Source organism: Molossus molossus, unplaced genomic scaffold (assembly GCF_014108415.1).
Source record: "Molossus molossus isolate mMolMol1 unplaced genomic scaffold, mMolMol1.p scaffold_m16_p_13, whole genome shotgun sequence".
Taxonomy (NCBI): domain Eukaryota; kingdom Metazoa; phylum Chordata; class Mammalia; order Chiroptera; family Molossidae; genus Molossus; species Molossus molossus.
The window spans coordinates 87,700,881-87,769,536 of record NW_023425348.1 but is presented as its reverse complement, the minus strand read 5'-3'; the positions used below and the strand labels follow the sequence as shown (position 1 = coordinate 87,769,536).

Below are 68,656 nucleotides of genomic sequence, written 5' to 3'. Positions count from 1 at the left end.
GCCTGTCAAAAATGTTGTTCTGCTTTTCAGAGGTTTGAGGCTTAGCTTTTTATAGCCTGTGTCCCCACACAGCTTCAGAATTTGGTAAACATCTTGATGAGAAATCACGTTATGTGTTTAAGGCTCCTCTGGTTCCCAACTTTGTTCCTCCAGCAATGTGAGACCATAAAGCTCAGCTGACTTCTCTGTTTCCTGGCTGCAACCCTCTGTCTGGGTGATGAAGGAAAATAAACATACACACACGCATATCTCAGAGACTCACAGGGCCACAAAGTGCCATACATGTGAGGAAACAAGCATTAGGTTGTATGCGCTAGCTTCACAACAGCAGAGACCGATCTAGCCCTATTTGGAGGCACAGAGAAATTGCTTTTTGGGATATTAGTGAGCAAAGGGGATTATAATACTTCTGCGAGATCCTTTATGAAAAGATCAGCTATTACCTGTCTTTAGATGAAGGGATAGTAGGTATAGATGGTGGTTTTGTTAGGCCTTTTTAGATCACTTGTTCTGATTATAGGATATGGATCTTAGATATTTTATTTGAACATTGTATCTTTTCTTTTAAAATGTTTTTATTGATTTTAGAGAGAGCGTGAGAGAAACACTGATTGGCTCTCTCCTGAACACTGTCTCCTGCACACCCCCTACTAGAATTAAGCCAGAAATTTAGGCATGTACCCTTACCTGGAATTGAACTGGTAACCTCTTGGAGCATGGGATGATGCTCAACCAACTGAACCACACGGGCCAGAGTGTACCTTTTCTTTTTAAATACCTGTTAAAATCTTGACAGCACAGCAAATTAATATCTATGATCTCTCTTTCCCCAGAACTTTATTCTAAGCTTCCAAACCAGGGGTCAGCACACTGTGGCCTAGGGCAAATCTAGCCTGTTTTAGTACCTGAGCTGGAATTAGCCTGCTTTGTATCCTCAAGCTAAGAATAGAATGACCTTTTACATTGTTGAAAAATTATTTTACAACACATGAAAATATGAAATTCAAATTTCAGTGTCCTAAGCTGTGTTCATTTGTTTACGTATCATCTATGGCTGCTTTCATGCTATAATGTCGAGTAGTTGCAACAGACCATATGGCCCTCAAGATCTGAAATATTCACTCTCTGGCCTCCACAGAAAACGTTTGTCAACCCTTGTGCTAAAGTGCCTATGAATAACAATGTTCATAGAGCAACTTTCTGGTGAGGCAGACTGACAATCATGGCCCTTCCTGTATCCATGCCTTTTACCAAGAAACTATTTATTTTTAATTTTTTTTTCTTTATTAATTTTTTTTAGAGAGAGAGGAAGGGAGAGGGAGAGTTAGAAACATTGATGAGAGAGAACATTGATTGGCTGCCTCCTGCATGCCCTCCACCGGGGATTTGACCCACAACCTGGTCATATGCCCAGACTGGGAATCAAACTGGCAACCTCATGTTGCATAGGTCAACACTCAACCATTGAGCCACATCGGCTGGGCTTTATTTTTTAATTTATTTTTGTTACAGATGTTCCTTTTTCCCCCATTGACACCCTCCTCCGTGGTCCCACCCCCCTTCACAGTATTGTTGTCTGTGTCCATTGGTTATGCTTACATGCATATAAGTTCTTTGGTTTAAGTGAGATCATGTGATATTTGCCTTTCTCTGATTGGCTTATTTCACTTAGCATAATACTCTCCAGGTTCCTCCATGTTGTCTCAAAGGGTAAGAGATCTTTCTTTCCTACAGCTGTGTAGTACTCCATTGTGTTAATGTACCACAGCCTTTTTATCCACTCATCTACTGATGGGCACTTGGGCTGTTTCCAGATCTTAGCTATTGTAAATAGTGCTACTATGAACATAGGAGTGCATATATTCTGATTGGTGTTTCAGGCTTCTTAGGATACATTCCTAGAAGTGGGATCACTGGGTCAAATGGCAGTTCAATTTTTAATTTAAAAAAAATTTTTTTAATCCTCTTCTGAGGATATTTTTCCATTTATTTTCAGACAGAGTGGGAGGGATAGAGAAACATCGATGTGAGAGACCCACAGATTGGTTGCCTCCCACATAACCCCAAGCAGAGCCAGGGACCAAACCACAACCAAGGTACGTGCCCTTGACAGGAATCGAACCCATGACTCTTTGGTCTGCAGGCCAAACCGCTGAGCCAATCCAGCGAAGGCCAATTTATAATTTTTTGAGGAAACACCATATTGTTTTCCATAGTGGCAGTGTACTAGAGTCCCCTTTTCTCCACACCCTCACCAGCACTTGTTGTTTGATGATTTGTCAATGGCAGCCATTCTGATAGGTGTGAGGTGATACCTCATAGTCGTTTTAATTTGCATCTCCGATGATTAGTGATGTTGAGCATTTCTTCATGTGTCTTGGCCATTTGTATGTCCTGTTTGGAGAGGTGTCTATTTAGGTCCTCTGCCCATCTTTTAATTGGATTGTCTGTCTTCCTGTTGAGTTGTATGAATACTCCATATACTTTGGAAATTAACCCCTTATCGGATGTATCATTGGTGATTATGCTCTCCCATACAGTGGGTACTCTTTCCATTTTGATGCTTGTTTCTTTTGCTGTGCAGAAGACCAGGAAACTTTTTTTTTTTAATCCTCACCCGAGGACATTTTTCCATTTTTTGTTCAGATAGAGTGGGAGAGAGAGAGAGGAAGAGAGAGAGAGAGAAACATCAACGTGAAAGGGACATATCGAGTGGCTGCCACCCGCATGACCAACCAGGGCTGGGGACAAACCGCAACCGAGGTATGCGCCCTTAGCGGGAACCGAACGCAGGTCTCCCTGGACTGCAGGCCGACGTTCTAACCGCTGAGCCAAACCGTCCAGGGCAAGACCAGGAAACTTTTTAGTGCTTTGCTTTCTCACTCTGACTCTGGGCACAGTCACATGACCTGCTTTGATCAATGGGAGTCTAAGAGACACAATACACGCAGAGGCTTGAAATGGAATTGCACACTGGGGCTTGTTCTCCTGCTCCTCCGCCACTATCACATGAACAAACCCAGCCTAGTCATGGATGGGTCATGTGAATCTGAGCTGAACAGCCAGTCATTATAGCTGAGGCCAGCCTAGGTTAGCCAAGAGCCAAGGGTCCCAAGATCATGACAGCTGCCTGGCTGACCCACAGCTGACCACAGACACATGAGCAAGCCTAGCACAAATCGCCCAAACCCAGCCAGATCACCTGAACCCAAGACTCAAGAGCCGCGTAACTGCTTATTGTTATATGCCACTGAAGTCTGGTGGTTTGTCACAGGTTATTCTGGCAATAGAGAACTGATATTATGGGCACATGAATTTAAAAAATTTCTTTTGCTGAAGGCTAAGGAACATTTTTATTCTTCTGAGGGCAGTTTAGGGCTCTGATGAGGGGACAGAGTCTGAATAAGGCACAGAAATCTGGAACTCCAAGGGTGGGAATGGGGCATCAGATTACATCTTGAATTTCTGCAAAAATATCTTGTACTCATAATGAGACTCAATACATTTTATTATCTTTTTATCTCAATACATTTTATGCTCTGGGGCTCAATCTTCTCAATGGGACTTGGCATTCCTTTTAACCACGAAGCAATCGAGATAGATGGACTCCACCATTTATGGAAAAATTCAATTTATTTCCTATTTATAAAATGTAAAAAAAAGAGTGTCTTAGGTATAAAATCTAAATGTCCAAGGTGTGCTGTCAGGAGCACAGAAACATCCCTCTTTGTATCACTTGGTCCTCAGTTTGTGGTGCAAGAATCATAGATGCTGGGAGCGCCTGTACCAGGCTAAGTGGGAAGCTCCCCAAGGATAAAAGCCAAGAAGCCCTGTGAGGAAGGTGGGGCAGAAAGGAAAGGGGGCAAAACTGAGACAGGAGGCCAGGACGGGATTATGTATGTTCTGGAGTCTGTATTGGGAACACTTTAATTTGCAAGAGGGGTGTCTTGCTTCTTGGCTGCTGAACACAACTGGCCAGAGCCTGTCCTGGGAAAGTCAAGCTGCTTTCTGGTGCATAGGGCCAACTTCCCCCTTGCAGAGCCGCAAACGTGGCTGCTGTCAGGAAGGAAAGGCACCATCAGTGTGTAAGTCACCTTCGGGTTTGCATGAACTCCTTGCGCAGCCACACAGAGTCCTGGTAGAAGCGAGGATCGCCCAGTCTTACAGCTGTCCGTTTGTAGAAATAACAGTATAACACTGCCGCTGTGAATAATAAGCAGAAAAGAAACCGCAGGGATGCTCCTGAGTATTTGTTTCAGCTCAGAATATAACCTAAGGAGGCTGAGGGTCCCTGTCTCAAGATTTCTCAGTGACTCTCCCAGCAAGGCAGAGGGCAGTAATCCTTCCTGTTCTAGGTGTGGCTATTCCACCCATCCCCTACCAGCTGTGGTGGGCTGGCAAGCCAGGATCAAGGACCTCACCGCCAGAGCCATAGGTGTGACCACAGTGAGGCCTGAGGTTGCTTGGTCCTTACCTAGCCTCTGGAATACAAACAGCGTTTGAAGTCCATCTGTCCAGACAAAGCGGTTAGAGTCCTTCCAGCGTAAGTTCTGAAGGAGACACAGTAGACAATAAGAAAGGTTAATGGCCAGGTGAGGCCCTAACATTTCCAACTGGGTTAGCTGTAGAGATGCCACTTGGTTTAAAATCAGGCTCTTACCCCTCTTTCTTCCCATAGCCCTAAGTTTTGTTTCTCGATGGTGCCTCAAGCTCCCTTTTTTGCTGTAAAGTAAATACCCTTTTAACCTTGAGTGAGGAAGTTTGAACTAAGCTATTTATTACCTTTTACTCCATAGCCTCAGCCAAAGAGAAATGATACACATTATCTCAGTTCCTCTTGGTCACTATCTTGCCTTGAAAATCTCAGACTCAGCTCCTGTCAGATAAAGGCTCAATGGACTGAGGGTTTAATCAGATTACCAGCTTTATAGTGCAAAGCCAGGACCTATTTTGGCTCCAGGAACCAGAGCAGAGACAATCTTTAGGAAGCACCTAGAGCAGTGGCTCTCAGCCTCCCTAATGCCGTGACCCTTTCATACAGTTCCTCATGTTGTGGTGACCCCCAACCATACAATTATTTTTGTTGCTACTTCATAACTGTAATTTTGCTACTGTTCTGAATCACCATTGGAAATATGTGTTTTCCGATGGTCTTAGGTGACCCCTGTGAAAGGGTCATTGGACCCCCAAAGGGGTTGCGGCCCTAGGTTGCGACTGCTGACCTGGAGGCTTTGGCACGGCTCCCCTTTCTTCACAGCTCTATTCTCCATGGAGTCACAGAGCAACCTAGCGGAAGGTTCAGTCTGAGAAGGTGGCTGTAGTACAGAAATGACTAGATAACCCTGAGGTTTTAGTGCATTCCATCAAAATGAGTACTTGAAAAACATGGAATACCCAAAGATGGAAGAATCTGTGAAGCAGAAAGAATCTGAAACCATGAAAACTAGATGTGGTCTGAGGCCTATCAGCACCAAAGAGGCATCTTGGCCCTGGCTGGTTTGGCTCAGTGGTTAGAGCGTTGGCCTGCGGTCTGGAGAGACCCGGGTTCAGTTCTTGCTAAGGGCACGTACCTTGGTTGCAGTTTGTCCCTGGCCCTGGTTGGGTCGTGTGGGTGGCAACCACTCGATGTGTCCCTTTCACGTCGATATTTCTCTCTCTCTCCTTCCCACTCTGAACAAAATATCAAAAAATGTCCTCAGGTGAGGATAAAAAAGAGGCATCTTGGAGGTTGGTTCTCCTAGTGTGATGGGTTGCAGCAGAGGGCATGAAGCACAAAAGGGCAAGCAGCACTCTTGCTTGGCTATTTCCCTTGGAACACTGAGGTCTATAAATACTCTGTATCAACACAAACCCAAACAGCTAGTAATGAAACATTTAAATTCCCGTTTTAGCCCCAGTAGAGTTATTTGGGGGTGAAGGTGATCTGAATTTTTCAGCAATCTCCCTTGACTCTTGGTTAAGGCTGTTCTTCAACACATAAGGTTGGGCAGAAGTGCCGTAGGAAACTCACATACCTAGCTCCAGCCCAGGCCACATTCATTTCACCTTTTCTTATCAATGATTCTGTGCAATGTACAAGGATGATGCTGTGTTCTCAGAGAAAAGATATTCCTAGCCCTTTAAAGATTCAGAAATTCACAGCTCCACTCTTACCATGACCCAGACATGAAGGAAGATGCTGAGAGCGAAGTACATAGCTGTCAGGATGATGGTCCCTTTGAACTTATGGAACAGGAGGTTGACCAGGCCAGCCTGGAAGATGAAGGTGTTGAAGAACATGAGGAAAATAATGATGATGTTGAAGAGGACTGCAATATCCTGGATGCTGCAGACATAAAACAAAGTACAGCCCAGTGAACGCCTGTGTGAGGACCCAAGAGCTGGCCCTAAGTCCTAAGGAGCACCATGAGGTCTGTCCTTCCCGTGACAGAGTCCTCTGAAACCCCCCCGAGGGAGCATGCACTCTGGGCCCCAAATGACATAAAGCTGGCCCCATCCGTTGAGTTGCAGTCCACAGACAAGGCTTTCCTGCTCTGACACTCTCTTAACAAACCTCCTAGGCACTTGTGAGAAGAAGCTGGTTTCCTCCTCACATTCAGAAAATGGCAGCCCCATCAGTCACATCACCTGGTCCTATCAGATGTTTTCACCTAGCAAGGTAGCAATGCACTCTCTCTGATCTTTGCATGGCTGGTGCCTTAGTGCCATTCAAGTCTCAGTTCCAATGTCCCCTCTTCAGAAAGACTTTTTTTATCCCCACTACGTAAAGTAGCGCTTCCCTCCCCACCCCAACTACTTTATATCCATTACATGACATTACTATTTGAAATTATTTTTTAAAAAACTATATATAGCGCCCAGCTGGTGTGGTCCAGTGGTTGAGCATCGACCCATGAACCAGGAGGTCACCAGTTCAGTTCCTGGTCAGGTTGTAAGCCAAATCCTCAGACGGGGGCATGCAGGAGGCGGCCAATCGGTGTTCACTCTTGTTGATGTTTCTCTCTCTCTCTCTTCCCCTTCCTCTCTCTCTAAAATCAATAAAGAAAAAATTTTAAAATAAAATAAATATATATATTCCTTTTCTCTCGCCATATAATGGAAACCTCATGAGAGCAGGTACTTGTCAGATTTACCACTATAACTAGAACAGTCTGGCAGGCCAATGAATACTTGTTGAATGAAGGAAGACCATGCCTAAGACTGTAGTTTTCTGTCTAGAATTTGCCTCATGGAGTCTCTATATATTACTGTGAAGGAAAATGCCAACAGCTTAATTCTTATGAGATTCACGTATATTATTAATACCATTACCCTTTTAACCTGCATTCTGCAATCCTCTTTCATGGCAATGTAAGACAATATTTCTACTTATAGATGTAGAGAACGATAGGGTCAGCAGTCTGACCCTTCTTTTGATGTGAACTGCTCCCTGTATCCCAGACCCTTGTCAGAAGTATAGAAAAAGAGGACCGGTGACATGTCTATGTACCCCAGGACAATGTGAAATTTTTTTCTCCTTAATATTTTTCTATTAATAACTTTAAAATGTTAAATCATGATTGTCAAGGTCTTCAAACTGCTTGGGTTTAGCTGTCCAGTCTCACCCAACGAACTCACATGAAGAGCACCAGCTGGACAACAGGAGCCATTCGGAGTAACTCCGAGAAGGAGTTGACAAAGAGGTCATAGGACAGCAGCAGGAACTGCAGGGAGAGCACCAGGCTATAGTTACTGGTCTGGAGCATCTTCCTTCTGTTCTCTCGGGCTCCCAAAGGCACATCCCCCAGCTTCCCAGAAAACAGCTCCTGATTCTCTCCCCAGCACTGAGGGAGAAGCGTTCTTCAGAATCAGAACTGTTTCTTTTGCTTTAAGACAAGATCCTGTTGAGGGGGGAATAAAAGTGGTTAAAAATTCACTAATACAATAAATATTTACTGAAGACCTATTATGTGCCAGGCACCATTTTAGGTGCTTGCAATACATCAGTGAATAAAACCAACGACAACAACAATAACAAAAACCCCAACTAGTCACTCCTTCTAGGCACCCTCACCCTGAAACCTTTCTCCATGCTAGAAACCTAAACTTAGAGCTCTTTCTAACCACTGTTGAGTCCAAAGGAATCTAGGAGCACTACAAGGAGTGACTGGTCATGTAATTATACCACTTCTAATACTAATACTTACTGCAACAGCAAACTTTTACATATCACAATGTGCCAAGGACTAAACACTAATATTATTTAAATCTTACAATAACCTGATGAGGTAGAAGATACACTCTTATTCTCCCCATTTTACAGATGGGACAGCTGAGGTCCAGAGAGATGAAATAATTTGTCCAAGGTCACATTGCTAGTAAGTGACAGAGCTGGGGTTCAGATACAGGCGGTCTGGGTCCAGAGTCTGTGAGCTCTTAACTATTACACAAAGCTGTCTTACATTACTGATAGGCTGATATGTAACCAAGTGGGAGAATGTTGGCACAGAAGAAGTGGGAAGTGGTGTAGGCAGAAAAGGCTGAGGGGAAATAGTGCTCTCCTGCAAAACTGCGTGTGTAAGGGTATGGTAGCAACACAGCTGGTACCAGGTATGGGGAGCTGGACCTTTACTTCCATATATTACAAGACTCAGGAATTGCTCTGGGGGTGTCCTGTGACCCCTCCATCTGGATTAAATTTATAAATTTCAGCTATGGCCAATTTGGCTCAGCGGTTATAGCATCGGCTCATGGACTGACGGGTCTTGGGTTTGATTTCTGGTCAACAGCACATACCTGGGTTGCAGGTTCTATCCCTGGCCCTGGTTGGGGTGGTGCAAGGGCAACCAATTGCTGTGTTTCTCTCTCTCTCTTCCTTTCCCTCCCTTCCATTCTAAAAAATTTATGGAGTCCGGACAGTGTTGCTCAGTGGTTGAGCGTCAACCCATGCACCAAGAGGTCTCCAGTTCAATTCCTGGTCAGGACACATGCCCAGGTTGTGGGCCTGATCCCCAGTGGGGGGCATGCAGGAGGCTGACAATGGATGTTCTTTTTCTTTTTTTTTTTTTATCCTCACCCGAGGACATTTTTCCATTTTTTGTACAGATAGAGTGGGAGGGAGAGAGAGGAAGAGAGAGGGAAACATCGATGTGAAAGGGACACATAGAATGGCTGCCACCCGCACGACCAACCAGGGCCGGGGACAAACTGCAACCAAGGTACATGCCCTTATTGGGAACTGAACCCGGGTCCCTCCGGACCGCAGGCGGACGCTCCAACCGCTGAGCCAAACCGGCCAGGGCTGGATGTTCTTTTTCAACAATGTTTCTCTCTCTCCTTCTCACTTCCTCTCTCTCTAAAATCAATAAAGAAAAAAAAAATTTCTGGAAAAATATCCTCAGATGATGAGTAACAAAACACACAATAAATTATATTATAAACAAATTTCAAAATGCTTTTAGGTGTTGAGACTGAGATTAAATTAGCATCTGTAAAACGTTTTACAATTTACAAACTCTTTGCATATTTATTACTTTATTTACTCCTTCACCCAGTTTGAGCAGTAGCTGTTATTATGATTATAATCCCCATTTACACAGAGGCTCTGAGAGGTTAAGGAACCTGCCCACGTCACCTGGTGAAGTCCCACCTGGGTGGATGCATGAACCCGGTTTCTCACTCCTCACACAGTGACAGTTATCGCCTAGTTACCAGCACCACAATTAACTGGTCAACCAAGATAACCTCCTCTAACCCTCGCGGCTACTCTGCAAGGTGGGCAGGAATTACCCCCATCCTACGGGCAAGGGCAGAGTCAGAGTTCAAGTCGGAGAGCAGCGCCGGGATTCACGACCAGGTGTGACACCCACGCGGGGCTCAGAGCCGCTCCTGCACAGGCCAGCGGAGGGCCGCTGTGCGGCCGGCCCGGAGACCCGCCCCCGCCCCCGCCATCGCTGCGGAAGGATGGGGCGTCTCGGGCTCAGTCCACCGCTCGCTGCCGCTTCCCCTCGTCCCCAGGGCACTTCCTGCACCTTCCCAAATCCACTTTAAGAATGGGGCTGCCTTGGCCAGACGCCCAAAACCAAAACAATGTAACAAAAATTCCGACTTCTAGACACTCATCTACTAGGCAGCAAGCACGCTCACCTCAAAGCCCCCACGTCGGTTGTCATGGGGACTCCGCCCGGGCTTCCGGAAACCGATTTTAAATTCCGGAAGTAGATGGAGGCGGGGGGCTCCGTCTGCGCCGGGCTACCTGCCTATCACCGGCCTTCTCTGCCCGCTGTGTGGACAGCCGCGTCGCCATGTTTGGGTCCCCGCTCTCCTGAGCCCACCCCTCTCGGGCCCTCCCTGCCGCCGACCTAGGCCTCCCGCCCCGCCCGCGTCGGGCCAGCTGAGAGCCAGACCCTGGCCAGAGGCTCCGTGTCGGCCCGAACATTTCCGCTTCCACAGGATGGGGGTGAGGGACAGGGCAGACCCGCGACGGCGCTGCTGGTCCCTGCGGCCCTGGGCTTGGGGAACAGACGCCCGCGGAGGAAGCGGAGTCGGAACCAGCCGCTTGGCGCGCTAGGAGCGGGCGACTCGGGACTTCATTTCCCAGGCGGCCACGCGCGCGACCGGAAGTGCTGCGGGCCTATAAAAGGGCGGAGCGGCCCGGCCGCTCTGTTCTAGGGCGGCCGGGTCAGGGGTGTGCGGGTTTCTCACGGAGGCTCCGGCTCCATTCACCTAGGAACCTCGAGGACGGCGGCGCGCGCCGGATGGCAGAGGCGGGTCTCGGAGACCCCGAACTTCACTGCGTCCCACTGAAGTTTCGGGGGTGAGAAAGAGCCCGGGCTGGGAGTTCTGGGACCTGTGTTCGAGTGCTGCCGCCGCTGCTACCTCGCTTCGCACTGTCGCGACCCTTCGCTCGGCCTCAGTTTCCTCTTTTAGGAAACGGACTCCGTTCTCCGTGCTCATCCTTCCACCAGTGGTGGTTGTAAAGACACGGAATGTCTTCAGAAGCTGCAGTCAGCAGGTGGTGCCCCTCACCTTAATGTTGACCTCCTTGGTCCCAGCAGAGGAGTCAGGGGTTGGCCCCGGCGGTGTTCCCGGAATGGTTTTCCCGACACCCCGAGTCAGCGCACAGCATAGTCCGAAGGGTGGCTCTGGAATCCCTCTGGCGCTAAGGAGGGCTTTGCTTATCTACCTCCTGACTGGAACGTGGGGCCCCTCACTCCTAAGTCCAGACTTTACAGGACCTGCACCAGGAAGTGAGGAGTCCCTGGAGCTGAGTGGCAGTGAACAGGGATTCCTGTACCAGCTCAGCTACTCACCTTGGCCAAGTCCCATTTCTTCTTTGAGTCCAGTATTTTTCTTTCTTTTTTTTTTTTTTTTGAGAATACGTTTATTAAAGTTGGGACAGTGAAACAAAGGAAGGCTTAGGCTAGAAGAAGCAATGGAGGAGAGCCCAGGCAGTGCTGTTCTGGCTTTCTAGACACGTTATAGGAAAGAAGTGAGCCACACAGGGCTGTGTGGACTCACGGAGAAGTAGAAGTCATAGTGACATGTGGCCAAGGCTGGGCTGCTTTGGCCCACTGAAAAGTCAGAGAAAAGGGGGCCTTGGAGAGAGGTTCAGGGAGTAGGGCCAGGACAAGCTGCCACTTCCCACTGCTCTCCTGGTTGCAAGTCTTACAGGGACCCTTAGAGTTTAAAGAGCAAAAGTACACACCTGAGAAAAGGAGAGCATGGGCATCCTCCAAGGAGAGCACTCTGAGCCCAATATTTCTGAGTTTAGGACTTGAGATTCTGGATTCTTAAAGCCCCCACTATTCATCTGGGAAGGGAGAGCAACACAAAGACTGTTCTTTCATCTATTTATAGTCCTAAATTATAAAAGGAACATTGTAAGAGTTTGAAATAGAGCCTTTTCCTAAATCTAAGGGCTAAATGGGATACACAGGCATATCTCCCTTTGTTGCGCTTGCTTTGTTGCACTTCACAGCTGTTGCGTTTTTTACAAACGAAGGCAAGACCCTCCAGTAAAAAGACATGACTGGCTTTATTTTGATACTTGCTTCACTGCTATTGTCTGGAACCGAACCCACAATATCTCCGAGGTATGCCTATACCCATTTTCTATCCCAGGGCGTGATCTGTTTTCGTGCAGCCTGGGAGAATGGTTTCTGCCAAGGTAATTGCAGAGAGTGTTAGGTTGGAGAGTAGACTCTAAATCAGTGTCAACAAACTTCACCCACCGGCCAAATGTGGTTCTCCTGAATGGTTTTCACATTTTTAAATGGTTGAAAAGACATGAAATGGTAATATTTTGTGACATATGAAACTAAAATTTCAGTGTACATAAATAAAGTTTCTTTGGAACACAGCTATATGCATTTGTGAAGGTATTGTCTATGCCTGCTCTTGCACTACATCAGCAGAGTTGATGACATAGTTGTGACAGAGACTGGATGGCCTTCGAAGACTAAAATATTCACCATCCTGGCCCTTCCCAGAAGAGTTTGCTGACTTCTGTTTTAGAAGGGGGGCCCCACAGAGTGAGGGTGGAATTTGAGACCATCTGTGGGGAGCACATCCTGAAATTAGTACAACCTGCTCTCAGGGTAAATGAGAGGATATTCTTAGCATTTGGATTGCAATTTTCACTGCATTGTTCCTTTTTCTCTGCTTTGGCTCTCTATTTCAGGCAGAGGAAGGGCTCATTTGTGTGCTGTGTACTGACAGCCTCTGTCAGGAAAATCCCCAAATCTGTTCCAAGACTGTCCCAGAGCAGTAATCCAAAGGATACAGCCCCTTTTGGATTGTATTATTTTTTCCTTTAAGAGAGGAAAAAATGCTGAAAGTAGATGTTTGATGAATGGAGCCTACTGACCAAGAGGTCCTTTATGCTGACAACACTTCACTGGCGGTGGGGGTGGCTGAATATCTGAAATTTCCTCTGCTCTTGCAGGAACTAAGGGGACAACTCTGAGCTCAGTAGTTGAATCATGAAGCTTCTAGGAAGCTAATGGCCTGATTTTCTCCTTCCAGTCTCACGGAAACTTGTTTTATCCTCCCAGACCTCAGGTCACCCTTTATCAGAGATTATTGCCAACTTGGGTCGTCACATGAGAGCTCAGTGTCTGTTTTTGGTTAAGTGGACACCTGGCATGGAGAGAGCTGGCCCAGCATAGAGTCAGGGCCACTGAGAGGCCTGGGCAGGCACGAGGCCCACGAGTTCAGGTTTTTGTTAATAGGATGAAGTGCTGTGACCTTACTAAGAAAAGTATAATACTTTACTTTCGCAGTGTCCTTACATACATTTCCTCACTTGACCTTCTGATAACCTGTGGTCAAGGAAAACATGGGCCCTGAAGCCAAACAAATATGGGTTTGAAACTCCCTGCTCACTTATTGGGTCTAAATGCCAGCTACTTAATCTTTCTGAGTCTTAGTTTTCTCATCTATAAAATGGGGATGATAACTCCTCACAAGGTTAATTGGAGTAAAAGGCATCATGTGTGTAAGGTTCCATTGTGATGTCTGCTCATAGCTGCCTGTCTTTGAATTCTGTTCTTATTGCCGTGCCTTTCTTCCAGTTGAGAAGACTGAGTCCTACACGTGGTAAGTGATCTGCTCAAGGGGCCTCACTTCCTAAGATTTAGAGCCCAGACCACCACCCTGTCAGCCAGACTCTAGATCTCAAGGTAAGGAGGCAAGAGTTTATCTCCTTGGGAATTCTTGGCTATTTTAGGGTCCTCCTCTTTGTTAGCTGGTTCAGATCGAGGGACCCCAAATGCAGGAAGCCACAGTGTCACCTTCTTTGTGTGAGTCCATGGGATAGTGTGATTGCCTTGAGAACTGGAGCCATGCTGCCTACACATTAGCTGAAGGCCAGGGTGGTCCTTGACTGTGCACTTGACCGCTAACCTCATGCCCACTTGCCTGGCTCCTAGGGTGGCTGCTCCGGGCCTCACATTCTCCATGCCTGAGACCAGAGTTGCTTTCTGAGTTTATCAAGTACATGTGGAAATCTCAAAATTTCCACAGAAAGCGGGTCCTTGAATGTTTCGTTTAACATTGCTGAGATGCCGTAGGAACTTAACATTTGTCTATATCAATAGACCTTTGGTAGAAGTGGTTTCATTTTATGTCATTTCACCACAGTTACTTTACATGAGGCTGTGCTGTAAACTCTTGCTTTCTAGACCATGAGTTCTTGCTTCCCCTTTTCTCCTTTGGACTTTCCCCAGAAGAAGAGAAAGGAGAAGTCTCAGGCCTGGGGACTAGCCCAGGGCCATCACCCAATTCAAGGTGTAGAGTGTGGGTAAAGGCCTGATCTTACCTCCCCCATTGGGAGGACTGGTCCACAGAGTTCACCATCTGGGGAAGAACTTTTCTGTAGAAGTGGGAGCCCAAGGGACTTTCTCATGGCTGGCCTAATAGAAGTGTGTTTGCTCCTTGTTGATTGTGACTTTGCCTCCGGATGTTAGAAGTGAGGGCCTGGGCATTCGTGTGATCTAGCCTGGAGTTTGATTCCCATCCCTTCTTTTCTGTGAGGAGGTAATTCTTTACCATCGGGTCCTGTGCGGGGAGACTAATCCAAGGGCTCTGGGCCCAGAGCCTTGACATCTGGCCACATCAGAGGAGACACCTCTCAGGGCCAGCCCCAGGCCTGTCTGGGTGTACTGTGTGCTGCCAGGTTCTGGTTCAGTCCCCGTCCTTAACCAGAGATCAGGCCCACCTAACCGTGATGGCCTCATGGGGCAGTGCCCAGGTTGATGGCAGGGGAACTGAAACAAAAAGTGTCTACCCTTCAGACCAAGAGCAAGGTCTTCAGCTGGTGTGTGGGGGCACCTGAGCCAGCAGGGACATGCGCTTGCTGCTTCTTCTAGGATTGCCTGGTCCAGAATGGCTGCGGGATGGTTTCACCTGTCTGTCCTGGCGCTGTCGTCCCTGGGCTTGATATCCATACTCTTTACCATCTATTGGATGCATAGCTGGCACGGTGGATTTGCCTGGGATGGCAGCATACTCATGTTCAACTGTCACCCGGTGCTCATGGTTGCTGGCATGGTGGTGGTCTACAGTGCTGGTGAGTATGAGGTCAGCATGGCAGACATGCTGTGGCCCAGGCCTGGGCAGAGCAGAGCAATCCCTCTGCAGGGCTGGCCTTTGTCATTGTTGGGTTCAGGAGGTTGGGTGGGTTGGGCTATCTTTGGGCCCAGGTGTCATTTGGAGGAAGAGATAGTGAGAAGGGCAGCTTTACAGATCGCTACGGCAGGAGTTGTCAAACTTTTTCTATAAAAGGCCAGGTAATATATACTTGAGGCTTTGCAGGCCATGTGATCTGTGTTGCGTCACTCAGCTCTGCTACTGTATTGTGAGAGTAGCCACAGACAACATGAAAACACATGCGTGGCTGTGTTCCAATAAAACTTTATTTTCAGAAATAGGCAGTGGGCTGGATTTGGCCTGTGAGCTGTCGTTTGCCATCCCTGCTCTAGGGAACAGGAAGCCTCTGATGGCATAGTGGATCCTCACATAAGGGATCTGCTTACTCCTGCCAGACCCATCTTTGCCTCATGCATTCAGAGTTGGGCCTTGGGAATGATGGTGACAATGATCATAGCAGCTTACCTCATGTACTTCAGATACATCATCCCAGTTTGTTTTTACAAGGAGCTTGTGAGGTGAGCTCTATTGTTATACCCATTCTACAATGAGGAAACAGATTTAAAAAGAAGATGCCAAATAGCTAAGAGGCAGACCTAGGTTATCTAACCTTACAGCCTGTGTTCTTGATAACTGAGCTTGTGAGAGTTCAGCTGGATGAGATAATGAGTGACATTGGTTTTTAACCTACAAAAGTGCACATAAAAAATAAAAATAAATAAAAAAGTGCTCCAGTAAAACTTCAGCCACCCTTAGTATCCTAATGACGGAAGGGCAGGTCCAAGAAACTTGCTCCTCCCTTTTCATCACTGTCCCTTCTCTCCCGCCTTCATGGCTGGCTGGTGTCCCAGAAGTGATGCACGGATAGAAGGCACTGACCAGCCCTGGCCAGTTTGGCTCAGCAGTTAGAGTGTCCGCCTGCGGTCCGGAGAGACACGGGTTCGGTTCCCGCTAGGGGCATGTACCTCGGTTGCAGTTTGTCCCCAGCCCTGGTTGGTCGTGCGGGTGGCAGCCACTCGATGTGTCCCTTTCACATCGATGTTTCCCTCTCTCTCTCCCTCCCACTCTATCTGTACAAACAAATGGAAGAATGTCCTCGGATGAGGATTAAAAACAAAACAAACAAACAAACAAACAAACAAAAAAAAGAAGGCACTGACCAGTAGATATCAATGTCTTAGCAATTCCTTCTTCTCGATGGGAGGCTGTGTGGGACCATGTCAGGGTAATTCCCCCAATGTGTGGTGAGCACAAGGGGAGGAGGCTGAGCCCCTGGGACTGCTCTCTCCTGCAGCATCACTGGTGTACCGCCTGCCCCAGTCATGGGTGGGGTCCAAGCTGCCCTGGAAAATCACCCACGCATCCCTGCATCTGATGGCCTTCATCCTGACCGTGCTGGGGCTGGTGGCTGTCTTTAGATATCACAACAATAAAAATATCACCAACCTCTACTCCCTGCACAGCTGGTTGGGCATCACCACCGTCTTCCTCTTCGCCTGCCAGGTGGGTGCTCTCCACCTTCCTTTGAGTTCCCACTGCTGGATAGCAGCCATGGCTTCGCTTACATCTGCACCAAATAGTCCCTCTGCTCATTGCCTGGAGATGGCCTTTGCAGGGCACACCCTGTAGAATGGGCAGTTTAAAGGGCCATGGGAGATCGGTGGTTCCCGCACTCACCCTGTTCCTGCTCTGACCCATCACACTGCCTGTCTGTCATCCCAGAGTGCTCTGAGCAGGGGAGTTTTATGAGCCAGGACTGGAAGGAAGCAGAGGCAAACCAGGATGACTGTGTTTGCAGGAGAGTGGGGTTGTAGCTAAGTATTTCGTAAAAGGTTCTTACTTGTGTAAGAGAAACAAACCACATCGAAGAAGCTCGATGGTGCTGGGACAATTCCTGGTGGGAGGGTTGAGCTGGGAAAGAAGGGAAAAGTTCTAGGACCGGTAGGAGGCACTGGTGGGGTGCCTTTGGTCACGCACAGGTGGGTCAGGTACTTCTCCCTGTGTCCACAGTGGTTCCTGGGCTTCACCGTCTTCCTGCTGCCCTGGGCGTCCGTGTGGCTGCGCAGCCTCCTTAAACCTCTCCACGTCTTCTTTGGAGCTTCCATCCTCTCTCTGGCCATTGCGTCTGTCATTTCTGGCATTAACGAGAAGCTTTTCTTCAGCCTGTGAGTGGTATGGGGCCGCAGCACTAAGGTGGAGGGAAAGAATAGGGTCTTCAGAAGATGTGCCCTATGATCACAGGACCCACTGAAAGGAGGCGGGGCCTGTAGAGTTGGTGCATTCCTGATCTGGAAGGTGATGGTCTTTCTTTAGGTTGAGATTGGTAAATTGGTCAGTAGGTATTTCTCTCACATCAGATTGACTTAGCACCTACTATGTGTCAAACTGTTCTAAGCACCTTAAATTTAATCCTCTAATTGCCTTACAACATCGATACTGTTGTCATTGCCACTGAGGGACCCGAGGCACAGAGTTCCCTCACAGGTAAAAGTCATTCTGCAGGTGTTTGTTGTGGCTGGGACTTAGAAAATAGGTCAACATTCTGGGTCCCAGGTCCTGAAGCTTTCCCACCCTGTTTGTGGCACTGATTCTCCCCTGGGTAAAACAGGTGGAAGAGTCTCTCAAGGGCCCCCATTATATCATCATCTTCAGGAAAAATGCCACCAAGCCGTACTCCAGCCTGCCCGGTGAGGCTGTCTTTGCCAACAGCACTGGGATGCTGGTGGTGATCTTCGGGCTGCTGGTGCTCTATGTCCTTCAGGCTTCGTCTTGGAAACGCCCGCAAGTGGGGATCACCACTGAAGGACAGGTATGGGGTCCTGGTCTCCCATGCCAGGTTGGGGTGGGGCTGGGTCTAGAGAAGGGTCATCAGGAAAGGCTTGGGTCTTACCAGGAAGACTAATCCAGTAATGTGGTGGGAAACCAAGTAGCCAGAAGGTGGGGTTAGGTTAGCTGATGGGGCGCACTGGTCGTCAGCCCAGCATATCCCCGCCATCGTAGTAGCTCAGGCTCTGGGGTTCAGGCTCCGGGCTCCTGAAGGACTGTCCCCTGGGAGAGGACAGGGGTTACTCCCCCAAGTTCTTGTGGTTTCATGAGGGAAGCGTGGCCTTATCTTTCCTAAGGCAGGCCTTGAGCATGATGAGGGGGGTTGTAACTTCTACTTTTTCAGCTTTGGGGCTAGTCTAGTGGGATGGGAGCGTCTCTGGCAGGTTTGCCTGTTCTTGGCCACTCAGGCATCTGAGGGATGGGTGAGATGGGGTGTGTATCAGGCTGAGGGACTTTGGGGCTTCCTTGAAAGATGTGGTGACTTGGGTGGGGACTACCCTGCAGGCTGGGGGTCTGTGTGAACAGCTCAGACCTGGTGTGATGCCTGCAGGTCAAGGGCCATTTTGATGTTATGCCATTAACCCCCGTGCATCTGCCTGTCTTTCCAGCCCCTGTTGCGTGAAAGGGAGTGAAGCGAAAAGGGGCTCCCAGGAGCAGTTGGGGGTGCAGTCTGGACTCCCCTCAGAAGCTCTGCTCTTCCTGGGGCTTCCGTCTGGTTTTGTCAGCAGACTTGCTGTGGGCTCTGAGCCTACACCTGTCCCTGACTCCGTGTCGGGCCTGCTCTCTCCATCAACTCTGCTCGCTGCTTTTCTTCGTGGCTTTGGCTTCTGCACCCATTTCAGCATCGACTCCTGAGGTCCTCCATTTCCACAGGCCCTTCTCGCCATGGTTGCTCACACCTCTCCTGATCGCTGGCTGAAGTCAAGTTGATTTCCCCTTTAGACACCTCGGATGTGGTAGGAAATCCCAACAGCTCAAATGGGCCAGACTCAAGTGCAATCTGTGATGTGAAAAGTGAGGGAGGCGATATGCCCGTGAGCTTTCCCCTTGAATGTGTGCAGTTAGGCACCCACCACGGGGCGGGCTTCCTCTGCCCTTACTTCCATCTGGCCCACCTGGACATGAGGCTGGCGGGAGCATTGGGAGGGAAGGGAAGGGAGGGGATGGGAGGGGGGGATGAGAGGGGAGAATGGCAGAGCAGCCTGTGCAGAGAAGCTGAGGCGCTGACTGCGCTTTGCAGTTCTGGTTCATGTCTCTGCCTTCTGTGTCTGAGTCCATGGTGACTGTGGCTCCACCTCTTCTAGCTGCTGCTACAGCTGGGACCTGGATCCTGGCCTGTCCCTGTGACTTCCATGCCTGTCACTGTCAGGCAGCCCAACAAGCCCTGGTAACCTGCTGTCCCAACAGTGATGAGGAGCAGGGGTGCCTCAGACTACCTTTACTTTCCTTCGCCATTGAGGGCTTCCCTGCCTGATCCCAGGCAGGTTCAACCTTGCTCTCTTGGCAGGGCCTTAGGCTAGCTAATTTTCACACTCTAGCTCACCGTGACACATGCCAAAGGTGTGGTGCTTTGTACCTAGCATGGCTTAGGAGCCATGGTCACCTTCAAAGGTGTTTTTTGCTGAGCATCGGAGTGTCTCACTTGCCGCCCACAGTGGCTGCTGGCATGGCCAAACCCTGTCCTGTGCATCATGCCAGAGTGTGAAAGGGAGGGAGGGAGGAGTCTGGCTCCTCCCCTACATGTTGGCACTATGGCTTTTCCTGTCTCCTTCAGATGAGTCCTGCTGGGTCTCAGGTGCCACATTGCTGTGTATGGAAGACAAGCAGCATGGTGCCTGGGGTCCGGCGTGTGCTTACTCTCTGGCCAGTGGCAATGAGGCCGACTGGCCACCCCAACCCCACGTGGCCAGATGCTGGCAGGACGACTATGACTGAACCTCTCTAGTGGTTGAAGACTCCAAAGCCACTGCGATGACTGCCAGGCACCTCGGTCACATGACCACCCCTCTTTACCATAAGGGTAGACATTCTGCCTGTTTACCAAGTCTGATTTCATTAAACATGTTCTTAAGAATCAAAGCCTTTTCTGCTGAATGAGACTGTGGTTAAATGAGCAATGTGTAAAAGCCTCAGGACAGTTCTGACCCTGAGACCTTAAGAGGGACAAGACAGAAGGCACCAAAGAGCCCTCTGATTGTCTTCCTGGAGTCACATGCTACTCCTGAATGCGTGCATGTCCCTAACAGTGAATGGCCCTTGAGCACTTCATTATCTCACGAGGAAGGAAATGTTTCCTGTTGTATACTCTGGAACACAAGGATAAGTGACTTGCCCGAGATTACTCAACCAGGAAGTGGCAGAGTTGGGATCCACAGGCCAGGTGTCTGAAGTCAGTCTCCTTCCCTGCTGCTGGGTGTGTGCGTCTGTGCACACTGGTAACTGCGCCTTGTGGTCAGGGGACCCATGGGGTGGCTGATGGGACAGGAGACCCTGGTCAGAGAAGCCAGGGATTGAGGGAGCCTGCAGCCAAGCTGAGGCAAAGTGAGTGATGGGGGGGCCCCCCCTCTCAGTGTGACCAGCTGTAGATGCCCCCTGGTGGTGGAGCAGATGACCTGGAAGGACTTGGATGCAGACACCAGTGATAACAGGAACTCAGTGAGTGAGACCCTGAATTGTGCGGGGGGCTTCACCATCAATTCATTTGAATCCTTTTTCACATCCCCATGAGATGGGTACCATTCTGACTTTCCAGATTCCAAGAGGCTAAATAACAGGACTGAGTTTATGTAGCTGCTTTGAAGCAGAACCAGGATCCCAAGCCGTGTCCATGTGAGTCCACACCAGTCCCTGTATCTGTTCCCCTGCACTGAGTATGGGTCGGGAGTGTGCTGTCCTGTCTGCCATGCACCAGCTCAGCAATACCAGCAGTGATTGCTCCAGAGCAGCGTTCAGAGCAGCGGTTCTCAACCGGTGGATTGCGACTACTTTGGAGGTCGAACGACCCTTTCATAGGGGTTGCCTAAGACATAACAGTAGCAAAATTACAGTTATGAAGCAGCAACAAAAATAATTTTATGCTTGGGGGTCGCCACAACACGAGGAACTGTATTAAATGGTTGCGGCACTAGGAAGGTTGAGAACCGCTGCTCTAGAGACCCAGGAGCTGGCCTGGGCACAGTTTCTGTTCTACCATGAGCCTTACCATATGATTTCTTTTCATTTTGGTGTTCTGTCTGCCCGTCTGATTCTTGAAGAATCAGTGGATTCTATTCAGTGCTGAGAAAAGCAAGCCACCGGGTGTGGTGTGTATCAGGAGGAGGACAGGATTGGGGATCCCAGTGGAACCAGTCCAGCTGTGCAGACCTGGCCTGTGGGTCTCTGGTGGTAGGAGATGGGTCATGATCATCTCAACCAGGGAGTGAAGTCTCAGCAGTGGGGCCACTTGCTGACACACTTAGAATAAGGTCCCTCAGAGGAAGCAGAAGCTCTGTTGCTTCAATGTGGTTTATTAGCTTGCTTTTCCACACTGGCTCAGGTTCAGGTGCAGGAAGCCTTTCCCAGAGTCTTAAAACCGAGTCAGCAACACCAGCTAAAGACTGTGCCGTGCCACCAAAGAAAGTGCCTCACTGCTGAAGCCCCGGGTTGGCTGGGGACAGAGCAGACTGACCCCAGGACCTCACTCCCTGAGGAGGTAAAGGGCAGTGCTGAGCAGGTGACCTGCTCTGGGCCTGCAGGTTCTGCACTGGAGTAGTCCTGGAGGCTGGTAGGGGATTCCCTGCTGAGCTAAGAGGATGGGCCTGAGGGGCAGGGAGGGTGACAGCTGGAAGGCAGAAGGAAGTGATGGGAAGGCCCTGCACAGCAGCCAGAGGCAGGAGACCAGGGAGGCATTCACACACCCTGGCTCTGCAACACCTCCAGGACGGTGCGGAGAATGGCTGCGGCTGCCACTGCCCCGGGGTCCGGCTGGTCCAGCTGTGCCGAGCTGATGTAGCTGGCTCTTCCCGCTCCGGCGACCATGTTCTTGGTGGCCTGGGCGGCAGCTTCTGCGCTCTGAGGGGAGGGGGAAGAGTGGGTTTAAGGACAAGCCACCATCCACCCTGGACCCTCCTGTCCCACTTCTGCCGGCACCCTCTGTACTGTCACCAGGGGAGAGAGGTCCCCTCCTGCCTGTAGCAGGGCAAGGGCCCCCTTTACTGAGGGCCTGCTATGTCCCAGGTACACAATGGGGCTCTGTTTATCTCTGTAGCCTCACAGTACCCTCAGAGACAGGTACCCATCTCCATTTGTAGAGGCAGAAACGGAGGTAAAGGAAGGATGTTAACTCGATCCAAGCCTGTCTCCCTGGCGGCTGGGCCCAGCTTCACTCACCTTGACTGCTTTGGTCAGGATTTGGAACAGATCAGCCCCTGGGCTCTTCCAGGCTTGGAGCTCCTGTCCTGCTGCCCATAGGGAATCCAGCTGGACAAGGTGAGGGAGAGGAGAGCTGAGCACAGGCCCTGTCATTGGGGGTGGCCTTCAGGGCCTCTATAATCAAAGGGGGAAGGGGCTGGGCCCATACACACCATAGTCCTGTCCCCTGGGGCAGCTTTTCCATACCTGCAGGGGAAGAGAATGAGGTTCACTGTAGGGAATCACTTTGGGGTGGAACAGGGCCTGGCTGGGTACAGGTGACATCAACCACCTCCCCAGCCGGCTCCTGGTCTAAGGCACAGGGCTCGGGCTCACTTCTGCATGGCTTCCAGGCCCGCATCCATCGCAGCCGACCAGGCGGGGAGGTCAGTCTTGACCTTGAGTGGCTGGGCCGCCGCAGTCAGGAATAGGCCATAGAGCTGGGAGGACCAGAATTTGAACACTCAGGTCTGGCCTGGGCCTAAGCCCACCCGGGACCCGTGTCAGCCCTCTGCCCTGGGGACTGCCGGCACTCACTGCCCCAGATGAGCCTCCCATCTTCTCCAGTAGCAGGAGGGACAATTTGGAGAGAAGCTGAGCAGGACTGGCAGGGGGTGGCCCCTCCTTCAGCCACCCCTGGATTGCTGCAGGCAGAGAGATGGTAAGGAATTCAGAGACCCTCCCTCCCAACAAACACCCAGGCCCCACAGCCAGACAGAAGGAATGGGCCCCAGAAGAGGCTGAGGGCGCCCACGTGAGGAGAACCCGCGTGCAGTCTGGAGAGGAGTGCGGGCGCCGGCAGGGACCTCGGCAGCTCACCCGACACTGCGCACCTCGCCTCCCTGCTCCCTGCTCCTCCTCAGCCCTCTGCGCTGCGTCCTTTGTCTTACTGGCTGCTTACTGTTTGCTTCCCTGCCAGAACACAAGCCACAAGGGCAGTGACTTTGATCTGCTTTGCTCATTATTGTATCCTCAGAGTTGCCTTGCCCATGACAAGCACTAAATACATGTTTCTTCAAAAAAAATTATTTTTGTCTTTATTGATTTTAGAGAGAGAGGATGGGAGAGGGAAAGAGAGATAGAAACATCGATGAGACAGAACATCGATTGGCCGCCTCCTGCATGTCCCCCGCTGGGAATCTGGCCCACAACCTGGGCATGTGCCCTGACGGGAATGGAACCAGCGACCTCTTGGTGCATGGGTCGACACTCAACCTCTGAGCCACACCAGCTGGGCTAAAAAATATATTTTTGATTTTTTTTTTTTTTTAAGAGAGGAAGAGAGAAAGGGAAACACTGATGTGAGCGTGGAACATCAATCGGCTGCCTTCTGCACGCTCCCTGCTGGGGATGGAGCCTGAACCCAGGCGTGTGCCCTGACCAGGAATCAAACTAGCAACCTTTTGGTGCATGGGACGATGCTCAACCAACTGAGCCACACTGGCTAGGGCAAAATACAATTTTCTTGACAGAATGATGCTGGACAATTAAAACTGTTCACTAATCCAGGTAAGCTGAGAAAAATAAGGACTATAGAATGAGCTCCCTTTGAATCTAAAGTTATTATTCACTGCAAGAGATTACATTTTATTCTACAATAACACCTTTCCCATGTTTGTAGTGTTAGAAGGGTCTTCTCACTATAAAAATAGATAGAAAGGGTGCTAGGTTTTGCGAACGACCATGTTTAGCAAAAGAAAAGTTGTCAACCCCTGTCAGCACTCCAAATGTTTTTAAAATTGTTCTAGTTCACAAAATGCCAAAATCTCAGAATCAATGTGACACCAGCCCCTCTCCGGACCCCAGAGGGGCCCTGGCACCAACCTCTGGCAGCGCGGCTGTGGGTGGTGCCACAGTCCCCATCGCCGGCAGCACGGTCCAGGGCGTTCAGATGTCCCTCCAGGCCCAGGAGGGTCCTGCACACCTGTTCTAGCACGAGCACTGTCCGCTTCAAGGCAAAGCCTGAGGGGGGAGGACAGTGGGGAAGAGGTGTACCTGGCCCTTCTCACAGCTGAACTTGAGGTGTGGGGGATATGGGTGTTAGGGTCCCTGCACACCCCTCACCCTTCAGGACTCAGGCCAATGCCCTGGGCCACCTGCCCCAACAGCAGGGCTTGGTACCTTCTGCAGCAGCGGAGTCAGGGGCCTCTGGGGGCTCAGTGGGGGCTGCCCGGGTCCGCGTCCGCCCAGTCACGGAGACCCTGGGCACATTGGGCCAGGCCGATGCTGTGGTTTCAGCATCTAGTGACAGCAAGATGACTCTCTGAGACATGGCTTGGCTGGCCAGGGATCAAGTGGGGCCTGGATTCCCCACTTGGTGGCCCAGTTCCCGCGATCTCAAAAAGCAAGTACTGAGTACCTACTATATATAAGGGAAGAAGGGGTGGGGGTGGGGGTGGGGAGGAGGGTGTCGGGGGGGAAAAAGGAGAATCATATGTAACAAAAATAAATTAATAAAAATTGGGAGAAAAAAGGAAAAAAAAAAAGACTGCCTCTGGGGAGGAGCCTAATACCAACTCCTCCAGTCATGTGAGCGCTGGAGCCTGACTGTCATGGTCAGCCCTCATGGGGTCTCCCCAAACCCCCTGGTTCCTTCCAGCCACATGGAGCCCTGGCTTGGAGGACCCCAGGTTCCAGGTCTCACCTATCAGTTTCAGGAGGGGCTCATCCACTAGCAGGAGGGTGAGAGAAAGGCCAGGCATCTCCAGGGCTGACATGAAGGTGCCCACCAGGGCACGGGCAACCTTTACCCCACGACCCTCTGCAATACCAAAGTGTGGACGTCCGTCAGGGAAGGTGGGAAGGGCAATATTCCCCCTCTTCCCCCAGCATCAGGTAAAGAAACAGAATAAGAAAAACTTGGACTTTGGAACCTGGGGCCCTGAGGTCAGTAGGGACATGGCCAGGTCTGCTCGGGCATTCCTCTATAACACCCTAAATTACCACGTTCCCTGGCAACGTCCCTTCTAGAGGGGCAGATGGGTAACTGTAGGTCTCGTTTACTGAGCTCTTACAGGTGCTGGGCACTGTGCCAAGTGCGTTATGTATGTTGACCCTGGTTCAATCCTCACAGCAGCCTCTCTACAGACAGGGGCGGGCTCAACACTCGCAGCAATGAGGCGGGAGAGTGACGACCTAACTCGGGCTCGTCTGGCTGCACAGCCCACGCTCTGGGCCATGGCAGACCCCACCTCAGCTGCTTTTCTTAGGTCTAGCTTCGAAAGGCTGGAGGGAAGATGCTCTGGGGGTTGGGAGGTCTCTTCTAGGGTGGGGCTCACCTAGAGCGCGGACCGCTGCACCTGCGATAATGCCCAGTTCCAGGAATGACAGGCCACCTAGGTTGTTGACCATCAGCACCACTGAGGAGCCTGTGGGCAGACATGACACCCCGGTGAGACTCTCTGGGCCCCCTTAGTGGGGGGAGGAAGGGCTGGGAGACAAGAGGTGTAGCAGCCCCTCACCGGCCTGCACAGACACATGGGACACGTTGGAGGAGTGGGTCATGTGGTCGAGCATGAGTGTCACAATCTCGTCAGCAGTTGCCATCTGCCAGAAGGATCCAGGAGTGAGCCGTGTCCGAAGCCTGGGCCTTAGACCAGCCTGGGCCAGGGAGTCCACCTACCTTGATCCGGCGCACGCCAGCTTCCCCGTGGATCCCTGTGGATAGATGACATGCTCAGGCCTGGGGATTTGCTCATCGTGTTTTTATCAAGATGTACTCAGTGCCAGGCTGGGTGCTGTGTATGCAGGGAGCGGGGGTGAAATGGGCAGAATGATGAAAAAGACAGTTTCTGCTGTCCAGGAGCGTGGGTCGGTGGCGGAGACAGCCAGGAACTTAACTTGTCATTAGTTAAGCAGCTTCAACTAGAGGCAGTCACAGCCGAGAAACGTGAGGCCTCTGCCCATCACCTTGGAGGCACAGAGGAGGAAGAGGGAAGCCTTGCAGCTAGGGTGGCCTCTGAGTGGCCCTTGAAAGGAGGGCTGCATTCGGCAGAGGACCCTGGAATGACGTGAGCAAAGGCAGGGAGGTGGGCAGCGCATGGAGCCTCACGTGGCTGGGGCCCTGGGCGTGGATGGCAGAGCAGGCAGAAACCAGGCAGGCGGAGCCAGAGAGCTTTGAGTGCCCATTTAAAAACACCAAGACCACCTAGGTGATAGCTCCAGGGAAGCTGAAAGCACAGGTGGATGACTCCCAGGGCATAGATGTGGGTAGAACCCAGGGAGTAGGCATGGCTAGGACAAGGGTGGACATAAGCTTACCCAGGCCCAGCTCTACCTCATCAGCTGCAAGTTCAAAGGTGGGTCTGGAACCAGGGACACTGCAGGAGGACAAGCTCACCCCCAGGGTTCCTATGAGAAACGTATGAACGGGATGACCACCCTGCTGCTGGCATCAGACAGGGCAGCCTCTCCATCTCAGATGGAAGAGAAACCTCGCTCTGGAACTCAAGGCTACCAGTCCCCATGGCTCCCCCAGAGAGACCTTCCCTCATCCCTGGGGACTAACTTGGCAAGCCCTGTCATGCAGCTGCTGGGACCTGGCTGCTAGTCCCAAGGTCAGCCTCCTCTTCCCTCCCTGCCTCCCGACCCCTGGCTGGCACTCACCCATGGCCTTGGCGATCACGCTCACCCGCTCTGTGATCTCCTGCAGCCCCACACCTGCCTCGGCCAGGGCACCTGCTATCTGTACCCACGAAGAGATAAGCCCCCGAGGGGGAGGGAGTCACTGTAGCATTTGGGGGTTGAAGACAGGCCGGGGCTGTTTCTAGTTGGCTGGGGGGCTCTCTGAGTGCTGCCACAGCAACCTGGCCCACTGTGCTCAGGGCAGAGCAGTGTCGCCCTGTATTCACCGTGAACCTGCCAGGAATCTTTAAGAATTCCAGTCTGTTGGAGCCAGAAAGAACTTAACATATGGAGAAATGGGCCCACAGAAGTGGGATGACTTGTCTAATATCACACAGCTGGCTGATGGCCAGGTTCCTGATTCCTGAAGTTCTTTCTCCAGGGCATATACACTGTGGCTCACTTTACCCATCCGCCCACTCACCCACCTACCCATCCACTCACCCATCCATCCACCCACCCACTCACCTATTCACCCACCTACCCATCCACTCACCCATCCATCCGCCCACTCACCCACCTACCCATCCACTCATTCATCCATCCACCCACCCACCCACCTATTCACCCACCTACCCATCCACTCACCCATCCATCCGCCCACTCACCCACCTACCCATCCACTCACCCATCCATCCACTCACCCACCCACCTATTCACCCACCTACCCATCCACTCACCCATCCATCCACTCACCCATCCATCCACTCACCCATCCATCCACCCACCCACCCACCTATTCACCCACCTACCCATCCACTCACCCATCCATCCACTCTCCCATACATCCACTCACCCATCCATCCGCCCACTCACCCACCTACCCATCCACTCACCCATCCATCCACCCACCCACTCACCTATTCACCCACCTACCCATCCACTCACCCATCCATCCACTCACCCATACATCCACTCACCCATCCATCCACCCACCCACCCACCTATTCACCCACCTACCCATCCACTCACCCATCCATCCACTCACCCATACATCCACTCACCCATCCATCCGCCCACTCACCCACCTACCCATCCACTCACCCATCCATCCACTCACCCATACATCCACTCACCCATCCATCCGCCCACTCACCCACCTACCCATCCACTCACCCATCCATCCACTCACCCATCCATCCGCCCACTCACCCACCTACCCATCCACTCACCCATCCATCCACCCACCCACCCACCTATTCACCCACCTACCCATCCACTCACCCATCCATCCGCCCACTCACCCACCTACCCATCCACTCACCCATCCATCCACCCACCCACCCACCTATTCACCCACCTACCCATCCACTCACCCATCCATCCGCCCACTCACCCACCTACCCATCCACTCATTCATCCATCCACTCACCCATACATCCACTCACCCATCCATCCACCCACCCACCCACCTATTCACCCACCTACCCATCCACTCACCCATCCATCCGCCCACTCACCCACCTACCCATCCACTCACCCATCCATCCAACCACCCACTCACCTATTCACCCACCTACCCATCCACTCACCCATCCATCCACCCACCCACCCACTTTTTGCCAAGCACCTAGTATATGCTGAAATAAGAAAGTGACTAAGCCACATTCCCTTCCTGAAGGAACTCAGTCTGGGGAGCAGTTGGGGAAGCAAACACACAAGCTGAACATTCGGTGCGAGGTGGTCGAGTTTGTGATGGGATGAGACGGGAGCACTGAGAAGGGGCTCCAGGTCAGCTCAGTGCAGTGACAGGGAAAACCAGAGCTGGCCTCGAGGGAACAGTAGGAGTTAGTTAGCCAGGCCAAAGCAAGTTAGACGGAGAAAGGACGTTTAAGGCCATAGATACAGCACCAGGAAAGCCCCAGAGTGAATCACAGCCTGGTGGTAGAGGGAAAAGGTGCTGATGGAGCCTAAGAGGATGGGAGGGATTATGGGAGATGAACTTGGAAAGTTCAGGGAGGAAGGCAAGAGTGGTGGGTACCAGACTAAGGAGCTGGGCTGACTCTAGGAGCCGCAGAGGACTTTCAGCAGGCGAGCAGCCTGATCAGACACATATCTTCAGAAGACACCTCTGGGGTACGGTGGGAAGACTGGGAGGGTAGGCAGGAAGCAGGCAGGAGGACAGTGAGGAGGCAGCTGGCTAGCTGGGCACAGCAGATGAGCGATGAACAAAGGCTGGGACAGGAAGGGCAGGGCTCTGAGGAGGATGTGTGTGTTAGAGGCATTTGGGAATACGGGCACCAGGACAGGGTGATGGTTGGGTGTGGGGAATGGAAAGGGAAGGGCCTGGGACTATGCCCACATGCTGGGCTTTGGTAGGGGAGGGGACGTGGGGCTTTTCTGGATTAGAGAGCACTGGGGAGGGAATGGCTTCCTATGGGGTGGGGCGGCCGGACAGGTCCAGGTACCGGGATCTGCCAGGAGACAGCAGGCTGGGAGGGGCCGGTCAGCCGTGTCCCATCCATCCATCCACTCACCTTGTGTATAAGCACCGTGCCACAGAGCCCCCGCCTGCCTGCCTTCTTCAGCACGGCGAAGGCACTGTCATCCCCAATGACCACCATCTCCACGGGGATGCCCTCGGCCGAGGCCTGCTCCCGGGCGAGGCCGAAGTTCAGCCGGTCCCCAGTGTAGTTCTTCACGATGAGGAGGGTCCCCGCTGCAGAAGCAGCCCATAGGGCCCCGTCAGCACTTGCCCCGCCTCCCCTCCCAGCCTGCCCACCTGGCAGCAGCCCCTGTCGCATGCCAGGCTCACCTGTGCCCGCCTGGGCCACTGCCCTGATGGCTGCCAGGATGCTGCCCACTGCCGGGGAGGTGAACACAGCTCCTGCGATGACCCCTGTCAGCATCCCCTTCCCTATGAAACCTGGAGATGGGTGGGGAGAGGATGCTGGGTGGGGACCTGTGCCTGCTGTCCCCGGCCCTCCCTGCTTCTGAGCGTCACGGTCTGGTGGCCCCACTGGATGCCTGAGGCTAGAAAAGCACCTGGGCTGCTTCCCACAGATCTTCACTCAGGAGTTATTCCCTGGACGGGCCTTCCCCAGCCGCACGGCTTGCTGTTCCTTTCCCTGCTCTCTGTCTTCATGACCTCACACGCTCTGGAATGATCTCTTTCACTTATGTGTTTATCTGGTTACTGTCTGTGTCCTCAGAGGAGAGCAGAGGCTCCATGAGGGTAGGCACCTTGTCTGTCTGGTTCCCCGTTGCATCCCTAGTGCCCAGAGAAGTCCAGGCACAGAGTGGGTCGCTCATTAACGTTTGCTGAGTGAATGGAAGGGTTTGCCGAAGGGAGACAGGAAAGGCACAGAGGACAAAGCCTGGCCCCTGCCCCCAGGAGCTCTCAAGGGGAGCTAACAGGTCTGGCACTGAACAGAAAGTAATCCAGGACTGTCCATGTTGTTGTGAAAATGCAGGGTGAGAATTCAGAAGAGAGATGCTGCTCTAGGCTAGAAGAGTCAGGAAGGCTTCATGGAGGATGTGACGGGTTAGTTGGAAAGCCAGGAGGATTCACAGAATCACTGACCCTCGGAGCTGGGAGGACCTGAGAGATCATCTGGCCCAGTCTCTTACTTTTATAAGCTATAGATTGAGGCCCAGAGAGAAGCCATACCTTGTCCCAAATCACAGCCCGAGGGGGTGGGAGAGCAGGAACCAGGACCCGGTGCCCGACTCTGGGCTGGGCTCGGAACCTCCAAACATCAGTGACGACCTCCCCGGAGACCCCATCCACTCTGCTCAGCAGCCTCCCCCCCACCTCTGGCCCGCCCAGGGCACTCACCAGCGTGGGCAGGCTCATGGCCGGAGCCCCCACCCGACAACAGTGCCACTCGGCCCTTGAGGCTGTCCAAGTCAGAACGGAGGGCCACACGGTGGCCCTGCAGGAGCTGCAGGTTGGGGTTGCAGGCCACCAGGCCAGCGAGGGCATCGTCAGCACAGCCTTCCACCGAGTTCACCAGCTTCTTGGAGGTCTACGGGAGAGGAGTGAGGCGGGGTTCCGGGCGTGCTCTGGCCCTCACCTACCCAGTCACACTGCTACAGCCAAGACCCCTCTTCCACGCCCACGCAGGCACTCCAGGGAAACAGCATCGGGGCAAGAACTCCAGGGACACACAGAATGGGGTGTCATTTTATCAGGTGGGTATTTCTGTGAGTTTTCTTTTTAATTTGTATCTTTTTATTCTTTGCCTAATTTATGAAATGTTTTAGACTATGGCTTAAATTCATCCGAAGAATGGCTTTAATACAAAGAACATGGGGATGCCCTGGCCAGTTTTGCTCAGCAGTTAGAGCGTCGGCCTGCGGTCCAGAGAGACCCAGGTTCGGTTCCCACTAAGGGCATGTACCTTGGTTGCAGTTTGTCCCCAGCCCTGGTTGGGTCAGGGCCGTGCAGGAGGCAGCCACTCGATGTGTCCCTTTCACATTGATGTTTCTCTCTCTCTCTCACTCTTCCTCTCTCTCCCTCCCACTCTACCTGAACAAAAAATGGAAAAATGTCCTTGGATGAGGATAAAAACAAACAAACAAAAAAACAAAGAACATGGGGGACGGGAGTCCTGAGTAAAAAAAAAATTAATAAAATTTATTAATAAAAATTAATAAAAGCCTTTATCAGAAGCCCTAGGCTGAGGCTCCTGTGCCAGGGGAGGGGGTCAAACAGGCCCCACACTCATTTGTTGTTCCCACTGGGCCTTTGATGAGGGCAAACAATACTACCCAAGCCTCTTGGCGTGCCAGGCCCGGGGTAGGCACCGGGTGTAAAGAGGTAACAGAATGCTGGCCCTGCCCTCGACGGAAAACAGAGATCATTTCCACACGTTGTGAAAGTGCTACATGAAAGAAATGCACAGACACCCAGGGGCCCTCGGCCTCCTTAGCGAATCCAGGATCCTGGAAGTCTTTGTGAAAGGCGCGCAGAGAAAAGGTCTGGAGGTGTGAAACAGTATGATGGCCAAGCCAGGCAGTGAGTTAGAATGACTTGAGCTACCAGTGACCATCAGGGAGAGATGGGCACAGTCTCACAAGCAGTTGGAGGAACCCAGCCACCCGGAGCCTTAGGTGGGAGGGTCATGGGCAGGCTGGCCTGAGTTACAGCGGAGCTGACACAGGAGGTGGAGGAAGAAGTGGGTGACGGGCTACAGCAGGATTGGGTTCTGCAGGCACCGGCAACTGGGCTCAAATCCCACGTCTGCCTCCATCAGCTATCAGAATTCAGTGAAGACACCTCACTGTTCTGAGCTTCAAGTCTTCCTCTGCAACATGGGGATTTAATAGAGCGAATGCCTGTCTTACAGTAAACACTGAATAAAAGAGAGCTGCTTCCTTTTCCAAAAAGCTGGAGCTAGCTGAAGGAGGTTTGCAGTGCCTGCTTTTGTCCCAAAGAGAGTGAGACTGGGCTCAAAAGGGACCCAGAGGGCTGGGCTTCTAGTGCCGCCTGGTGGCCCGGGGCGGGGTACAGCCTGCAGATAAGCAGGTCCTGGCAGGGTGCACTTCCGGGGGCTCCTTCCTCAAGCCTGTGGGCAGCAGGTTCTTTTGTGTAAACTTTGACCTTTCTTGGGTCTGGCAGGGGCCAGAGCCAAGCCACCGGCTTCAGGACAAGGAGACAAACCCAGGTCAGTAGGGAGAGAGCAGAATAATATCAGCTCCATTCCTGAGCAGTGACTGAGAGCCAGACTGCTTCTCAGTGCTTTTGAGCATGTCTCATTAATCGCCCCACCAACCTATGGAGGAACGATCAGCTTGGTGAGGAAACCGAAGCACAGTTCAATGACTTTGCCCAAGGTCACACAGCCAGCAAGTGTCCAGGTCTGCCTGGTTCTATTTTGGACTTACCATGCATCATGCTGTTTTCCCCAGGGGCTGAAGAGAGGCTGGGAGTGGCAGAGGTCTTGCCCTAGCAAGGGCATGGGCTTGGGCTTGTAGTTCTCAGAGCCCACCAGGGACTGGATATACAATAAAGTTGTGGTTGGTCTCAACTCCAAACCTAGCCTCCAGCTCCACCACCCTCAGCTCCACCACCCTCTAAGAAGGTGACTCCTCACCATCGCTGACAACCTGTCCTGCCTAGGATTTGAATCACTCCCATACCAATCAGAGGGCTTGGGACCAGTGCCATCCCTAGTTCCCTGTGGCCTGAGGGCTCTGTGCAAGGCCCCAGGACTCTGGTCTGATAAACACTACAGGGTCACTGGAGGCAGGCCTTAATCTGCTTCATACTGCAAGGAGAGAGAGGCTCGGGGAGGTCAACTTTTCTGTGAAAGGTCACATAACTGGTCAGTGGAGGCTGAAATTTGAAGCTTTGTTTGTCCAAGGCTTGCTCTGGCTTACATCAGTTCTAGAGTGGGCACGGAGCAGTGCTCTGCAAAGCTGAGCTTCCTGAAGTGTAGATCCCACCTGAGATCAGCTCATAGGCAACAGGCCCTTCTTCATGACTCCTTCTGTAACTGATACAGTATCTATAACAGCGTAGATAACTATTAATGTCTTTAAGTTCTAATCTAAAAACATGACCCGGACCAAGGGCAGATGGACCCTGGAGCATCTCAGACGCTGTAGTCCCAGCCTTGGCTGGGACTAGCTGGGAAATGGAGCGAAGCAGGGACCAGACCCTGAGAGGGATCCTCTGTCTTGATCTCTCTGAACCTTAGGAGGCAGCAGCATCTCTTAGTCAGAGTGTGAGGAATGCCAGCGTGTCCAAAGCTGACGCTGCCCCCCCCCCCAACTGCTCCAAGCCCACAATGTCCTTCCCCAGCCCTGGCCCTCATGGGACTCACCATGGTGGGGAGGCTCTGAAGCAAGCAAGCTGCGTTCACACCTTTGCACTGAGCTGCCAGAGGGTGGGCAATCCTGTGGGTGCTACCTGAGTGAAGGTCGCAGCAGTACCTGCAGGAGAGGGTAAGAATATGTACTGCTGAAGGCACTCACAGCCTACTGGCACAGTCACGCTTCCAGAGCCTTGGTAATTAGGGAGCTGCCCCAGACTTTGATCCAAGTCTAAGTTCCAGAACATGGGCTGGGGATGGAGTAGAGTGTGGGGCTGACCAAGGTTCACACCTGCACTTGGCTGCCAGAAGACAGATCGATCCGCATTGGGCACAGGACTGCCTTCATGCCTCACCACCAAGGGGCAAAGTGACTCACAGAGTAACATCGTCTCTTACATAAGCATCATGTGCACTGAATAAGTTCACAAAGTTCTTCACACACTTGCTCTTGTTGGTACCAAACCAACAGGGAGGCAGATTTTACTTCTGTGACCAGATTTTACTTCTGAGAAACTGACTCAGTGAGCTCTAGTGATTTGTTCAAGTCACACCATAAGAGCCAGGACTTAAACCCATATCTAGTCTTTCCACAAAGCCTGTGTTCTTTCTACTGATAATTCAGTGCCTCCAAAGTCAGGCAGAATCCCTGGTGTGGGAAACCACGCATGTAAACCCCAAGGATGTTTTAGCTCCCCTGAGTTCAGCCTGCTTCAGAGGTATTTTGGGGTCATTCAGGGTCTTGGGCTCACTGTAGAGTCTGCAGTGGAAAGAATCCACACCTGGCTCTGCCTCTGACTTACTGGACGTTTGGAGGTAATCCCCCTGCGCCCCCCTCCCCCGCAGCCTCAGCGCCCTCTTCTGTAAAATGTGGGTTGTATTCTCCGTGGCATTCTGCGGGTACTCCAAACTAGTGGTTCTCCTCCTCTTCCTTGCTGAGCCTGTGTGATGTGGCAAGACTGGAAGTTGCAGCGCTACCGGACTGCTTTCCTGGGTCATTAAGGTTCTCATGGGGGACATTCCGGTTTTGTATTTGAGATCAAAATCTGTACAGTAACAGGGGTACTAATAATGCTGGGCAAGTGGCTTGGTGGGCCCCTCAAAGTTTGAAGAATAAGAGTTCCAAAGGGGAAAGGGGAAGTGAGCCTCCTGGGGGTCCCCCTCCCCCAGGTGAGGCGGGGTGGTAAACCATTCCAGGGTCGGGTGAGGGTATCGGCTGGGTTTGGAGGAACTGGGAGGGCTAAAGGGAGGGAGGTATGAACCTCAGCTCCAGTCTGGGAGGTGCACAAACTGCTGTCACCTCCCTTCCCTCTCTAGGCCTCTGCAGTTCTTCCGGTTCCAAAAGAATGAACAGCCCCGAGGGCTCTGGAGCAAAGGAGAGGGATAGGCCGGGGCGTGCGGAAGGGTGAGCGGCGCGGACTGGGGTTGAGGTCGGCGGGTCAGCTCTGAGGGCATCAGGGGCATCGCAACTCCCCCAACCACTCACTCGCCCGTCACCAACCCCGTCGACACCACCGCTTCCCGAGGACCCAGAACAGGCGCCGTTATCCGGGTACTCCGAGCTCCGGCGGTAAGCAAGGGGGCGGGGCCTCCGGGGCGGGGCCTCCGTTGGTTGGCCGCCTAGGGCGCCGTGAGTCCTCCAAGAGGCCAGGTGAGGCCGTCCCGTGATGCCCCGCGCCCCGGCCGCTCTGGCCTGCAACGTGTCTGCGGGGCGGAGGCAGCGGCAGCGGCCGTGGAGAGCGCCGCGCGGGTTGGGCCCCTGTCTCTTCGCTGGTGTCCATCTGTGTATCGTTGCGCTCGAGTCTCGACAGGCCGCCCAGCCCTCGACATGTCGTACAACTACGTGGTAACGGCCCAGAAGCCCACCGCCGTGAACGGCTGCGTGACCGGTGAGGCTGCCACGGCCCGAGACCCCGGCGAGGGCGGGATCTGGGGGGCACCGCGGCCTAGGGAGGCCCGCGACCCTTAGGGCGGCCGGGAGGGCCCGGGCCCGGCGATGGAAGGCGCCGCAGGCCGAGGAACTTCTCCTAGTCCACGACTTCAAAGAAGCTGTCTCCACACGCGCTTTTTGGAGCTTAAAAGCTGTGTTCGAGGGTCCCCTTTCGTCCTGGGAGGTCACTTGGCCTCGAGGACGGGGACGGGCCCAGTAGGACAGAAAGCGAAGTGTGAGTTGGTCGTGCGGTGTTCCTTGGGCCCCGACATTGGCCTCGTGTGGTCGGGGAAGGGGCGGTGGTGGTGGCGATTTGGGGGTCAGAGTTTTCCTGTGGGATAGCCTGGGGCGGGGTGGGGGTGGGGTGGGGGTGGAGGGACGTGAGGAATGCTCACACTCACCCAGAGCAGGCCTGGAGTCTTTGCCTCGGGCTGTTGTTTACTTGGAGCTGCTGGGAAAGAGGGTTAGGATGGCCCGACCCAGTGCTGGGTTTGCCTTGTTGACTGTGCAGAGATTAAGGACACAGATGTCCACAGTCCGGGAGTAGTCATTTTGCACAAAGTTTTGAGCAAAATTAGGGTGACCTCAAACTTGTGTGTTTCTGTCAATACTTATTACGATTCCAAAACAAAACAGTTGCCAGAGAGTTGGGAGCGGTGAAGGAGGCTGGATGATGGTATTGGTAGACTACTGAGAGGTGTGGACAAAACAGTTTTAATACAAAGCTCTGAGAATTTTCATCTGACCTGGTCTGTTTGGTAAAGATTCTTGTGAAAACTTAGATAAAGACCGAATAGAAATGAACGTTTTCTCTAGCATCCCTTATTTAGAGGATAAGTGTGTCCCTGCAAAAGGAAAAGGAAAATTTGAGGGTGCAGAGCCATCTGAAGGGTTTTCACAGTCATTGTCAGTTGAAGGACATGCTGCTTCTAAGCCCCGTCCACGTTTCTCAGTCTGATTAGAGAAGTGTAGCCTTTCATGAGCGTGTGAAGTTAAGACTGACAGGCTGGGTTTGGTGAGAAGGGAGTGACTGGAGCGAATAGGAGAAATTGTACGAATTAAGTGAGAATTCTAGATGATTAAGAGACTGCTCTGGCTTCAAAAGTTAGAAGATATGTTTGTTTGTTTGTTTTTTCAGGACACTTTACTTCAGCTGAAGACTTGAACCTGCTGATTGCCAAAAACACGAGATTAGAGATCTATGTGGTCACTGCCGAGGGGCTCCGGCCTGTTAAAGAGGTGGGCATGTATGGGAAGATCGCTGTCATGGAGCTCTTCAGGCCCAAGGTAAGTGCTCTGGGTTGGGCCTAGCACTTTTTTTTACGTTGTATATTATTGCTTGGGATGGGTGGAGTAAGGCTCAGGAGAGAAACTACTTCTTTTGAATGGCAGGCTTTAATTGATATTCTTCTTGAATAAGCTTCCTAGAAGTGGGAGAGATTGACTAGGGAAAAATGATCAAGTTGACTTCCTTAAGAAAGGGAAATTAAAACGGTTTGAAATGTGGGTCACCATACTGTGGGTTGTCATGGTAATTCAGAACATTGGCCCTAGAGTAGGGCAGTCCTGGCTTCATTCCTTATTAATTCTAACTTTGGGTGTCACTTAACCTTTCAGAGCCTTATTTACTTATCTGCAAAACAGGGATAACAGTATCCAATCCCCTGGGTTATTGTGAAGATTAAATGACTTAATAACACAGGGTTTAGCAAGCGCTCATTGTTATGTTAACAGTTATCATCACATGATCATTATTATAATTCAAATGTTTTCATTCAAGTAGCCACCACATTGCTTCATCATATCTTAACTGAATCACACAAGAAAGCAGTGAATTCAGAATTTTATGTATAAACCCCTTTGAACAAAATACTCACAATTTGGGGGTCTGTGTTAATCATAAGACTTGTGTGGCTGGTGTGACTCAGTAGATTGAGCATCGTCTCCTGGACTGAGAGGTCCTGGTTTGATTCCTGGTCAGGGCACATGCTTGGGTTGTGGGAGCAATCCACGGTAAGGGTGTGCATGAGGCAACCGATAGATGTTTCTCGCATTGATGTTTCTTTTTCTCTCTAAAAAAATCAATAAAAACGTATTAAAAAAATAATAAAGACTTTGTAGATCCATTTTAGCTTCATTGTTTTTCACCTTTTTCCCCCTCTTCAAATACTTGGAGAAGATTAGAGGAGTCAGTACATTCATCTTTTAGAATTTGAATGGAATGATTTGAGATTAGCTTGATATGGAAATAGATGAAGACATAGTATGTAGAGCAGAGAGATGGGGAATCCTGAAAGTGAGAACTAGATGTTTAACACCTTCAGTTCTGGTCATTAGAACACACCCTCAGAGTGTGTGTGTGTGCACTTTTGTCTGAAAATCCACTGTGGATTTTCTTTTCAGGGAGGAAAAATATTCTTAAAGAACTGGCATGCTTAAAGAATGATGCCTAAAGGCTGGGCAGGAATTCCTGTTTTTTATTTATTTATTTATTTATTTATTCATTCATTCATTCATTCCTCTCACCCGAGGACATTTTTCCATTTTTTGTTCAGATAGAGTGGGAGGGGGAGAGAGAGAGAGAAACATCGACATGAAAGGGACACATTGAGTGGCTGCCTCCCACACAACCCAACCAGGGCTGGGGACAAACTGCAACCCAAATACGTGCCCTTAGCGGGAACCGAACCTGGGTCTCTCTGGACCGCAGGCTGATGCTCTAACCGCTGAGCCAAACTGGCCAGGGCAGGAATTCCTGTTTTAAAAAGAACCTCTTTTGATAGCATAATGTTGGTTTTCAGGGGGAGAGCAAGGACCTACTGTTTATCCTGACAGCTAAGTACAACGCCTGCATCCTGGAGTATAAGCAGAGTGGTGAGAGCATCGATATCATCACACGAGCCCATGGCAACGTCCAGGTGAGGTGGCTGCCTCAGACTGATGAGAGTTTTCCAGGTAGGGCTGTCATGATTTGATGAAGCAAATTGAAATGCTAGGGGCAGCTCTCTATATGATCAGAGAAACAAGGAGAAAACACTAAGGGTTTGAGCTTTTATGATGAGAGGACTTCTTTAGTTTATTCAGAGTCCAAGGGACAGAGTAAATAACTCACTGAGTTCTGTGTTTTACAGAAGGATATACACTAACATTTAGGCTTCCTGGCATGTCATGTAAATGCCACCAGTTTTACCATCACTCTTAAAATCATCCTGGTAAAGTGGTGCCCAATGTCCTCTGTTGCTCTGGGTGTTGAGGTTCTTCCCTAACCCGAGTTTTACTTCTCAGGACCGAATCGGCCGCCCCTCAGAGACTGGCATTATTGGCATCATTGACCCCGAGTGCCGGATGATTGGCCTGCGACTCTATGATGGCCTTTTCAAGGTTATTCCCCTAGACCGGGATAATAAAGAGCTCAAGGCCTTTAACATCCGCCTGGAGGAGTTGCATGTCATCGACGTCAAGTTCCTATATGGTTGCCAAGCACCTACCATCTGTTTTGTCTACCAGGTACTGAATGGGGGGGGGGGGGGGAGAAGCTGTATGGTTTGGCATAGTAGGAGTTCATTTTTGCTACTTGAAATGCCTGGATTTTGTAGTAGGGTAGGCAGAAGTGTTGAATATTGTCCTGAAATGTTTTGAATGATATAATTAATATAGATCAGGTTTTGATTGTGACCAGAGTGCAGTAGTACTTGTTGTGGAGGAAGGAAGCTTTCTGAGGCTTGTAGCAGGTTTTAATCCTGAGATTACGCCCTGGTTATGGGCCTTGCAGATTTTATAGGTTGACCTAGTTTATACTTTGTCTTAGTCTCCTATTGGCATGCTAGGGGATTATTAAAATTTAGGAAATGGCTCCACTGGGTACCTTAGTTGTTTAGAGCATGGTCCTGATACGCGAACAGTGTGGGTTTGATCCTGGGTCCGGGCATATACAAGATTGACCAATGAATAGAATACATAAGTCAGTGAAATAATAATCCATGTCTGTCTGTCTGTCTGTCTTTCACTCTCTCTCTCTGTCCCTATCCCTCCCTCCCTCTCTCTCCCTATCCCGCCCCCTCCCTCCCTCTCTCCCCCTCTCCTGCTCCCTCTAAAAAAAATCAATTAAAAACTTAGAGAAATGATCTGGAAGTTGCCTTTAGAAAAAATGTCTTGGTGACGCTTTATATATGTCTTCTAAGAAAAGGTTGGCATTTTATTCAGCACTCACTTTCTGGTGACTTGCTGGCTCTTGACTTCTATTTTAATCTGTGCTTAAAACTTTAGCAGAGCTGATCGTGGGCAGCTGTTCTCTGGGCCAGAGCTGTTGCTGGGGGGCGTGCAGTGGGGGGCAGGGCACAGTGGCACAGCACTAGACTAACATGTCTGTATCCTGGTAAAATCACAGCCTTTTAACAAAGGGCTGTATAGCATGAGGTCATTTTACTAGCGTGTCATTGAATAAATGACAGCAGGAAAGAGTCCAAGTCCATGTACTGTGTGTGGGCATGAAAACACTGATAGCTGTGTTAAGTATTGGAAATACACTGATGTATAACTATTTGTAGATTTCTTAGTGTCACTGGAAATGTTAAAGTTCTGAGGCTGGTTAGTATCAAGTTCAATCAAATAAGGTTGAAACTATTTCGGAAATTTTGTTTGAGCTTTTTTATAGTGCATTAACTATCAGAGCTGAAATAAAAACTTAGAGTTTGTCTCCCTTCTTCAGTTTTGTAAGCATTGGGTCATTAAAACATGGGTTATTCTGACTCTTCCTGCTCCCAGCCTCAGGGCTGCCTGTGTGCACGATCTTTTTATTTCTGTATGTGTCTCAATAGGCCTAAATCCAAACCCCAGGTTGAACTTACTGTGAGTTTGAGTCTTACTCCAATCATTAATGGGAAAATCTTTTCATCAACTAAAAATTACCTTATCTCTAGTTTTTGTATCAAAAATTCAATTTGTCCATTGTTTACTGTGTGAAAGGTAGTTATGCTAAGTGTTTTAGGAGCTGTCACGGTGATTGAGGTGTGGTTCTTGCCCTGGAAAACATCACTGAATTCCTTTCATAACTTCTTAGACCTGGGTCTGGCCTTTGTTGAGGCTGTCCTCCACTGGCCGAATGTAGCCTTCTCCCCAACCCTGCTCTTATATCTTGTAAAGACGACTGTCAGCTCCAGGACAAAGTGAGTCATGGTTCAGAAAAAGGAGGGGAAGATGGTGTTGACAATGGAAGGACTGGTTTTGACTAACTTTAGAGGAGGAATATGTTGTCTTCTACCATCACCTCAGCAGACTGCTTTTAAGAATTTATCATACAAATTTTTAAAAATTTAGATGTATTTTTAGTTTCTCAAAAAAAAACATTTTTTTCTCTTTAGCTGTTTTGTTGTTAATCCTCACCCGAGGACATTTTTTCATTGATTTTGAGATAAAGTGGAAGGGTGGGGGGGAGAGAGAGAGAGAAAAACAAATATTGATGTGAGACACATTGATTGGTTGCCTCCTGCATGCCCCTGACTGGGCCGGGGATGGAACCTGTGACCCTTTGTTTTGTAGGCGGAAGCTCCAACCACTCTCAGGTTAACCTACCAGGGCTCTTTAGATATTTTTAAAGTTCCTCGCGGTCAATGAATATAGAATACACACACACACACACACACACACACACACATTTATGTATGGATACACACATACATATGTATAATACATATATAACATACACGTGCTTGCACACATACACATCTACATATTTACATTGTATCGTATAGTGGTTAGTACAGTGTGACAATTTCATTTTTTCTGTTTCTTAAACATTTATTGGTTGGTTGAACTGTTGGTAACAGTAGGCCTCAGTGATAGTTTACTCAGTCACAGGATGGGGAGGCTGACATGACAGGATTTCTGACGTTGGGTGGTGGTCACCAGTCCTTTTTAGGGACCCTCTCTTTTCCTACAGGCTAATCATTCCACCTTTTTCCACCTAGGACCCTCAGGGGCGGCATGTAAAAACCTATGAGGTGTCTCTTCGAGAGAAGGAGTTCAATAAGGGCCCTTGGAAACAGGAAAATGTAGAAGCTGAAGCTTCCATGGTGATTGCAGGTTGGTTGGGGGTTTCAGGAAATTTGCCTCCACCCCAGGTCTGGGCCAGTTCCCTATGGTTCCTTCCTCACCTGCTCTGCCCCTTCCTTTCAGTGCTCAAGTGCTTTTAAGTGCATGTGTTGTTCAGCACTCCCTGTGCCTCCTCTCTCTAAATGTGCTTTTTAAATTTTTCTTCTTTTTCCATTTCTGTTTTTGGGATTGTCTTGTTTTTCACCCCCTCCCTCCCAAAGTATAGTTTTCCTTATTTGGAGTTAACTATAAAATACTGAAATTGATTTGCAGAGTGGCATATGGAAATTAGTCTCATTATTTTATTGTTTTTTTTGTTTGTTTGTTTTGGTACTTGCCTCTAGCAGGAACCAAACCCGGGACTCTCTGGTCTGCAGGCTGATGCTCCAACGCTGAGCCAAACCAGCCAGGGCTCATTATTTTATTGTTGAGCATAGCATATAAAAAACTGTAAGGGCCCAATACAGCTTATCTAATCTGACTCTTTATTTCGTAGATGAGGAAACAGGGCCTGAGGGACTTGTCCATGCCTGTACTTACTTGACAAAGCCTGGGCTACATTCCAGGCCTGTTTGCAGTTTTTCTGTACTCGCCCCAGCACTGTGTTGTGTGTCTCATCTAGCAGAGAAGTTTAAAAACTCTTAAGTGCAAACTAGTTCTTCTGAATGGTGACTCTGATGGGGGAAATTAAGCTAAGGAACAAGGAGAAAAGTAAAAACTTTTAGTTAGGAAGGATCAAATATAGGAGAGAAAAGTGAAAAGAATGCATGTGGAAGAAACACCAGGAGTGGCAATAAAATATCACGGGGTGGGGGTGGGGGGGATGTTAGATAATGCCAGCTTGAGATTTCTAAGACGGGAATCTCAGAAAAAGGCTATCATGTTCCATGGGCTCAGACGTCGTTAAAAGTAATAATTATCTTAAAGTTTGCCTCATATAACTGAGTCAGTTCCCTTGCTGTCTGCGAGTCTGACAGGTCCGCAGTGCGGAGCACTCTAATGCTGCCCTTTCTTCTGCAGTCCCAGAGCCTTTTGGAGGGGCCATCATCATCGGACAGGAATCGATCACCTATCACAATGGTGACAAATACCTGGCAATTGCACCTCCTATCATCAAGGTGAGCAGCTTTCCTTTACTTTTTCCCCCTTTTATCTTTTTCCCCCTTTTCTCCTTGTTCTTACCCTGTTCCCTTCTTTCTCCTCATTTGTCAAAAGGCGATTCACAGATGTCTGTATTGTTCACTAAGTTTGTAAGACATTGTGTTGGTCATTGGGAATACGAAGAGATTGGCCTGGTTTTGCTTAAAAAGAGATTGCTTGCTCACTAAGAAAGAGAAATAATACAATAGGTTTACCCTTGCCCTGGCCAGTTTTGCTCAATGGTTAGGGCATCAGCCCATGGACCAAAGAGTCACGGGTTCAATTCCAGTCAAGGGCATGTATCTCAGTTGCAGTTCGGTCCCAGCCCTGGTCGGGGTTGTGTGGGAGACAACCAATCAGTGTGCCTCTCTCACATCGATGTTTCTTTTTTTATTTTTTTATCCTCACCCGACGACATTTTTCCATTTTTTGTTCAGGTAGAGTGGGAGGGAGAGAGAGGAACAGAGAGAGAGAGAGAGAGAAACATCGATGTGAAAGGAACACATCGAGTGGCTGCCACCCGCACAACCGACCAGGGCTGGGGACAAACTGCAGCCGAGGTACACGCCCTTAGCGGGAACCGAACCCGGGTCTCTCAGGACTGCAGGCCGACGCTCTAACCGCTGAGCCAAACCGGCCAGGGCTCATCGATGTTTCTTTTTCTGTTTCTCCCTCCCACTCTATCTGAAGATAAATGGAAAAATATCCTTGGGTGAGGATTTGAAAAAAAAATAGGTTTTCCCTTTTCATTGACGAAGGCACTTTAAGAAGGGAGTAATTTTGCAAATTCATTTGAGTATTTTCAGGGCTTGTATCATGTAAAGTACTATAGTGGTAAATTGTATAGACTTTTAAAAATTAGTCATAAAAATTTCAAACCTTAAAATTTCAAGTCATAAAAATTAGGACTTGATGATAAATAAAGTGTATGGGAGCAATAGTGTTAGGAGATAATTAATGATAGTGAGGATAAATTAACAAAATCAGTAGTAGCATTTACAGTCCAGTGAATAATTGTAGTTTCTTTCTATTCTTTCTGTTCCTATTTTCCAGTAGAATAATATGTGATTAAACATTATAGCTATATTGAACTCCTCAGAATATTGTCCTCAAAATAAAAATGTCTCAATTTTCTTGATTTTTAATTTTTTAATCCTCACCCGAGGATATTTTTTCATTGATTTTTAGATAGAGTGGGAGGGAGTGAGGGAGGGTTTAGGTTAGGAGAGAGAGACATTAATGTAAGAGAGACACATCATTTGGTCACCTCCCACATGACATGACCCTGACCGGGGGCAGGGATCAAACCCAAAACCCAGATACGCACCCTTGACCGAGAATCGAACCTGTGACCCTTCAGTATGCGGCCCCATGCTCTTTTTTTTAACCTCACCCAAGGATGTTTTTCCATTTTTTTGTTCAGATAGAGTGGGAGGGAGAGAGAGAGAGAAACGTCGATGTGAAAGGGACACTTCAAGTGGCTGCATCCCGCACAACCCAACCAGGGCTGGGGAAAAACTGCAACTGAGGTACATGCCCTTATCGGGAACTGAACCCAGGTCTCTCTGGACCGCAGGCCAATGCTCTGACCGCTGTGCCAAACCGGCCAGGGCCAGTCTGACGCTCTTAATTGCTAAGCCAAATTAGCCAAGGCAAAATGTCTGCATTTTCCATCACACATGCAATGTTAGCTGATTGGATTTCTTACTCATGCAATGGCTGGGTTTGGTAAAGGGAATGGTTTGCTCTCTGGTTGTTAAAGACGATTAATCTCTCATAACTGTGTCTTCCCTCTTGGCAGCAAAGCACGATTGTGTGTCACAATCGTGTGGACCCCAATGGTTCTCGTTATCTGTTGGGGGACATGGAGGGACGGCTCTTCATGCTGCTTTTGGAGAAGGAGGAACAGATGGATGGCACTGTCACCCTCAAGGATCTCCGTGTGGAACTCCTCGGAGAGGTAGGGCTTGCTCCTACTCTGCTGCATTCTCCTTGGGGCCTAATGACCCCATGTGTGTGGTCCCACACTACAGCTGGAGTTATATTACCCAGCAACAAATGGTCAGTCCTGCTGTGGAAGTTTGTTTTTGAATGAGTTAGATGTTGGAGAATCTCACAGGCAGCTGGGCACTACCTCTAGTGTAGAAAGAAAGAAACAAAAGTAATTAAAGATTAATCTAATGTTGATACTCACTTCTGTGAGGAGAGTCCCATCGAGGTTTAAGAATCATGCAGTGAATTTTGGAGGTTTCTAATTATTTCGAGGAGACTGAAGTTAGGATTAAAGGGACCATTTGGAGCAGCCACTTTTGAGATAAATTATAGATTTTTCTGACTAGGTATGTGATAAATGGAGAGTCACAAACTTCAGAGATTTAAGAACATTTGTTTAGTGCAGCGGTTCTCAATCTGTGGGTTGCGACCCCTTTGGGGGTTGAACAACCCTTTCACAGGGGTTGCCTAAGACATAACAGTAGCAAAATTACAGTTATGAAGTAGCAACGAAAATAATTTTATGGTTGGGGGGTCACCACAACATGAGGAACTCTGTTAAAAGGGTCGTGGCATTAGGAAGGTTGAGAACCACTGGTTTAGTATAACCTGGGACTTGAAATGGACAATTGTTTTGGGCATCATGGCTGTAGTCGTGTGTTTTCTCAGCATAGGTTTGAGAGTGGATAGGATGGTGTCTGGATCTCACAAGGAGTCCATTCTGATACCTTTCATGCTGTTGACTTTCTCCTAGACCTCTATTGCTGAATGCTTGACATACCTGGATAACGGTGTTGTGTTTGTCGGGTCTCGCCTTGGCGACTCCCAGCTTGTGAAGGTGAGAAGATGCTTTCTTTCTTGCTTCTTTTTCACTGGCTTCCCTGCTGCTTGGTCGGGTTTCTCTTGTATTCAGTGCCTCTCAGAATTTCTTCTGTTCATCCATATTCCTACTATGCATCTTTCTACTTGTTTGATTTAACATCCTCCCCTGACCAGCTCTTTGTCCTAAAGGTTCATTCAGCTAATGTGCCAGGCAAGATGCTGGGTGCTATGGACAATGATGAGCAAGACCCAGCTCCTGCCTTGAAAAGGTCATAGTCTAATGTACTGAATATCCTTTAGAATATAAAAATGTTAGACCTTCTCTGCAGAGAAATGCATGCAAACATTTTATGTTAATGTCCAAACTGTTTCATTAGAAATTCCTGGCTGGTTAGTGGGTCACCTGTAGGACAAACATGTTCCTTAGCTGACAGTCCCCTTCTAAAAACCTTTAGTGGAGCACAGGAAGGGCAGCTCAAGCAGGATTGAGGGTTTCTTTTGGATAAAGACTATCACTTTTGGGGTGAGTCTGAGTGTTATAGGACTAACATTTTTCTTTCTTCTTAGCTCAATGTTGACAGCAATGAACAAGGCTCCTATGTAGTGGCCATGGAAACCTTTACCAATTTAGGACCCATTGTGGACATGTGTGTGGTGGACCTGGAGAGACAGGGGCAGGGACAGGTAAGGGGATCACCCTGGAAATGGATAGTTGATGTGCCCAGACTGTGCCCTCCTGGGTTTGCCTGTCTTGAATGGGGAGTGCGCACTGAAGATAACTTTTAAGAGCCTTACTCGCTAATCTCAGTGGTAGAAGGATAACTACCATTTATTGAGTGCCTATCTTGGTCTGCCAGGCACTTTATATACATTATCTATAATTGCATGAGTACCCTGGTAGGGATTCTTGGCCATTTCTAAAAAGTGAGGAAATTTAGGGCTGAGAGGGATTAAATAACTTGTCCAAGGTCATATAAGTAGTAAATGGCAGGTATGTCTAATTTCAGGTCCTGTGATCTTTCTAGTAAACTGGGTTCCAAGGGTGGAAGCAAACTTGCTAGAAGTAGTAGGAGCTTTTTGCTTTTCGGACTAGGACATCCTGTCTGCTCTGTATATTTGGGAGACTTTGGAGATGAGCCTCTGCTGAGTCTGCATCTCTAAACCTAGCTCCACAGTAAGGGTCCTTAGGTTTAGGTACAGCTTGTTTACTTTCTTTATGATGGCCCCAGCTCTGGAGGGGGTTATTTAGAAACCTGTTCTCTCCTTGCAGCTGGTCACTTGCTCTGGGGCTTTCAAAGAAGGTTCCTTACGGATCATCCGGAATGGAATTGGAATCCACGAGCATGCCAGCATTGACTTACCAGGCATCAAAGGTAGCCTTTTGGTGATGTAGGATGTGAATCTTATTTGAATGACCTTGGCTTTTGTTCTTGTTTCTTGTCCTGGAGGCACTTTGGTGAGGGCTAGAGGAAAACAGATCCCATGAAGAGTACAGAAAGCCATGATAACACTGAAAAGATAGAAGCTTAAACATACTTAAACGTGTAAAAGTTAACTTAAAAAAAGAATGCTATTGACCGAAATTGGATAATGAAATAGAGGAATGGGGAGGAAAATACAACAAATTAAATTTAATGTTGTTAATAGGGAACTGATAGAATTCCTAAAGGAAGTGGGGATTGAGGATATCCTAGAAATATATAGGTAACTTGTAGAACAAAAATACAAGTCTTCCTCAATTCTAGGAGAACTAATGTAATAAAAAAGATCAAAGACTGCACAATGAAAGACTTTTGCAGTATATAAACAGTAAACATAACCTAAAGTAATGTGATAGAACTGATACCAAACATATATATCTGTCTCAGATACTTGGTACTCTGTCAGTAAATGTGAATGGGCTAAACTTACCTATTACAAGAAAAAGATGATCACATTGAATCAGAGAACAAAACCAGTTTAACATTGTATATAGGAAGTACATCTAAAGTAAAGTAATTTAGAATATAAACAGGAGGATGGGGACAGAAAAGAAACACAGGTTTATGAATGAGAAAGGAAGAGATCATATAACTGCAAAACCCAAGATAATCAACGGAAAAACTAGACAATAACTCATTAGGGTGGCAGGATATAAAATTAATGTACTAAAATCAATAACTTTTATTTAAAAACACAATTAGAAGGTATAGTAAAGGGAAAGAGGCAATTTGTAATAGCAGCCAAAAGATAAAATACTAGGAATAAATTTAACAAGAAATGTGCAAAATCTGTGTGCAGAAAACTTTTAAAGTACTCTTGAAGGATTAAAATAATAGGTTGATCAAATGAAAAAAACATACCAAGGTCTTATAAATCATTATAGAGCTGTTCTCTCTTTGACTTTTTATGTATAATGTATCTCAATAAAAATATCAATAGGTTTTTTCCTTGATGTAGACAAGTCCAAATGAAAAAAGGAAGAAACAAGAAAAGCCAGGAAAACTTAAGAGCAGTGAGACGGGACTAGCCTTACCAGATATTAAAATGTACTATTAAACCTAAGTAACTGGTAGTGTGGTTTTGGTGCACAAACAGGCAGAGTCCCATGGGCAGACTGAAAAGTCTAGAAGTAATATAGTTATATGTGGGAGTTTAGTGTATGATAGTGACAGTATCTTAATTCAGTGAGGTAAAGGTGACTCTTTATTATTATCCTTTAATCTTCACCTGAGGATATTTTTGCATTTATTCTCAGACAGAGTGGGGGGGGGGGGGCGGGGAGAAATATTGATGTGAGAGAGACACATTGACTGGTTGCCACCTGCATTGGGGTCCCCAACCAAGGTACATGCCCTTGGCTGGAATTGAACCCGGGACTCCCTGGTCCACAGGCCAATGCTCTAACCGCTGAGCAAAACCAGTCAGGGCAAAAGCGATTCTTTTAATAGATGGTGTGGGATAACAGTCATTTGAGAAGAGATAAGGTGGGACCCATACTGCACAATGTATACTTTGCTGGAATCTAAATGGATCGAAAACTTAAAGTAAAATATGAAGCCATACAAAAGCTAAAAGAAGAAATTTGTGATTTCTTTCTAATTTTGGAGTGGGGAAGGTCTTTTAAACTGTGACTTAGAATACAGAAGCCAAAAAGAAAGATTGATAAATTCAACAACATAAAAATAAAACACTCCTCCATGGCAAAAACAGAACACTGTAGCCCAGCCAGTGTGGTTCAGTGAATTGAGTGTCATGGCGTGGACTGAGAGGTTCCTGTTCAATTCCCTGTCAGGGCACATGCCTGTGGTCTTGATTTCCAGTAGGGGGCGTGCAGGAGGCGGCTGCTTGATGTATCTCTTTCACATTGATGTTTCTATCTTTCTCTCCCTTCCCCTTTCTCTAAAAAATCAATGAAAATATATTTTTTAAAAACCACTGTAGCCCAGCCAGTATGGCTCAGTGGTTGAGCGTCGACCCATGCACCAAGAGGTCACCAATTCATTTCCTGGTCAGGGCACGTGCCCAGGTTGTGGACCTAATCCCCAGTGGGAGGCATGCAGGAGGCAGCTAATTGATGTTCTCTCTTACTAATGTTTCTATTTCTCCCTTTCCCTCTAAAAGCCTTAAAGAAAACAAATCACCTTAAGTTAGAAAGAAGAAATGTCTAACTAGTTAAAAATGTGTCATCTTCTAGCCAAAGGCCCAATCTCCCTAATTCATGGAAAAAATTTCTAGAAAAATCATCAAATTTCCTGTCCCCGATTTGGCAAAGGATATGAACGGACAGGTAACAGGTCTCGCTTTGTATTAAGAGAAATGCAAATCAGAACAAAGTGGTGATATCCTTCTTTACCAGATAACCAAAATCCAAAAGTTTGACAATACATTATGTTGGTGAGGCCATGAGGAATTAAGGGTGCTCCCGACAAACCCAGTTCTGGACATTACCCCACAGACCTTCATAGGTAGCAAATGACATATATGTAAGATTATTCCTTGTGGCATTGTGTGTTAATAAGAAAATCCACTAAGAAAGTGTCCAGCAGTGGACATACTAATAAACTGGTATAGCCATACAATTAAATACTGTGCAGATGTCAAAAAAAAGGAGTTGTTCTGTAGAGACTCAGGCATATAGTAAATGAGAAAACAAGGTGTGGAATGGTGCGTCATAGGCTGTATTATATTTGTATTTGCTTATAATGCAATGTTTACCTATTCCTTAAATTAAAAAAATAATTTGAGCCCTGGCCGGTTTGGCTCAGCAGTGGAATGTTGGCCCACAGACCAATGAGTAGCGGGCTTGATTCCGGCCAAGGGCACGTACCTCATTTTCTCTTTGTTCCCAGCTTTGGTCAGGGTTGTGCTGGAGGCAGCCAGTTGATGTGTCTCTCTCATGTCGATGTTTCTCTCTCTCTCCCTTTCTCTTCCTCCCACTCTATCTGAAGATAAATAGAAAAATATCCTCGGGTGAGGATTTAAAAAAAAAAATTGAATTATTAATGTTACCCCAGTAAATTTAGTTAAATAAAAAAAGTAAATTGGAAGGACAAACTAGAAATTATTCTCTTTGTTACTATCTTTATTGTTTAGAGTATGACAGATATTCCCTCTCCCCCATTATTCCCTTTCACCCAGCTCCTTCCCCACCACCACTCTCTCATCTGCGGCCATGGGCAATGCATATATGCATATAAGTTCTTTGGTTGATCTCTTCCCTGCTCCCCCTTCCGTCTGAGATTTATCAGTCTGTTCCATGTTTCCACACCTCTGGTTCTGTTCTGTTCATGTGTTTATTTGTTCATTAGATTCCACATATCAGTGAGGTCATGCGATATTGATCTTTCTGGGACCTGGAGATTATTTGAAGTAAAATAATCCAGTTAGAAGCTATTCTCGGAAGGAGAGGTATAGGAGTGAGACTGGTGTTGCACGTTTTAAAAATAAGTTTGACTTTGAGTCATGCAAATGTATTATCTGAAATCAAATGAAAAACTTTAAAATATCCGGCTCAAAACAGTTTTTAGAATATCTGACTTTTTCAGAAGACTCCAAATTTCCTGCTCTTCCCGTGGGGTCAGCTGGCCCTTCCTTAGATGTGTTGGTCTCTGCTCTGCATCTTGATCTTTGATCTTTGTTCCAGGCCTATGGCCACTGCGATCTGATCCTAACCGGGAGACTGATGACACTTTGGTGCTCTCTTTTGTGGGCCAGACAAGGTAAGATGAGTCTGGTGCCAGCTCCAAGTGCTCATGAGAAGGGTTTGGGGAGGGAAGTTGGTCCGGCTGACCTTGGCCTTCCTTCTGCTGCAGAGTTCTCATGTTAAACGGAGAGGAGGTGGAAGAAACTGAACTGATGGGTTTTGTGGACGATCAGCAGACTTTCTTCTGTGGCAACGTGGCTCATCAGCAACTTATTCAGGTAACAACTGCGAAGGGGTCAGGCCCCAAGTCCTTGAATTTGACCTAGAGTGTAGTGTAGAACAGCACCGGATTTTAAAACAGTCCATTATTATGGCTCTAAAAGTAACATTAAAAGGCTAGAAAAGAATTAAATTACTTGATAACCCACTACTCAGAGTTAGTAATTTAGCAACTCTTAACTTTGGAGTTGTTGCTTTTAGCTTTGTGACCTCTGCAAATGTATGTACATTGTTTATTCATGTCTTTTTTTTATAGACTGGGATTAGAATATTTATATTTTGGAGGGGGTATTGTTTTAGCACTAATTATATCCTGTGTTCTGTGACACATTTCCCTCCTCGTTATAACATTAATACATACTTATTGGAAAAATATAGAAAAGTACAGAGAAGAAAAACAATCATCATTCTACCATCCATATAGGATTGTTGGCAGCATTCTCCACATATTATTAGAACCAGAGCTCTGACGCTTTGGATTCTTATATTTATTTATTTATTTTTGTTAATCCTCACCCAGAGATATTTTTTTTCCATTGATTTTTGGAGAGAATGGAAGGAAGGGAGGGAGTGGGGGGCGGGGTGAGAGAGAGAGAGAAACACTCATGTGAGAGAGACACATCAGTTGGCTGCCTCCTCTACATGCCCCGCTTGGGCAGGGATTGAACCTGCAACCCAGGTATTTACCCTTGACCAGGAATCAAACCTGAGACCCTTTGGTGCACAGACCTGCACTCTAATCACTGAGCACACTGGCCAGGGCCGCATTCTTATTTTAAATCTTTGTGCAATTTGGGGTCAGAAGCCTTTTGACACTTCTTATTCTTGAAATGTGTTTACAGTAACTAGCAAAAGTGAATTCTTTAAGAAAGTAATACTAACAAATGATCTACCATTATTTTTCAGGAATGAGGCTTGAAAAAGATTATGTTAAATACGTAATGATGTGACACTTCCAACGTTTTTTAATATCTAAATTCTTTACTGTGTACAATTCATTAAAATTATTTAAAATTCTCTAGTAAAGGCAACAGAATTGCATTGACATGTTTTATAAATTTATCACTGAAATAAAGCAAAAGGCAGGTTGATGACATTGTTATGTATCTATTCATCTTACCTATCAAAACTGAATTTATATTTAAGGAGGAAAGCCGTTTAGTAGTAGATACGTAAGCCGTGCCGTCTTCAGGCCACTAAATGGAAAATACTGACAAAGCATTCAGTATTGCCCCCTCCCACTCAGTCCACACACAGACAGAACCTTCCCTCCAGTTTTTACCAAATCCATCATTGCCTGTTGGCTAAAAGAAATACCAAATGGGTAAAAAGATGGAAATAGTTAATAAATCCTCAGGCACTCAAGTGCTATACCTGCCACTAGCAAATACTGACTGTGGCCAGAATGGAGAACAGCTCAAAAGGTGTTCTGGGTGTGTAAACAAAGAGCATCAGGGTCCCTCCAAACATAAAATTTGCCGGAGGGGCAATTCCCTTACCCAAGGTCCTGAAATTAGTATGTAGTAAGCTTCAGGTCTGTCTGGCTTAAAAGTCTATCTTTCCATTTATATGCCTTTGATTGTTGAGTATTAGTTTTTGAAAGGGGTCAAAATGAGTCATTAAGGCCTTGGTCTTGACTGATGGGTTGCCCATGAGATGGTAAGAATATTGAACGTCATATGAGGATGTATATCAGCATTATGATCTCTGTAAGGTTTAAATTTTATAGATATCTGAAAAATGAAAATAAGATTATTCTAAAAGTACCTGTTCTTTCCAGCTCTAAGTTCTTTATTTTATTGCTTTACATAAATATATATGTTTTTTTAAAGTTTCAACAGACATTGTAAAATATGGTTAAATGAGCAGATGCCCATAGTATCTCATGACTCTGATCTCACTTTGCTATGGCACATGTTATTGTGTTTAGTGTAAATAGCTATTAAGTTGATTTTATGACCAAGAGTTTTTTGGATGATATTTGTGGAATTAATAACGTATGCTGTTTCCAAATGTATCACTTGCTTTTAACACGTGTGTTATTAAAGTTGGTATGTTGTAGTATGCATTAAAAAGAACTTGGATATTGTAGAGGTCTCACTTTTTGGTTGATAAAAACTCCTAGACTGGTAGTAGTCACAGGATCTTATGCTACTGATTCCTTTGCATAGGATGTGGTCTGAGTTACCCAAGCATTAACCAGAATGAAACAAGCTGCCTTTTTTTTCTGGTTTTAGGTATGCAAACTGTAAACTGCCTTAGGCCAGTCTTCCTCAGGGCTTCAACTAAAAATAACATTGTAATTAATCATTGCAAGGTATTGGAAAAATATATATATGGCAGAAGAGGACTTGTGTAGCTTATTCTTAGGGCTCTTCTAGGGCAGCTGTTAGCACTTTCCCACTTCTGCCTAGGTCCCTGCAGGTACCTGTAGACATTGCTTTTTTTCCTCTAGATCACTTCCGCATCCGTGAGGTTGGTCTCTCAAGAACCCAAAGCTCTAGTTAGTGAATGGAAGGAGCCTCAGGGCAAGAACATCAGCGTGGCCTCCTGCAACAGCAGCCAGGTAGTAGTAGCTGTGGGAAGGGCCCTCTACTACCTGCAGATTCATCCTCAGGAGCTCCGGCAGATCAGGTGTGTGCTTATCTGTCAGCACTTTTCCCTCTCTTGTTTTCTGGGACTTCTTTCATCCTTGGCTTCTTTCCTCTGCCATATTCCTCTTTGTTCAGCCACACAGAGATGGAACACGAAGTGGCCTGCTTGGACATCACCCCCTTAGGGGACAGCAACGGACTGTCCCCTCTTTGTGCCATTGGCCTCTGGACAGATATCTCAGCCCGTATCTTGAAGCTACCCTCTTTTGAGCTACTGCACAAAGAAATGCTGGGTGGAGGTATGGTTCTTTTAAGGCTCTGGGTTGGGATTAGAGTCAGAATGTGGAACGAGAATTTAATGTGCCCCTTTCCCACAGAGATCATTCCTCGTTCCATCCTGATGACCACCTTTGAGAGTAGCCACTACCTCCTTTGTGCCTTGGGAGATGGTGCACTTTTCTACTTTGGGCTCAACATTGAGACAGGTGAGAATAGCACTTTTCGAGTGAGAGGCTGTTTGAAAAATAAGGAGGGTTGGAATTGCAGAATTCTTAGCCTGAAGATACTGCTGTGGAACCATCACAACCCAGCTGTTTGTCCTTTTTCCTTCTTTCTTCGGATGCCATTCTTTCTGTAGGCCTATTGAGTGACCGCAAGAAGGTGACTTTGGGCACCCAACCCACGGTGTTGAGGACTTTCCGTTCTCTTTCTACCACCAACGTCTTTGCCTGCTCTGACCGCCCCACTGTCATCTATAGCAGCAACCACAAATTGGTCTTCTCCAATGTCAACCTCAAGGAAGTGAACTACATGTGTCCCCTCAACTCAGATGGCTATCCTGACAGGTGAGCCTCTTTTTCTTTCTTCAGCAAGAACTGTGGATTGAGGGCATTGTGATGTTTTCCTCAAACCCCTCCCCTCCAGCCTTTTCCCAGCGTCACAATCATGAGAACGCTGAGATGGGAAGGGTAGAGCTGAGGTTCTCAAATCTGACTACTATAGAAATGTCTGGGAAACTTTTTAAACGACAGATTTTTTTGAATCCTCAGATTCTGATTCAGCAGATCTGAGGTTGGGCTTTAGAAACTATTTTCAGAAAACCTCTCAGGTGTTTCAAATGATTAAATTCTGGTTTAGAAATCATTACGTAAGAGCTTTCAGTGTGGCCCCTGCCAGCAGCCACAGCACTGCCTGGGAGCTCCTGAGAAATGTTATTCCCGGGGGAGCGGTCTGATTTAATAAGCCCTCCAGCGGATTCGTGATAGTTTGAGAGAGTAATTGAAAATCTGTGTTCTAGATTTTGATACTGCATTTTTTTTTTTTTTTTAATCCTCACCCGAGGACATTTTTCCATTTTTTTTGTTCAGACAGAGTGGGAGGGAGAGGGAGAGAGAGAGAGAGAAAGAGAGAAACATTGACGTGAAAGGGACACATCAAGTGGTTGCCACCTGCACAACCAACCAGGGCCGGAGACAAACTGCAACCGAGGTACGCGCCCTTAGTGGGAACCGAACCCGGGTCTCTCTGGACCGCAGGCCGACGCTCTAACCGCTGAGCCAAACAGGCCAGGGCTGATACTGCATATTAATATTAAATTGAAATTGAAAGCTGTTAAATCTCAGCCTAGGCTCACCTGGACCTATTAAATAAAATCTTGGGTTGGAACCAGGCATCAGAATTTTGAAGTCCTTTCCAGATGGTTTTTAGCCTAAGGGTCAAAGTTGAGAACCTCTGCCTTGGAGGAAGCTAGTGAAATTCTGCCTTGTTTTTTTCCCCCTTATGGCAGTGGTTCTCAACCTGTGGGTCGCGACCCCTTTGGGGGTTGAACGACCCTTTCACAGGGGTCGCCTAAGACCATCGGAAAACACATATTTCCGATGGTCTTAGGAACCAAGACACCGCTCCTCTATCCGTCTCCAGGTGGGTCCGCCAACATGCAGATACTTCCATGAGGAACTGTATTAAAGGGTCGTGACGTTAGAAAGGTTGAGAACCACTGCCTTATACTGTAGTTACCTCTTAGAATCCTTTTCTTTCTTGGATCTACTTATTCTAAACCCAGATTCTTCTTTCCAGCCTGGCACTGGCCAACAACAGCACCCTCACCATTGGCACCATCGACGAGATCCAGAAGCTGCACATTCGCACAGTTCCCCTCTATGAGTCTCCCAGGTGAGGCTGGGGGTAGGACGCTGCTGAGGGTGGTGGTCTGGGAGTTGGTGGAGAGGCTCCAGACTTTTTCTGAGAGGCACTGTTGTTCTGTACTTGTTCTGCAGGAAGATCTGCTATCAGGAAGTGTCCCAGTGTTTTGGGGTCCTCTCCAGCCGTATTGAAGTCCAGGACACAAGTGGAGGCACAACTGCTCTGAGGCCCAGTGCCAGCACCCAGGTGAGGGCATTAGAGCAAGGGCAGACTTTTCATTTTCAGCTTTGCAGGCCACATAGTCTCAGTGACTACTCACTCCGCCCTTGAGAGGACGAGCAGCCATGGACAACAGGTGGGCCCAGCTGGGTTCCAGTAAAACTTTACTTATGAAAACAAGCAGGAGCCCTGGCCAGTTTGGCTCAGTGGTTATAGTTTCGGCCCACGGACCAAAGAGTTGTGGATTCAATTTCTGCCAAGGGCACGTACCTCGGTAGTGGTTCGTCCCCGGCTGGTTGTGGTCGTACTGGAAGCAACCAGTTGATGTGTCTCTCACATCAACGTTTCTCTCTGTCCCTCTCCCCCACCTCCCTCCGCCTTCCTTCCCTCCTTCCCACTCTATCTAAAGATAATGGAAAAAAATATACTTGGGTGAGGATTAAAGAAGTAAAAATAAATAAATAAAAACAGGCAGGAGCTGAATTTGGCCCCCTCACTAGAGGGTTGGGAAGAATTCAGGGTATGTGTGGCAGTGAGTGATTTTTGCTGCTCAGTAGCTTGGCGGGATGAAAAATTTATCTCATCATAAGTTTGGGTACTTGTAGGGTGTGCATAATTGGGGATGGGGTAGCATAATCATCAAGAGCATGGGATTTGGAGTTTGACAGAACTGGCTTCAAGGTTTATTGCTAGCTGTGTGACCTTGGGCAAATCTAAACTTGGATTTTCTCTTCTATAAATGCTAGTGATAGGACATTCTAGAGCTGCACATAATGGGGCTATTAGCCGATCATCTCATTGCATGTGTTCTCTGCCTTGCTTGCTCCCAGGCATCTGTGATAGGACTTCTTCCCTAATCAATCCCCAGTAGAATATCTTGATGGTTTTCTTTTATTTGAAGTACTCCCCTGCTGTTCCCATTGGGAGAGTTGGAGTCTGTCACTTTCTTAGGTATCCTGGTTCCTCCTCAGCCTTGCGTGATTGACATGGCATCACTGATTTAATGATCTTTACTGACCCTTAGATTCTTGTGTTGGGACTTCTGTGTTAATTCCATTCGGAATGTGGATCCTTATCCTCAGTCCCCATGTCCTCTGAAGCCCTCTGCTCTTCAGGCTCCACTCAAACTGCCACCTTCAGAGTTGTCCTCATTCAGTCTCAGCCTCTGTCCCTGATCCTGTCTGTTCACCTCACTGATGCTCCCAGCACGTGTTCTGCTTTCAGAGGGTGATGAATGTGCCTTCTGTTCTCAGGCCCTGTCCAGCAGCGTCAGCTCCAGCAAGCTGTTCTCCAGCAGCACAGCCCCTCATGAGACCTCCTTCGGAGAAGAGGTGGAGGTGCACAACCTCCTTATCATTGACCAGCACACCTTCGAAGGTGCAGATGAATGCTTTCTATCATTTTGTACCTACATTATCCCTAAACTAGGCAGTTCTGGGCCTGATATATTCCAAAATTTGGTAGACACTGTGGTAGATCATCCTCGGAGGAGAAGGAAGGAGGGGTGGGACCTCAGGTTCGTGTAGGCTGGAGAGGGAGTGTCTGTGCAGGAGGAACGGCAGCAGACGAGTGCACTGTCGCTACCTGTACTGTTTGGGGCCGAGCTGTGAGCCTCCGACGTGCAGGATTACATGCGCATGGGGTCATCAGCCAGTCACCCTCTCCACTCTCCTTCTAGTGCTTCATGCCCACCAGTTTCTGCAGAACGAGTATGCCCTCAGTCTGGTCTCCTGCAAGTTGGGCAAAGACCCCAACACGTACTTCATTGTGGGCACAGCCATGGTGTACCCAGAGGAGGCGGAGCCCAAGCAGGGTCGTATTGTGGTGTTTCAGTATTCAGATGGTAAGTGGGCACGGTCTCCAGCTTTTGAGAGATTTGAAAATCTGTGAAAGTAAGCAGGCTGTTTTAGGTTTCAGAGGCTCCATTAGGCAGCAGTAGAACTTGTGTTAATTGTTGTGACACGAGACATTCTATTCCCTCCTCTGCTGACGGTCTGAATGCGTTTTGGAGTAGGTGCACAGAGGCACGTATGATCTAGCATGTGTTTCTTCCTTTTCTGCTCTTTGAAAGGCAGAAAAGGGGAGAGGTGAATGAAGGGTAAGAGAATCTAGTGGCTAGAGTAAGAGTGACAAGTTCTGGTTCTCAGCCATTTAGGACTTCTTTCCAGCTTCAAGACTTTGTGTTCATTTCTATATCTTTGCTCATCTCCCCAATCTAGTATGGTCCCAAAGACCAGCTTTCAGCCCAGAAATCTTGAATCAGACAGCCAAAATGGAGTTGGTTTCCATCTTGAGAGACAGATCTGGAGTTTCAGGGTGGGCACTGAAACTTGGACACTGTCTGGAATCACTGCACATGACCTTGGGGCTCATACTTCCCATGGTGATTGACCTCATGAAACGCTGACTGTATTTCTGCCTTCACATGAGTGCTTTTGGGGTAGGAGTTAGAGCCAGAGGGGGAATCAGAGTTTTCTTTTGATTAAAGTGTGGGCTCATAAAGGAGACTCAAGAGTATCTCACCCCTCCTTCCAGGAAAACTGCAGACTGTGGCTGAAAAGGAAGTTAAAGGGGCCGTGTACTCGATGGTGGAATTTAATGGAAAGCTGTTAGCCAGCATCAATAGCACGGTGAGTCCCATATCACTTGGTAGGTATCATACCTTAGGTTGCACACTATTGTCCCTGGAGCATTTCACCTTTATTTTATATAATATATAAATTATATTATTATGTGTCCAGTTTTAAGGGTGGCAGGATAGTGGGGGTGGAAGGTAGAGCTGGGAATCTGGAGGTTTGGGTTGGACCAAATATCAGACTTGGCTGTGTGAACCCCAGGAGTATCAGATCCTAAGTGGATGTGGGTGGCGATTGAGAAGAGTAAGAGGTACGACCCTGCTCCAGAAGGGGCCTGAGTGTGGGAGCTCCTGTCCGTGGTGTTGCAGGGTGCCACCCTCCCAGTACGTGGGTGTATTTCTCAACCTGAGAACTCTTAGAACCCTGGAGTTTAGGGTTTTTGTGGAGACTTCATCACGTAGGAATGATGAATTATAACTCAATCGCTAGCCCCACTTTCCTCCCCAGATGATGGGTGGGACTGAAAATTCCGAGTTTCTAATCATGGCTTGGTCTTTCTGAGGCTCTTCAGGAGTCACCAAGATGGCCTTATTAGAGCAAAGGACTCCTATCACCTAGGAAGTTCCAAGGGACTTGGGGCTCTGTGTAAGGTGCTTCTATCACCCTCACCCATATCACTTAGGAAATCACAAGGGAAGTGAGGGCAGAGACCAAATATATATATGCCGTCTGTCACGGGAGACACCAGAGGTTTGGTTTGGGACATGCTAAGATCATGTGAAGATGTCAGTTAGGCAGCTAGATGAAGGAGGCTTGGAATCCAAGGAAAGAGGTAGGCTGGAGATAGCAGCGTGGCAGGCAGTAGGTGGCGTTCAAGTGCAAGGTCTGGATGAGCTCACCTCAAACCAGGAGGGAGTTGATAAACTGCACGTGCTGCCGGTGGGTCAGGTGACACAGGGTGAGAACTGACCATTGGCTGTAGCAGCGTGGCAGTCGGTGGGGACCTGGACCAGAGCTCTTTTGAGTGGTGGGGCAGGAAGGAAACCTGATTGAAGAGGGTTCAGCTGGGGTGCAGAGGACAGGACAGCTAGTATTAGATACCCCTTTGTGGAGTTTGGTAGTAAAGGGGAAGAGAGGAAGTAATAGGGTAAGTACAGGAACATCAGAACAAGAGAGTTTTTAACGTTTCAAGTTAGGAAATACTGCTGTGTGTTTCTCTGCTGATGGGAACAGTTTGTTAGAGAGTTGCTGGAGCCGCGGGTTTGGGTAGGCAGGAGGGCGGTGTGGTCTCTACGTGGTGTTGACCTCAGGTGGTGGGAGCATTGGAGTCTTCTTTTGGTCGTGTGCGTCTTCTGTGAAGTAGCCAAGAGGAAAGACGAAGCGGGTTCTGAGATGCTTGAGGAGGGGGGGAGGTGGGGACGTGGCGTCTCAGGACCTGAAGAGAAGTGCATTAGGAAGGTGCACAACTGCTGAGAAGGGTGAGCGTCCACTTCCAGTGAGTGGTCTGGAACCGAGAATGGGACCAGTCACTCTGGTTGGTTGTTCCCCCTCAGCTGTAGTCGAAGATTAGACTTTCATCAAAGTCAGGTTTCATTGGGCGAGCGTGAGCCAAGGAGAGTGGGGCGAGGGAGTTGAGCATCTCTAAGAGAATCCGTACGACCATGGCCTCGGCGTCTGAGCAAGGTGAAGCTGAGCATGCGGCATTCGGAAGTTATTTTTAATGACAGGCTCTAAGGGGTGACAAGGTAAGTGGGGAGAGGGTGTCAGACAAGGGTAGAGATCAAGGTATTGGAAGGATCTTCTCTGTGTGAATATTAAAGTCAGCAGAAATTGCAGGACTGTTGTGTGGGAGGTGACGGCTTCGAGGGGTGGTGGGAGTGGTCTGTGGTGTGAACTTCAGAGCTGGCACCTGTGGGCAGGCGGGGCAGACGTGAAAGGGCAGAGAGGAGGTGCTTGGAGGGCGACGGGAGAGAAGTGGCCAGTTGAGAGGGCCCCAGGGCCCTGTGAAAAGATGCACGTTTCAGCTAGAGTGACAAGGGCTCACGGCGGCATACTCCAGAGGGGCAGTGAACCGGTGCTGGGGTCCGTGGGGTTGGATGTGCTGTCTCAGAAATACCACAGGAGCCACACGTGTTGTTTCAGACTTTCTGGTAACCACATGAATCAAAGTAAACGGAAGCGGGTGAACTTAATCTTAATGCATTTTATTTAACTCAATGGATCCAAAATATTACTTAATATGCAACAACATAAAAATTATTAGTGAGGTAATTTTACCATTTTTTTCATACTAACACTTCACTTCTGGTGTGTGTTTTACACTTGAAGTGCATCTCAGTTTGGGCTAGCCACGTTTCAGGTGTTTCGTAGCCTTGTGTGGTTGGAGGCTGCCATGTTGGACAGTGGAGGTCTAAAGCCTGTTGGGTTGAGAGTGGGAGTCTTGGGTTTTCAGTGGTGTCTGCCGTCACTGCAGATAGGGAGGCTGGTAGTGTGGAGAGGAAGGGGGGGGGTGTTGTCAGGAGTGTGTAGAGCTCTCGCCCCTTCTTCATTCCATTGTTGGAGGTGCCGAGGCCCAGCAAGGCTGGACATACCTGTAGGTGGGATGTCCTGGGCACCCTTGACCCTACCGATGGGGGTGTGGCAGCCATCGTAATTATAAATGACTTGGAGGCCACGCCTGTGGAGCTAGGGTTCTTTGGACACATCTCAAGGAATTGTGGCTTTATGTTTTCTGTTCAGGAGTTTCTGTATGTGCAGAGGCCATCTCAGCCTTGAAGGGTCTGCCAGGGCAGGCTTCTCCGGGAGTTGAGTGTGTGTTCCTTGAACTGGGTTGTGCCATGTCTCTCTGACGTTTCTCTTCATTTGTCTGCCGATTATAAAGTATCTTCATTCTTTTGGAGATATGGTTGTAACTGAAGAAACATGGCAGTGGAGAAGAAAAAACATTTTTTTTCACTTTGGGTGGAAGGGTGGCCACAGACTCAAGTGCTTAAGAGTCCTTTGTTATGTGACCGTGTTTCTGTTGGACTTCCCCATTCATATTTTCTACTCATTGGGCTTGCCTCCCAGGTTCCAGGAATGAACACATTAGAGAAGGGTTTGTAACAGGCGCTTTTGGGGAAGCAACTTAGGTTTTTTCTGGTCAGGAAACTGGAGATGGATCTTCTTTCTAGAGCTATCCTATAGATCTGCCACCAAACTTCAGTCACCAGACACCATCTTTTGTCATCTTCATAGTAGTACTGGCATTACTGTTGACTTAGTGTTTGTCTTTACACTCACCTTTTAATATAAAAGAAAACTTTGTATTACTAGTTTGATGTGCTCACTCTGTTTTCATAGTTCATAAACATAAACACTGAAAAGATCATGCACGTACCTCGTCAGACTGTTTCCCAGCCCACATGCACTTGGTAACTGGTGCTACAGAGGGAGATCTGAGGACCAAGGGCTGGGTAAGACCGTCGTTTTGAGAGGATTCGGGCCCCTCAGGTCGAGAGAAACGCAATGCCCTTCCCAGGTGCGGCTGTACGAGTGGACAACAGAGAAGGAGCTTCGCACTGAGTGCAACCACTACAACAACATCATGGCCCTCTACCTGAAGACCAAGGGCGACTTCATCCTGGTGGGCGACCTCATGCGCTCCGTGCTGCTGCTCGCCTACAAGCCCATGGAGGGCAACTTTGAAGAGGTAGAGGGGGTGGGGCAGGCTTCTCGCTCAAGCCGGGACCCCTGCCTGTGTTTCTCTGGTGGTGAGGGACAGTCAGGCCCAGCAGGGGCGGAAACGGTTTCCCTGGAGCACACATTCTGCATCGATCGGTATTTTTACAGACCCCATCTTGAACTCTGAGCAGGCACCATTTCTGGGTAATTGCAACCAAATGGGCTGTGTTGGCCAGAGACTGGGGGAGAAGCTCTTAGTGGCAGTTGTTAAACCCGGGGCTGGGTCTTCTCAGGCAGGCTCCAGGTTTCTGGCTGAGAGAAGGCAGGCCCAGAGCTGGGCCCATGCACACTGCTGACTGTTTCCTCGTTTGCACCTGGGTGGTTTTAGATTGCTCGGGACTTCAACCCCAACTGGATGAGTGCTGTGGAAATCTTGGACGATGACAATTTCCTGGGAGCTGAAAATGCCTTTAACCTGTTTGTGTGTCAGAAGGACAGGTGCGGGGCCAGCTGTGGGAGTGGAGGGAGGGGCTGCCGCCTGGGTCTGGTGGTGAGGACACTGGTCTCCGCTCAGGCTCTCCTCTGCAGACCAGCTCCTCTACTGTGGGAGGCGTGGGATCACCAGGGAAGCTCAGCACATGGTGTCCACAGCATGTGGTCCCCGTGGGGCAGGGGGTTCGCGTAGTGAGTTGTCACACTGCCTTTCAGCGCTGCCACCACTGATGAGGAGCGGCAACACCTTCAGGAGGTTGGTCTCTTCCACCTGGGCGAATTCGTCAACGTCTTTTGCCACGGCTCTCTGGTCATGCAGAATCTGGGCGAGACATCCACCCCCACGCAGGGCTCGGTGCTCTTTGGCACAGTCAACGGCATGATCGGTAAGGGTCATCCCTGCTGGGCGCGCTCCCACACAGCCGCCCTGAGGTCGCCGTTCTGGGGAAGAGCATGGAGCTGGACGTTTGCAGAGGAGGCTGCAGCGAGCTGGCTCCTCGTGCTGCTCTCCTGGGCTGCCCTTGGTGGGAAACACTCGCTGTGGGCTCCCGCTCTGCAACTCACTGCTCCCTTTGCTGCTTCAGGGCTGGTGACCTCACTGTCAGAGAGCTGGTACAACCTCCTGTTGGACATGCAGAATCGACTCAATAAAGTCATCAAAAGTGTGGGCAAGATTGAGCACTCCTTATATCCTTCCCAGAGGCGTCCCCCTGCTGGGTAGCATGCCCTGACACAGGGAGAGCTGCAGACCCCAAGCTGCTTCTGGAAACTGCTGTCCAAGAAACCTGACTAGGTTCCTATGGGAACCAGACTTTTTTTTTTTTTTTTTTTTGGTATGTGCCCCCAGCGGGAACCAAACCTGGGACTCTGGTCTGTAGGCCAACACTCCAACCGCTGAGCCAAACCGGCCAGGGCAAGACTTTTTTTTTTAACTTACGGAAAAATTCACACACACAGTCATAGAGAGAAGACTATAATGAACCCCCCATGTACTCATCACCCAGCGTCAACTGGTCCATCTTGGAAATGTACATTTAGGTCCCTGAAATGTGTCTGCCTCCGGCTTTCCTGGCATTGCACATCAGTTAGTTCAGATGACAACATAGGGACATCCTTTCAGAGATTTTGTTGGCCTCGCTAGAGAGGCTAGCAGGAGCTGGGGAAAGTAAAGCTAGAAACTCTAGAAGCCCAAGGATCAGCCCTCCCAGGGACACCCAGGATTCCAATAGTGGAAGTTTGTTTATTATTCTGGGAAATTGAAAGGGCGGCCCAGGCAGGAGGTGGGAAGGGCTCCTGCTGCGAGTCTGACGTTGGTCATGCTGTTACAAGGCAGTATGGGCTCCCTGTAGCCAGGGAGGGAGGAGATGGGCTGATGTAGGTGGTTTGCTAACCAGCAGGACTTCTGGCATGCTGCTGGTCTCACAGCCTCGAAGACTGAGGCTAAACTTGGAAGAGGGGTTCTTTCCAGGCCTGCACATCCAGTTTTTTCACCTAGAACACTTGTGAACATCCACACAGCTCCAGGCTCTACACTGAAGTCTGATCTGTACTTTGAAAAACGTTATTTTGAAGAACATTGCAGTTGAGAACTGTTGGAGCAGTATTAATTTTATGTGTCTTTCAGTCCAAAACTCCAAAAAATGATGAGGTATTTAGTTGAATCTGTTTCCTATTCTCATGCTGATTAATTCAGATTGTGGTCTTGAGTAGAGGTGAGGACTGAAAGTAACAGTATTTCCAAATAATTGCACATTCCTTAACTCATCTGTCCACCTGGAGATCCTTTCATACTGAGCGCAAGACAGAACCGGCCACTGGCTTCATCGACGGAGACTTGATTGAGAGTTTCCTGGATATCAGCCGGCCCAAGATGCAGGAGGTCGTGGCAAACCTTCAGGTGAGCTGTGCGGTTTCAGCCCTAGGCCAGTTACACAAGTCCGTCACAGGGCCAGGCACGCCAGGAGACCATCAGGACTCTGGGTGCCTCCTCTCCTCGCTTCCCAGAGACCAGTGGCCCCTTTTATGTGTTCTGCTGCATGGGAAGGTGCAACCTGAGGGTGAGAAGGTGGATCCAAGGCTCAGCTCGGGTAGTCATCAGCTGCCTGGCACTGTACTAGCTACTTGACCCACGTGACCCCTGTACCTGAGCAACGAGGGCACATTGGGGCATGTCTGGGAATTCTGGCAGACCCACAGGAGGGAGGGAGGGCCACAGGGAAGAGAAGTTTCCATAGTGCTGGAGTTTGGGGTGTTGCTCACTGGAGATGGTGCATCTGGGGACCATCCTGGAAGAGAGAAATGTCCTCCAGGCGACAGCTCTGATCCTTGCTGACCTGTACCCCATAGGAGAGGTGTGGGCTTCCTCCCTGCTGTGGCATCCCCTTTCCCAGGGGAGGGAGAGCACACTCTTGGCCCTCACACCTTCCCTCCTGTTCTTGCTGCAGTATGACGATGGCAGCGGAATGAAGCGAGAGGCCACTGCAGACGACCTGATCAAGGTTGTGGAGGAGCTGACGCGGATCCATTAGCCAACGGCGGGGATTCCCTTTCCGAGACCCTCTTGGAAGGCTTTGCCCTCTTGCTTCCCCTCCCCCACCACTGTCTTCTTGGCCATGGGGAACCTTTCCCTAAGCCAGCTGCCCCAGAAGCCACAGTCACCTGTGTGGAAATGGAGATTTCTTAGAACTAAAACCAGTTCACTGGACACCTGGGAATGGGCTGAAGGTGAAATAATTTTCTCCCTGGATTTTTACCAGTCGCACATGATTCCAGCCATCACCGTGGGCCACCAAGCCTTGATTGGTGTTGCAGGTTGTCCTTCCAGGGAGGGATTTTGCAGCTCTTTGGCTGAAAGGAAGCTGTGTGTGTGTGTGAGTGTGTGTGTGTGTGTGTGTGTGTGTGAGACACGTGTTGTCCTCTGCTATCTTTTTATTTAGTTTGGGGGTGTGGGGAGGTTGTGGAGAGAAGGGAAGAGGGGCGGGAAGGGTTTATTGTCTTTGAAGTGAGAGCTTCCTTTGACTTCTGTTGCCTCTGAGAGCTTTGGGTCTGGAGACCTGACCACCAGGCCATAGGCTGCCTGAATATAGAACCTGGAGATGGTGGATGACCCCCACGCCACAGCCTTTTTGTCTCTGGGGAACTGCCTTCTTCAGAGAGAAGAAGGTGGGTGGACGTGAATTGGTGGTTAGTTTCTGAGTTTTACCAAATAAAGTAGACTCTAAGAAGAAAGATCCATTTGTTTCTGCTTTTCTTCTCGCTGCCGGCACTCCAGCATCCTGGTCGTACTGTGTCCAGATTCCCGCAGATTCTTTTCCCACATTGATGGCAGCTGCTGCAGTCACTTGTCATTGCTGCTGGAACAGCAGTAGTAAGATGACGTCTGTATTTGTGAGAGCCTAAGGTGATGGGCACCAGGATTTTGAAATTCCATGGTCTTTGCTTGCCTTTGGTCACCATTTGGTTCCCAGTTGCCTCTGTTAGTAACTTGGGCCTGGGAGTCACTTGGGCTGCCTTTCCCGGCTGTCATTCTGCAGCCCGGTGCAGTCTCCCACCAGCAAGCCCCCAGACCCTGCTCCTCATGCACCTCCCAGCTTCCCGTCAACAAATGCCCTTTGGATTCCACTTTTATGCTCTCTGGGTTTAGTCGAGTAAACCTCTGGTGCCTTTGGTTTGAAAATACAAGAGTAGGGCGCATTTGGGGGTTCACCTTTCTGTCTAGCTAACAGAGCCTGTCTTCTTTCAGCTCAGTGGGTCAGTGTCTGGGCCCACGTTTCCACCAGTGACCCAGTGGGAATAAAGGCTTCTCTGTCCCAACAGTGGAGTCGGGTTGATCCTAGGCATATTGGCCGGCTCCTTTAAGACCAGCCTTTGATACAGTGTCAGGAAAGTTGTGGTTTCAAGTTCAAACTGTGGTTTTGAGAGAGATTCTATCTTCAAAGGAAGAGGGCAAGGAAGCATCTCTGCTTTGGGGGTCTTCTGGAGTGAGTTCCTTCCCTGGAGCAGTCCTTGTGTTTCATTGCTGTTTTTTCCCCTTTGCTGGGCTTTCCGAGGGTGGGGAGCAAGGGTCTTCAAGGGAAAAAAGAAAAAGCATCTCTCAAAAACCACAGTTTGAACTTGAAACTCAACACTGTGATTTGAATTCTTCAAGTCACGGTTTGAATTGAAAAGGCCTGCCCCCATGCCCGCGACTAGCTTTGATGAGGCAGAAGCAGCGGTCTCCAGGTTGGGATTGCTTTAGAAATGTAATCCTAGGTAGAGGAAGGACTGTAAGGTGCCAGGCTCAGGAAGACACAGTGTAGGGTGGTGTGTTCTGGTGGGGAGACCTGCAGCCAGGGAGACCTGCCGCACTGAGAAGGTGACTGCCTGTTAGCTTCAGTCTGGACTTCGGAAGCTGCAGAGTCCTCACAGCTTTGTTTCCTGCAATGCAGTCTTGGGTATATTCATTCAGAACTGAATTCCAGCAACCTTTTGGAAACCTGACATTCTGCTGCCACACTTTCACCTCCCCCGTCTCCGTGCAAACCATTCGTCACCACTCCAGGGGTGAAAGGTTGCCTGTGAGCTCTGCTACAGCCAGCTGGAATGGCTGCTTCCCTGCAGGCGCTGATGAGCTAGCCTCACTCCAGGCCTCTGCTCCAGCGGACCTTTGGGAGCGTAACAGAAACACTGACTCATCACATCACCCTCATCACATCACTGTTTGGAAGGGTCACAAGCCAGAGGCTTTTCTGCAGCCAACAACAACTTGGATCCTCCACCCTCGGTGGAGGGTCCCTTTTGTTACTCAGAAGCCACAAGCCACAGAAGTGGGGAGGAAACACTGAAGAACTGTAACAGGGATATGCCCAAACTAGTCCTTGAAGACTAGTTAGAGACTCTCAGCACCTCCTCCGCTCAAACAAACCAAAGGACAAGAAAAGGAAAAAAGAGAAAAGCAAACTTGATAAGGAGCAAGATGAATACTATGAGGTCAAAGGTGGGAAAGTGAAAAATGCCAGGGGCTGTTTAGAAAGTTGTTTCCTTTAAAATGCGCCAGTAGGGCCATAGGGCCCGATGGTCCAGGCACATGCCCAGTTGTGGGCCAAAACCCCAGTGGGGGCATGCAGGAGGCAGTCAATTGATGTTCTCTCTCATCAATGTTTCCCTCTCCTCTCTCCCTCTCAAATCAATACAAAAAATTTTTGAAGAATATTTAAAAGATAATAAGATGCTCCAGTAGGAATTTACATCTCAAATACCCTGAGCTCCTCCTGAGGGTGGTTGAGGACCATCTTTAAGCACAAGGTTGCATCTCAGCTAATCACTGACCCTTAAGGGGGCTGACCCTGTCCGGTTAAGGGCTGGGGTGTAGGGGCGGGTCCACATGAAGCAGTAGAGCTCAGGTGTGCTGGAGTGGGAGGGACTGGCACAAGAAGCAGCAGGTGTGTAAAAGGAAATGTCCTGTATAAGTGTGAGAATTTGTGGGTAGCTTCTGGGGCCAGGATGGAGTACCTATTTGACATTGGGCGGTGGTCTAGGTAGGAATGATAAGGGCAGTATTGTGATAGATTTTGTGAGCTCGAGTGAGAGAAGGGCTTTATATGTTTATCATTATTCTTGAATAATTCAGAGCTATATTTGTGACTGTGGTCATTGAAGGTGGACACTGAAGCACTTTGGAGTGGTGGGGAGGAATGCAGTGTGAGCGGTGGAGGGAGGAAGTATACCTTCAGGCGGTTGAGGCACAAAGGAAAGATGCTGAGAAGCTGAGGGTCCTTAGGACTCAGAATAGACGTAAATATGGAAGCTGCACTCAACTTAGGATACACAATATTTTCGTAACCTTTCTGAGAATTTGTTGCTGAGCTGAGAAGATGGATCAAAAGTCA

At 48.8% G+C, this 68,656-nt stretch overlaps 4 protein-coding genes across 9 annotated transcripts; 2 read left to right on the top strand and 2 right to left on the bottom strand.

The window, feature by feature from the left end:
• Positions 1–3,594: 3,594 nt before the first annotated feature.
• On the bottom strand, positions 3,595–10,183 carry TMEM138 (transmembrane protein 138). 2 transcript variants are annotated; one of them, XM_036258929.1, is made up of 6 exons: positions 10,126–10,183; positions 7,618–7,880; positions 6,154–6,325; positions 4,475–4,550; positions 4,095–4,203; positions 3,595–3,639 (listed from the first exon to the last, which is right to left on the bottom strand). In XM_036258929.1, the coding sequence occupies exons 2-6, from the start codon at positions 7,743–7,745 to the stop codon at positions 3,633–3,635; spliced, it is 492 nt and encodes a 163-aa protein (XP_036114822.1). In that variant the 5' UTR covers positions 7,746–7,880; positions 10,126–10,183; the 3' UTR covers positions 3,595–3,632. The 2 variants fall into 2 exon arrangements, with proteins under 2 accessions (XP_036114822.1, XP_036114823.1); XM_036258930.1 differs by lacking the exon at positions 3,595–3,639 and having other exon boundaries at positions 3,655–4,203; positions 10,126–10,182.
• Positions 10,184–10,637: 454 nt separating this feature from the next.
• Positions 10,638–20,035, top strand: LOC118628320 (cytochrome b ascorbate-dependent protein 3). Of its 5 annotated transcripts, XR_004959278.1 has the most exons (8): positions 10,640–10,795; positions 13,554–13,661; positions 14,850–15,049; positions 16,424–16,632; positions 17,140–17,294; positions 17,782–17,938; positions 18,564–18,989; positions 19,260–20,035. XR_004959278.1 is itself a non-coding variant. In XM_036259187.1 (7 exons), exons 3-7 carry the CDS (start codon positions 14,866–14,868, stop codon positions 18,585–18,587), a joined length of 729 nt encoding a protein of 242 aa, XP_036115080.1. In that variant the 5' UTR covers positions 10,640–10,795; positions 13,554–13,661; positions 14,850–14,865; the 3' UTR covers positions 18,588–19,093. The 5 variants fall into 5 exon arrangements, 4 of the variants coding, with proteins under 4 accessions (XP_036115083.1, XP_036115080.1, XP_036115082.1 ...); XM_036259187.1 differs by lacking the exon at positions 19,260–20,035 and having other exon boundaries at positions 18,564–19,093; XM_036259189.1 differs by lacking the exons at positions 10,640–10,795; positions 19,260–20,035 and adding an exon at positions 10,975–10,993 and having other exon boundaries at positions 18,564–19,093.
• A 1,412-nt stretch (positions 20,036–21,447) lies between these two features.
• Positions 21,448–35,289, bottom strand: TKFC (triokinase and FMN cyclase). The gene is made up of 18 exons (XM_036259186.1): positions 35,212–35,289; positions 33,738–33,846; positions 30,746–30,935; positions 29,723–29,833; positions 29,445–29,626; positions 26,950–27,028; positions 26,605–26,694; positions 25,967–26,001; positions 25,806–25,890; positions 25,623–25,712; positions 24,989–25,105; positions 24,466–24,585; positions 24,169–24,306; positions 22,882–22,988; positions 22,681–22,784; positions 22,518–22,551; positions 22,324–22,413; positions 21,448–22,005 (listed from the first exon to the last, which is right to left on the bottom strand). Exons 2-18 carry the CDS (start codon positions 33,738–33,740, stop codon positions 21,844–21,846), a joined length of 1,737 nt encoding a protein of 578 aa, XP_036115079.1. The 5' UTR covers positions 33,741–33,846; positions 35,212–35,289; the 3' UTR covers positions 21,448–21,843.
• A 131-nt stretch (positions 35,290–35,420) lies between these two features.
• On the top strand, positions 35,421–66,017 carry DDB1 (damage specific DNA binding protein 1). Its single transcript, XM_036259185.1, has 27 exons — positions 35,421–35,614; positions 36,794–36,942; positions 38,457–38,573; positions 38,941–39,162; positions 41,622–41,736; positions 42,766–42,863; positions 44,687–44,845; positions 45,632–45,715; positions 46,267–46,383; positions 46,970–47,072; positions 50,825–50,900; positions 50,994–51,102; positions 53,559–53,737; positions 53,833–53,996; positions 54,075–54,182; positions 54,335–54,542; positions 55,774–55,869; positions 55,974–56,085; positions 57,312–57,435; positions 57,737–57,901; positions 58,594–58,688; positions 62,155–62,325; positions 62,686–62,795; positions 63,006–63,175; positions 63,374–63,476; positions 64,563–64,686; positions 65,234–66,017. Exons 1-27 carry the CDS (start codon positions 35,554–35,556, stop codon positions 65,315–65,317), a joined length of 3,423 nt encoding a protein of 1,140 aa, XP_036115078.1. The 5' UTR covers positions 35,421–35,553; the 3' UTR covers positions 65,318–66,017.
• The last annotated feature ends 2,639 nt before the right edge of the window (positions 66,018–68,656 follow it).

Coding starts and splice junctions, on each gene's coding strand:
- TMEM138 (XM_036258929.1), bottom strand. CDS start 7,745: ATGCTCCAGACCAGTAACTATAGCCTGGTGCTCTCCCTGCAGTTCCTG. Junction 6,326..7,617: donor GTCCAGCTGGTGCTCTTCAT/GTGAGTTCGTTG, acceptor TTATGTCTGCAG/CATCCAGGATATTGCAGTCC. Junction 4,551..6,153: donor TCCTTCATGTCTGGGTCATG/GTAAGAGTGGAG, acceptor TGTCTCCTTCAG/AACTTACGCTGGAAGGACTC.
- LOC118628320 (XM_036259190.1), top strand. CDS start 14,866: ATGGCTGCGGGATGGTTTCACCTGTCTGTCCTGGCGCTGTCGTCCCTG. Junction 15,050..16,423: donor GGTGGTGGTCTACAGTGCTG/GTGAGTATGAGG, acceptor TCTCTCCTGCAG/CATCACTGGTGTACCGCCTG. Junction 16,633..17,139: donor TCTTCCTCTTCGCCTGCCAG/GTGGGTGCTCTC, acceptor CTGTGTCCACAG/TGGTTCCTGGGCTTCACCGT.
- TKFC (XM_036259186.1), bottom strand. Junction 29,834..30,745: donor CCATGAGCCTGCCCACGCTG/GTGAGTGCCCTG, acceptor ACCCATCTCCAG/GTTTCATAGGGAAGGGGATG. Junction 26,695..26,949: donor CGTGATCGCCAAGGCCATGG/GTGAGTGCCAGC, acceptor CGTTTCTCATAG/GAACCCTGGGGGTGAGCTTG.
- DDB1 (XM_036259185.1), top strand. CDS start 35,554: ATGTCGTACAACTACGTGGTAACGGCCCAGAAGCCCACCGCCGTGAAC. Junction 38,574..38,940: donor GAGCCCATGGCAACGTCCAG/GTGAGGTGGCTG, acceptor TTTACTTCTCAG/GACCGAATCGGCCGCCCCTC. Junction 39,163..41,621: donor CCATCTGTTTTGTCTACCAG/GTACTGAATGGG, acceptor TTTTCCACCTAG/GACCCTCAGGGGCGGCATGT.